Below are 71,076 nucleotides of genomic sequence, written 5' to 3' on the forward strand. Positions count from 1 at the left end.
ATGAGCTCTAATAATGGGGATACAGAGTCCCAACTGTTCATTTTTTGTCACCAAAAGTAGTAGGACTGGGTTGCACTCAATTGAATTTTGGCCAAGGAATCCTATGGAAATCCTCAAACAATCTAGGCTGTTGCTAAGACAAAAGGTTGCTCTCTGCAAATTTACAGAGGAGTCCCATTGCTGATGACAACATCCACACAACTCATTGAAGATGGAGAAGTTGAGCTGGTGCCTACATGGAGCCTTCACTCCTACATTATAGTGTCTTTGGTGCAGGATGGCACTCTACAGGCTACCAAAGGAGAAATGTAAACACCTATCCAGCCATAAAACCTTTGACCTAAAATCTGTCCTCCCTGCAAGATATGTTAGAGCAATGGTAACAGAACTTGTTGGAGTAGCCAACCATTGTGTGATTTGACTTAAGGCCCACTCCATGAGATGGAATCCACACCCACCACTGCTTGGGTGACCAAGAACCAGAGACTAGATATCTCAGAGACAGGGCAAAACCAAACATTACTGGTATAAAACAAAAGTACAAATAAAATGACTCCTAATGATATTCTTTTACACTCATAGATCAATGCCTTATTCATTTATCATTAGATAATCTTCTTCCTGTACCAGATGGGAACAGACACAGAGACCTACAGCCAGACATTACATGGAGAGAGAGAGAGAGAGAGAGAGAGAGAGAGAGAGAGAGAGAGAGAGCTTAGACCACTCAGCTCTAAATGGGATGTCTCTATCAAATCTCTCCCCAAGAAGGTCAGGGATCCCCATAGAAGAGGAGGCAGAAAGGGTGTTAAGAGTCAGAAGGGATGGAGGATACCAGGAGGACAAAGCCCTCTGAATCAACTAAGCAAAGCTCACATGAGCTCACAGAGACTGATGCAGCAAGCACAGGGCCTACATGGATGTGGACCAGGTCCTCTGTGTATATATTACAGCTTTCGGCTTAGTATTTTATGGGACTCTTGAGTGGTAAATGAGTGGGTCTCTGACTCCTGTGCCTGCTCTTGGGGATCTTTTCTTTCTGTTGGGTTGTCTCATCCAGCCTTGATGCAGTGGTTTTTACTTCATCTTATTATATTTTATTTTGTCATGTTTGGTTGTTATCTCTTAGATGCCTGTTCTTTATTAATGAGACAGAGAGGGAGCAAATCTGGAGGAGAGGGGATGTGGAGAGGACCTGGGAAAAGAGGGGAAACTAATCAGAATATAGTGTATGAGAAAAGAATCTATTTTCAATAAAAGGAAAACAAATGAAAATAAATGCCAAAACTAAGGTGTAGGGCTGGAGGGGTGCATCAGTCAGCCTTGACAGCACAACTTCAAGGCCTCGAATCCACACAGTGGAAGGAGAGAACTGATTCTCTCAAGTTGTTCTCTGACTTCCACAGGTGTGCCATGGCATGTGTGCATGTAGTCCTCCACACAAAATAAATGTATAAAAACTTACAAAAAATCCAGATATGGGTAAAGTATGATTTCAAATGTGAGCAAAGTGTGGTCTATGAATAAAACTGTCAATGATGTAGAATTATAGAAGTCCAAGAGTGTGAAGCTGTTAATATATTTTTCTCCAGTCTCCTGCACATGATAGGTCCTAAGTACCCATTGTTAAGACTGGTTGCAGGAACAATGGGTACAGTGTAAGTGGGAAGTGCTGGATGGCTGTCAGGGCCCCTTTAAGGGTTGTAGCACTGAGAACTGGAGAGATCACCTGCCCTGTCTGCCTAGCTCTCCTGGGGACAGCTTGCTTGTCCTCCCATTTACCTTGCTCTGCTCCTAGATGGACGAGTTGTGCTTTTAGGTGGCCTTGGGTCCTGGTCTTAGCCGATGGACTCCAGGTTAGGTGAGCTGAGCCTGGAGGATATCTCACTCGCCTTTAGGTTTTCTTTGCTGAAGCAAAGGTAGTTCCCTGAACCAAGAGTGGCCCAGAAGTCCTTCACTGACATCTTTTCTGAGAGAGGGCTGCCTCCCTTCTGGTGAACAAGTATGTTTGTCTGCTGTTGGGGACCATGTTCCCTGTCATGAAGGTTGTCTACCATGAAAGGCTATGAGACAATACAGAAAGTGTGCTCCTGCGGCATTAAATTCCTGGATCACTTAGAACCTCAAGCTTAGCTACATTCCTGCAGTCTTACTTAGGATTTTATTGCTTGAAGTGACACCATGGCCACCGAAACTCTTATAAAGGAAAGCCTTTAATTGGGGCTGGCTTACATTTCAGAGGTTTAGTCCATTGTCATTATGGCAGAAAGCACTGGCGTCAGGCAGGCAGACATGGTGCTGGAGAAGGAGCCGAGAGTTCTACATCCAGATCTGCAGGCACCAGGAAGAGAGAGTGACCCTGGGGCTGGTGTGAGCATGTGAAACCTCAAAGGCCACACCTCCTAATAGTGCCACTCCCTATGGGGCCATTTTCATTTAAACAACCACATCTGCATATGCCTAATCTTCACTGAACTGTACGATCTATCCCAGTAGCTTCCTGAAATGCCCTCTCTTTGGCTTAGAGCTGAGATTCCAGCCACTTGCAAGCATTAAGATCACACTGCTCAACATTCCACAGGATGGCTGGCTCCCAGGACCTCACACATGACGTTATTCTATTGAACTGAAATGTCCTCAGATTTCTGGAGTCAGAATGCAAAGGAAACCTACAATTTGGCTAGTTGTGAGCTGGTTAATGTGGTAACTAATTTTTTGTTTGTTTGTTTGTTTTGGTTTCTTTTTTTCTTTGAGACAGGTTTTCTCTGTGTAGTTTTAGTGCTGTCCTGGCTCTGCCTCCCAAGTGTTGGGATTAAAGGCGTGCTGCGCCGCCGCCGCCGCCGCCGCCGCCGCCGCGCCGCCGCCGCCGCCGCCGCCGCCGCCGCCGCCGCCGCCACCACCACCTGGCCGATTTTTGGTTTTTGAGAACTGCATTCTTGCAAGTATGCGTGATGCCAGGCAGTTGTTGTAATCTTCTTTTCATGGCTTTTTTTTTTTTTTTCAGATTTTGTCTTCTAATTTTGCTGTTCAAAATTTTAAATATTTGCTTTTAGAATTTAAGTCTGTCATTTCACTGGGCTGCTTACAGTAGCAAAAAGTTGAAGCAATCTCAATATATAACAATAAGATTATGAAGAGTAATGTACATTTCAGGGTATTAGTTGGACACATTAATGTCTGTTATACGCTGTAAAAGCAAGTAAACATGATTGTTTTAGTTTCTTTTTAAAAAGCCCCCTCCCCTAATGGAAAAATCCTTTAAAAATACTTTTAGGAAGGGTCTCACTGTATTACTCTGGATGACCTGGAACTTGCTGTGTAGACCGGGCTAGCCTGGAACTCAGCAATCCACCTGGCACTGTTTCTCTCAAGTGCTAGGAGTAAAGTCATACATCACTAAGTCCAGGTAAAAACGGTTTCAATTTTAATTTTTTCTTTTTTTTAAAACATTTATTGTTTATGGGTGTGGAAGTCAGAGGACAATTTGTGAGAGTCATTTCTCTTTCTACCATGGGGATCTCAGGGATTGAACTCAGGATGTCAAGCTTGGTGGAAAGCACTTTTACCCACAGACTCATCTCTTGGGCTCATTTCCTCTCTCATTCTCTCTCTCTCAGCCTTTAAGTGCTGGCACTCAAGGTATGTGCCATTAAACCTAGCTTAGAAAGTTTTTAGTTATCCCATGTTAACCATATATTTATAGGACAGAATGTTTCCAGTACATGTGTACACTGTGAAATACATCAGGGCTCTTAGCTTTTCCACTAAGACTAAATAAGGAAAACAACCAACCAAGCTATAAAACAAACAGAAACACCTGGCCTGGTCCCCCTCACTGTATACCTTCTTCCCTCCCTGACCCCGGCCTTGTAGATCCCCAGGGAGCTGCTGGCTCAAGCATCTTTGGCTCCATTTGGCTTGGCAAACGCCTCCCTCTACTCTTCCCATCCTATATTGAATGCTTGAAAAGTCACGTGTTACTAGGGAGGCTCCTTACCCTCCACCTACCAAATGTGCAGGTGTTGGTGTCCAGATGGTGGCACTCCATGGGACCCAGAGCTGCAGGGGTTGGGGTGGGGTTAGGAATGAAGGAGTAAGTTCAGAATGGCAAGAGGTTAAGTGAGTGCAGGTATAGAGCGGATGTTGGGAGAGGGGTCCACAGAGAAGACAAAGGGGGGCTGCAGCTGGCTGTCCTTCTAAGTGGCTTCAGACAGGTCCTTTGCTCCCTCTGGGCTCGTTAGCCAGCGGCATAAGAGCAAAGTAGGCTGGGTGTCTGTCAGGTTCTGGGACTAGAAATGCACAGAAAGGTCTTGGGGCGGCTCGCGACAGGTGTGAAGACCTGCTGTCGGCAGTCAGGACAAGAGGGCTGACTAGGTAAGGGAGGCAATGGTGTGTGATGAGGAAGAGGCAGAGTCCAGCAGGCACCAGCAGCAGGTTAGGAGGAGACGAAGCACTGCAGAAGGGGCATCTACACAACTGAGAAACTCTTGTCCTGGGCTGTGCCGAAACCCAGGCTCCACTTACCGTGCACTGCTTCCCAGCTGTGTATCCGACTTCCCACCTCTGAAGGGGCCTCCTAACTGCCTGTGAAGGACACGCAGGACAACCCAGGGTGAGATCTATGAACTTTTAGGCCATCTGGAAAGCTTCAGGGGCCATGGGAAATACCAGGCAGGAAGAACAGCAATAATGCAGCCTGTCATTGAGCAAGTTGGTACATTCTGTGTACAAGCTCTCCCTCACCCCCATTGGGTGTGTGTATATATATAAGGGACATGTGATATCTGCATCTCAAGAGGAGCAAACTTGAGGAATCCTGGCCAGTGTGAGGTCTTGAGGCAAGATGGACTGAATCCTGGCTCACCCACTTTTCAACTGTGCCCACTTGGTCATTGCTTTCCCTGGTCTGGGCTTTGTGGAGATGATGGGAGAATTACACCAACCTCAGACCACCAAGCATCAAGTGGTCAAGAAAAAGTGAAGCCATTCCGAGCCCGAGGGCCTGAGCAAGCACAGTAGCAGTGCTGTGGAGGGAGGTGAGAGGCAGACAAGCTTGGGGCTTGGTGACGAAGTGGGTAGGGTGGGGCTTGGGCATCAGAATTTTCAGGCTCTGCCCACCTTTCCAGGCTTTGATGAAGCGAGTGGTTTACCCACACTGATCTGCAAAGGAACCGTGGTACAAGGGCTAAATGAGTCTACTGTGCATCCCTGAGAGCATGCTGAGAAGGGCTGACTCCCTAATGGTAGAGTTACTATTGATGAGGCCACAAATTAGTAGTGCTCCATGCTATTTCCCTATTGATGCAATTTTGCATGTTCTGAGTACCATGAAGGCAAAGCTCCACTCTCTGCTGTTTATCCAGAAGCCCAGAGCCAAGGCATTCAGAGCAGGCAGGACTGTGCCACCCTTCCAGGTCTGTGAAGTCTTGTTACCCATGGGGGCTCAGGACAAGAAAGACAAGTCCCAGGAACTCAGAGTTCATTTTAGAAGGATAAACTAAACACTCAAAGAAGCAATAGATTTTGTGCTTGGAGTGAGCCGCTGTCACAGATCATGTGACCAATTCACACATCATGTGACCAATTCACAGACCATGTGCCCAGTTCCACCAGTCTTGAATCAAATGGTCAGAGCCACCAGGTTTATCTAAAAGGCTGTAATTCAAAAACACACATGAACTAAACCACAAAATGGGGAAGATCCACTTTACTGGTACTTTCACACCACCAAGGAAATCAAATTCCACCGAATCAGCTGTGACAGCCTTCTTTGGTGAAGCTCCTTTTTGGTACTGTGCCACTTGGTAAAAAAAAAAAATACTCCTGAGATACAGATTTAAACTAAAACTGAATCTCTAAGGAACCCCAACACAGTGGTCTCACAGTGTGGCCTGAGCCCACAAGAAACCCCCTGTCCTTTTCAACCTCCACACAAGGCAGTGGCTGCAGCCACCGTGTCTACTGAAATCTGCCACAACCACAACCACCCTTCCAGAGAAGACAGCAGGACAATCACCTCACGCCACAGATGAAGTTGAGGGGTTTGCAGAGATATATTTTTCTCTAGGTTAGGCAGGCTGTCCGGCTCTGTTGCTCTCAATTATAAAATGGACCACTTGACTATTGGTATTTATTATATTCTTACAGGTAAGTTTAACATTAAAGGCAAATTGAAAATTGCTTTAATATTTGTACTTACAAGCAACAGGTAAACAATGAACCATTACGACTGGGCAGTGTCACAGGGATATGGACTGAGAGGCAAGTAGGTCAAGCAAGCTTCACACAAAGGCATTTAAAGACAGGGAACACTGGCATGCTAAACTCGGGAGAGAATATATGACACAAACACCAAGTTGAAGTTGACACTCAGTGACATTATGACGTCTGAAATATGATGCTTGGTACAGTTTAGATGCTGAATGTCCCCTCTGATGGTCATTCTTGGTTGTCAACTTGTCTACATCTGGAATTAACTAAAATCCAAAAACAGAGGGCACACCTGTGAAGGATTTTTGCTTAATTTGAAGTAGGCAGATCTTCCTTCTTGAGGCAGGAAGACACACCTCCAGTCTGGGCCATGCCTTCTGCTGGAAGGGCTTACACAAGGGCTTGGAAGAAGGAAGCTTTTGCTCTTTGCCTGCTTGTCCTTGCCTTGCTAGTAGGTCCAATTCTTCATTGGCATTGGAGTCTGTTTCTTTGGGATTCCAGTATACACCGAAGACCAGCAGAGACATCCTGCTTCATGGCCCGAGATACTGAATGCTTGGCTTTCTGTTCAAGGACAGGCCATCGTTGCATTAGCGGGACTGCAGTCTGTAAATCATTCCAATAAATTCCCTTTCTATATATCCAGAGAGCAATTCATTCTGTAAGTGCTGTTACTCTAGAGAACCCTGACTAATACATCCCCCAAAGGCTTCCTAGCCCATGTTGCTACTGAGAGGTGAGAAAACTCTTAGTAGATAGGGCTAGTGGAAGGAAATTTGGTAATCGAGGGCATTCTCTAGAGGTGATATCAGGCCCTTTCTATCTCTTTGCTTCCTGGTTGCTTCCTCTACCATGAGTTCCTGCCATGACACACTGTCTTGCCATAGGCTCAAAGAAGTAAGTCCAAACATGGGTAATGTCTGACACAGTAAGCCAACACATGTGCGATGCTATTCCTTCTTCATGTCAACTGTCTAGTTTACCCTAGTTTTCTGATTTCGGGTTTAGTTACTTAACAAGATGAAATCACAGCATGGAGGCCCAGACCTAATGTTTTATTCTCTTCCCAGGTCAAACATCTTTTATTGTCCAGCTGCAGTACAAAACAAAACAAAACAACCCCCTCCCCAAAAAAACCCCAATAAATAATACTGAGTGCTCTTGTTATGGAGCCAGGCAAAATTCAAACAAAAACTTCCTAGCAGCTAATAGAGAACACTCTTCTAAGTGAACTGAGTGTGGGAACCGAAAGAGCCCCGTTCCCATTACACTCTGAAGTCAAATCAATTGGCTGTGACAATGGTAAGACCTCAACTATTAAAGCCAATTAAGGCACTGGATGATTAAACCTTTATATATAAAGGAACAATAATCCAGAAAAATAGAATTAAAATAGTCTGCTAGCAGCAGATTGCTAGCATTCTTTCAACAACACTGATGAGATTTGGAATGATTACAGCATTAAGGATAGTTTCAGAAAACAACAGGTAGGTGTGGTGGACAGGTGGCTCACATTCAAGACTCAAGTCTACTTAAGGAAAAAATGATCTCACTAGCACTAGATTCTAGCTCCTGTTTTCAGATTCACAGGTGCTTCTACAACCCATGAGAAGGACTGCAGTGCATGCAGCATACAGACCCTACACCACAGAGGCTCCCCTGACTACACAAGTCTGGTGACATACTGGTAGAGCTGCTCCGCAAATACGTCAGCAGAAAACTTCTCTGCCACCCTGGCTTTTCCAGCCAGGCCCATCATCACTTTTAAGGATGGTTTGTGGATGAACTTCTCCATTGCTTCTGAGAAGTGCACTGGGTCTGGCTCACACAGAAACCCGGTGACCTTGTGGACGACAGTCTCCAAGGGCCCACCTGAATTAACAGCGATGACTGGGCACTGCATGTACATGGCCTCCAGAGGGACGATGCCAAAGTGCTCATTGCTCGGGGTGTAAAGCACACACAAGCAACCGTGGAGGAGTGAGATCTTCTGTCTGTCTGAGAAGGACGGCAGGAAGGTCACATGGCGCTCAAGGTTTGACTGCTGGACTATTTTCTTCAACTCCTTATAGTGTTCCACGTTCTCCAGGATTCTATCGTCATAACCACCGGCCATGAACAGATGAACCCTCTCCCAGTCTTGAGATGTCAGACGTCCACGAAGCTGGACGAGGGCGCTCAGTGCCAACGGCAGATTTTTCTTCCTTTCAAATCGGTTGATAGAGAGGAACAGGAACTGTTTCCCCTTGGGAACTAGGTCATCTATCTTCTCAGGAACAGCCAAGTCATAGCTGCCGATGTTCAGAGACGGGTACAGGATATCAGGATTTACGTGAGACAGGCTCTTGAAGGTTTCCTTAAAGACAGAAGCTGTGTACTGGCTGTTGACCAAGATGCGGTCTGCCATACCTGTGGTGTATTCCTCGATCCAGTCAATGGGGGCCCTGTAGAACCGCTTCAGAGTCGAATTTCTCTTGGAAAGCAGCAGATCTGGGAAGTGACAGTAAAACAGGACCTTCTTCCGCCGTCTGGCCAGTTTGAACACTGGGATACAGGCGGACACCTAACCAAGGTAAAACCAACAACAGTAGGTGAGTGACTGGCCACAGTTTTTTCTTGGTTATAGCCCAGCTGCCTGGTATTATGGATTCATAGGAGCTGGGTAAATGTCTACATTAACCATGAAGATACAGTTTCCTCAGGGTGCTTCAGTGCAACTCAGGATCATAAGTAAAGAAACCCTAGAGTAACTGTGGCTATCTCCACCTGTAGGTCTGGTTAGAGAACAATGGCTGGTAGCATCCACTGTGGATAAGAGCACGGGGTAGTCTATAGTACAGACTGGGAGAATAAAGTGTGGATAGAGCATGGGGTAGTCTATAGTACAGACTGAGAATGTGGATAGAGCAGTATAGTAAGATAGTGTGGATAAGAGCATGGGGTAGTCTATAGTACAGACTGTGGGAGAATAAAGTGACACCTTTGAAAGGCAAATTTGGAAACTGCTACTGACATTTACAATAACATTTACATTTACTACAACCCACAACTCCCCCCACCACCCCTTGGAGTTTCCTCAGAGGACATGTGTAAGAAATGAAATTAGTATGAGGATATCACATCTAGTGAAGTATGAGAATGCCACATGTAGTCACACACACACACACACACACACACACACACACACACACACACCCCAAAACAAAACAAAAACTGGTGGTAATGTTAGTGTCCTTTAGGGAAGATGGAAACATTTATGGTATATTTGAATAAAGGGGACTTTCCAGCCACTTAAGAGACTGATGTGGATCTTGAATACCAATAAGGATGGAGGTCTCAATTTTTTGCAGAACAAAAAGCAAAGTGTCCAACAGCAGGTGAATTGAATTACAATTCTGTACAAGTAAGATGTAGCTAGAGACAGACATGTATGCTACAAGCAGCCACACATCAGTTCTGGAAGGATGCAAAGAAACTTGACAGTGGTTCCCTCCTCAAGGAGGGGCACAGGGGACTTTTACATTATACTTCATATTTGAACTTTTATTCCTGAGTAAATGTTACTTCTCAATTAAAAAACAAAAACAAAAACAAAAAAAAAAAACCTGTGGGGCCGAGGAGTTGGCTCTAGGTGGGGATCTAAGTTTGATTCCAACTGCCCATATAAACCCAGGGTTTTATGCATACTTGCCCGAAAGTCTAGCTCAATCTTTCAGTTTCAGGTTCAAGTGAAAGATTCTGATTCAAATGTTCAGGCGGCAACTGACTAAGACAGATACCCGACATTGATGGTTTTCACACCCAAGCTCAGACGCCTGCATAGACACAAAATATACCCACCCATCTCCCGACAGTCCCCAAACCCTGAGTTGTAAAAAACACCCTGGAAACAAGTCTAGTGTAGCTACAGGGCAGACTGGATTGAATGCTATTTACCAAAAACTTGAACTTCAATCCAGCAAGGTGGCTTACACTGTAAACCTGGGAGGCCTGCCTGGGGCCACTTAGCAGGGCATAACAAAATAAACCGGGACTTTTCTCCGAGGCCAATGGGGACAACGCTACGTTCTAATGGGGGCATGATATGTTTAGCTTGATTTTAATCCATGTCACTGCTAAGTACTGGAGTGGAGGGATTAGGAAGACTGGAGAGGGTGGGATGGATGGGACCTGGAAGCAGAAACGGTAAGAGTAACGGAGAACAAACGGAGTTGGATACAAGGAGTGACAGCAGGTGACTTTCAATGCCAGCGTTCCTTGGAACGAACCCCTGGGCCCAACTACCTCAGTCCCAGGATGAAGCATTTAAAATGCAGGCACATGAGCCCTATCTCAAGGGCCTTCCACGAAAGGGGATGCGGGGGGGCGTTGTTCCTGCGATCGGCCACTTTAAAGGATCCATACTAAAACGGGAGACCGTTCCCTCCCTGGGGACTCCTGCTGGACAGTTCCAAAGAACCCAGAACAGAGGCCCCTCCCTCGGCCAAGCCTCGGTGGCCGCCTCACCTGGTCGCACACCACCACGTCGAATTCCTCGCCGGAGAGAAACAGCACGTAGAGCGCCAGAAAGACCATGCGCACGTAGGCGCAGATGGCGGCGCCGCGGCCGCCCCAGCCCAGGCTGCGGGGCAGCCAGTCCCCGGCGCAGTGCACCGAGAGCTCGCGGGTCTCCAAGAAGCAGTGATTCGGGTTGTAGTGCGCGGTCCATATCTTCACATCACACCCGCAATCCTGCAGCGCCAGCGCCGCGTCCAGCACGAGCCGTTCGGCACCGCCCACGCCCATGTCCGGGTGCAGGAACAGCACCGATGGGGGGTACACCCGGGCCCGGGCTCGGCACAGGTTTTCGGCCATGGCAGACCAGCCGCGCCTGCTCCCTTCGCGCGAGCTTCTGCAATCTCCGCCCCTGGCCCGGCGAGCCACTGATCGCCGACCCAGCCCTGTTACGCGTGCGTCACTTTAGGACACATCAGCGGCAAACTTGTGGGTGCTAAGAAAATGCCTGACTAAATTTCTCGCGTGAACGTGTCTGAAGCTTTTTATTTGGTGATATTGGTCCCTGTGAAAGACGCTGAGGCCAAATGAAAGAAGCTAAAGGCCTGGACTTTTTAACACGGCCCATTTGTTCTCAGACAGTTTTTACAGGCATATCCTTGGACAGCTCAGGGTGTCCAGAGCCTGCGAAGACCCTGCCAGCCGGCTGGGGGCGGTGCCAGAGTCTGTCTCCGCTAGTACTCCGAGTGCTCGGCAACTTCCCGACTTTCCTCTTCCGCGCTTCCTGTGCCCGCTGCTCTCCGGTATCAGCATGGTGAGCGGTTCCCCGCTTCTTCACAGCGCGCTGGCCCTTGCCTTGGTCTCCCTCCCTTTCCGGAACCTCCCTGCTTTTCCCAGCTTCCCGGGTGGGTGCGGGGTCGGGGGGTCTGACGAGGGCCAGCGATGCTCACAGTCTTGCTTCTCTCTGCAGCCCGGTCCGACGCCCAGTGGCACCAACGTGGGCTCCTCAGGGCGCTCTCCCAGCAAAGCGGTGGCCGCGCGGGCGGCGGGATCCACGGTCCGGCAGAGGTAAGGGTCCTGGGGGGCGGCCCCGCTGCAGGGTGGCAGAGGTCAGGGTCCCAGGAATTCACACTGCGGGATAAAGTTCCGGGATGGGAAGATTGACAGGGGCTGGTGAGCCCGAGCTGACGTGGCCATCCAGTAGTTCAAGGCCCTTTTCCTTGAGAGGCGTCGTTTTCCTCTCCTTGATGAATTGCTCGCACCACTTTAGTTAAAGGGAAGTTAAATTAGACTAGGGTCGCTAACAACTTTGGGAAAGGCGATGGCGTAAGGCTGGTGTCTCTGGGGCTTTACCTTTCAGACTTTCATCAGGAGCTCCAATACACACTCAGTTTAACAAAATTTACTTTACACAACAGCCTGTCACCTAGTTCCTCATTCCCAGTTGTTTCTGTGTTTTTCTTTTTGGATGTGTGTGTGTGTGTGTGTGTGTGTGTGTGTGTGTGTGTTGTATGCACATGTATATATATGTACATCTTGTTCTTGCCTGGTGCCATCGGAGGTCAGAAGAGCACATCAGATCATCTGGAACTGCAGTTATGAATGACTGAGCCACCATGTGAGTGCTGGGGACCGATTTGGGGTCCTTTGCAGGAGCAACAAGTACACTTAACTCTGAGACATTTCTCCAGTGTCAGGGTCTCCTTATTTTTAAATGTCACTGCTATACACTTATTTACAGAAAACCAGAAACTCTAGTTTTTTTTTTTTTTTTTTTTTTTTTTTTTTTAGTATTTCTTGTGTCTTCTCTATCCAGTCATATGCCAGGCTTCAATGGAAGACCTCATTACTTCTCTTCCTCCATTTCTGTCGATCCAGTTTAGCCCTCAACCTCTTGTACTTTGCATTTCCACCACTGTCCATCCTCCAGCCTGCTGTTACTCTTCCTCTTGGGTTCTCTAAAAATTTCTGGTGCCAGCATGTTAAAAGAGGAGCCTGTGGAGGAACCCTGGGGCTCTCTCCTGATCTCTCCTGTGATCCAGCAGTTCTGAACTTACTAATATTTTCTGAGCTCCATAGCCTCATTAGGTCTGCTCTCTTCTCAACTGTTTATTTTAGTGTCTTTTTAGACAGTGTCACGTAGCTCAGGCTTGAACTCATAACCATCCTGTCTTCACCTCCCAGGTGCTAGGATTCTCGTATTAATAGTATAAAACTATTTGTTTACATGTTCGTCTCCTCTGCTTTGACAGAGAATCTGCCCAAGTCCCCAGTTCCTGTCTTAAATCATGCCATAGCAAATGTTAACTGAAGGAATCAAGTCAACCTTATTGTTGTCTTTTTGGAACACCTAGAAAGGCATTTTTCTAGAGAGGAGTAGACCTTGAAAACTTGAAGGAGTACTTTAAAACTGTACTTAAGAATGTGAAGAGGGGCCGGGCGGTGGTGGCGCATGCCTTTAGTCCCAGCACTCGGGAGGCAGAGGCAGGCGGATCTTTGTGAGTTCGAGGCCAGCCTTGTCCACAGAGTGATATCCAGGAAAGGCACAAAGCTACACAGAGAAACCCTGTCTCGAAAAACAAAATAACAACAACAACAAAAATGTGAAGAGGAAGGCTTGGGGACACAGTGTGTATAGCTCAGTAGTGGAGAGCTTGCCTAGCACGTGCAAGGCCCTGGACTTGCTCTCTAGTACCACACACACACACACACACACACACACACACACACACACACACAACACAGCACAAACTACAACAAAAAACGACAGGAAGGACTTTCTTGTTGACTGTGTAGGGGAATCTAAATCTACGCAATCAGTTTAGACTAGTTGATTTGAACACGTGCGCAGCAGATTGCGGCTCAGAGAAGGAAGTTGTGATAGAACTGTCCGAAACGATGAGATGATTCTGAATGACTGACTGCAAGTGTTCCGTCACTAAGATACCCAAAGGAAGTGTACTGGCTTCCAGTGTGGATTGTATGGGGTGTGGATTGTATGGGCCTGGGGCCTCGGGTGCCAGCTGGGGCTTCAGAGACTCTTTGTGCTAGTCTTGTAGGTATGGCTAGTTCTTTGGGGATAAGTTTTTTGTTCAAGAGGAATTAATAGGGACGTTTGGCCATATGAGAGTGTTTAAGGAACCAGAAGGTACCTGTTTATCGAATTGTCGAAGTGTGATAAGTAAAAATGAGGCAATCAGTGCATAAGTGATTTTTAAGGTTATAGACATGGATGGTGTCTTTTAGGATCTAGTATTGTGGGACCAGTGAAATTAGGCAGCCTGTGGCTGTATGTATGGAGAGACTACAAAATTCATTCTAGAGACTTGTTTCTGGTTAGATAATTGTAATCGCTGTTGGCTGTCTAAGAATATGTCCATTCTTTGAGAAGAAGTTGAAGTTTATAGTTAGTGATGCTTTGGACTATGTAGTGGGCATTTTGTATCTCTCTCTGAATGAAGTAACAGTAGTAGTAATCCTCAGAGAAGAAGTGTGTAATTACGATTTAGGGTTAAGCTGGAGTTGGAGTCCTTGGTCTGCATACGACAGTGGAAAGTGAAGCTGCTACAAGGATGAGCAGGGGCGATGACACTTTAGAGAGCACAAACTAAGAAGTGTTCCTGCAGAAGTAATGGAAAGTAGAGATGCTAAGACGGTGGGATAATTAGGGAAATGAAGACAGTCTTCAAATAATAACTAAAGGTCTGTCACATATCAAGCCTTGCTTTACCTTGGAGAATGTACTTGTAAAAAAGATAGCCAGGGCTTGTCTGCGTTCTGTGAGCTTTTTCCCAATGAAGGAGGTCATAAATAACCAAATAAATAGGTCATGTAACTTCAAGTGATAGAGGCAATAACTGAAGGAAGCTGGGGGAGGTGAGGATAGAGTGCGGGTGGATAGTTTGGATGGGGTGTTCAGGGTGAATGGCACATGAATAGAGACCCGTGAGGGAGCCAGTGACACTGGGGACTAGGGAGGGCAGGCTGTCTAGACAAAAGGAGCAGTCAGTGTACGACAGGTCAGTGAGCTGGGGTTGCTCCACCAAGTGCCAGCAGCCAGAGCAGTAGAGCAAAGCATGCACAAGATTGGGGTGAAGAGCGCTTTGTTAAAGTGCAGCAGGAAGGGGTAGCCTCCACTGAAGAGAAGCCATTAGGGTGGGCTCTGTTAGGCACCTCAGTAGTTTCCCAGATGAGGTAATGAGGGGCATGGTGAGTGCAGTTTGCTACCTCCGTGGACCCTGGTTTTCAGATCTTCTTCTCTGCCCCATTGCCAGCAGCAGAAGTAAAAACAACATCAACAACAAATCCTTACTGATTCCTCTAGGGACCAGTAATTCCAGCTTTGAAAACAGCTGTATTCAGGGGTTGTGCAGATCGTGGCAAGTGTGTGGTTGTGGTTGTGGCTAGGGGGATAACTTCCCTTGAGGACACTGGGGTTATCCTTGGGCTCAACTCCCTTGTTATAGATGGAGAGTCCAGGTCGCCACCCCCCAGATGGAGCCATGCCTGCTTGGAGAAGCTTTCTAAGCATGAGTTACTCTGCAAACCCTGTACATCCTGTTTGCTGTTTTCAGTCAGTCTTCCTACAGAAGCAGTCATACATAGATTTGTCTGTTTCCAGGCTACGGTAGCCCATAACTAATGTATCCAGCAGAGTAGACCCACATCATTGGTACTGACTGCCTTCAGAGTTCGGTCATGGGCACAATTAAAGCCAGACTGGAACCAAGGCTCTATTCCACTCACACGGTAGGGTGAGCTCCTTTAGCTGTAGACAGGATTTCTGCATTCAGAATGTCCTGCCAAGACCATGTTGGGGTGAGGTGGCTTTCGGACTGATCGAGAGTCAGCAGCCCGCACACAGGAGTGAGATTTTAAGGGAGGGAGTGTTGGGATTTGGTGGGGCAGGGCGTTCATTCTCCGTTCTTTTCTCACCTCTGACACTTTTGGAATAATGATAAATGGCTGAAAGGATTTCTTTCGGATTCTCTTCTTGCCACTTGCTGCCCAGGCCCATGCTTTGCCACTTAGCACAGGGCTGGACAGTGGCCCCTGCTCCCAGGAGGATAGTTGCTAGGAGTCTGGGCCTAGGCCTGAGTGTCCATGCCTTTCATCTGTTCTGTCTGACATGATGGCTCCATGCACCAGCTCCATCCTTTTGAAAAGGACAAGGTCTAATTACATATTTTCTGCTTTTCACATCCTGCCCTTCTCCAGGACCGATGGCCAGTATATCAAAATAGCTCAAGTACATTTCAAAGTACTCATTTATCATGCGCATCCTCCGTTTGGAGAACCTTGATATAATTAAAGTTTATTGCCTTTTCTTACTTTTTGCAGCCAACACAGTTATTTTAAGCCATCTTTTAGTCTTTTCAAAATGAAGTTACAGATTAAGGACCTTTATTGTTATTTATTATTAATAGGGGTTTACTACTTAGTTTCACAGACAGTTCTATGAAGACAAACTGAGGTGCGCCGTCCATTGCGAAGGCTGGGTGCTGCAGGCAGCAGATGGGCTCTGGGGCCGGAACTGGGTCCACACGCCAGCTTAGCCATTGCTTATCGGTGGCACATTGGCCACGACAGGTAGTACTCAGGCCATAGAGCGGAAGATCGGAGAGGCAAAGGCAGGGTTTGAGTTTATTCTAGTAAGGTTTTCCTTCGTACACGTTGCTTTTTTAAAAGCCTGTATACCATATGCATATGTTATTAAAAGGCTAGTAATGATATTTTTATCCCTTTCAGAAAAAATGCCAGCTGTGGGACTCGGAGCGCAGGCCGCACCACCTCTGCAGGGACTGGGGGCATGTGGCGATTCTACACAGAGGACTCCCCGGGGCTCAAAGTGTAAGTCGTGGAGCGGACGTGTGGGGTGTCTGTCCCGGCGACTGAGTGTGTGGGAGCTGCTCTGACACGGCGCACGGCAGCTGCGTTTGTGCCAGCTGGGCTGGGGCTGCCTTCCTGTTCAGACAGATCTGTTCAGCTGATCAGACAGATGAGGACGCCGAGTGACACCTTCTGGGAGGGACTGAAAGGAAGAGAAGAGCCTCTGGCTGTGTCCAGGGTAAATGATGGGTGCAGAGAACTGGAGGGGGGAAGCTGCTTAATTAGAGGAAATCTCTCTTCATTTGGCCCTCTTGCCCCACACTGAGAAATGGGAGGAGCCATTTGAATGGGAATTGGGTGATTTTTCAAAGTTGCCCTGAGGTGGAAGCTGATGTTACTACAGCCTAATGGAAATTTCCCATTATGTTGTGTTACCCAAAGTTCCTTGGCTTCCTTGCTGTGGGAGGGTGGCCAGCAGACCCAGGAGGGTGACTGCATCACTTTCCAAGCTTAGCCTTGGGAAGACTCAGGGGCTGATGAGAACTGACTGTCCAGGCAACTTCTATCCTGTACTTACCTCTTAGGCCAGGGTGTCTGGTACCATAACACCCTTTTCTGCTGTTTCCTGAGTAAACCCCGTGGATAAGGAATAATAATAATAACAACAGCAAATCTCCTTTGTGAAGCATTTGCTGTTTTGAGGAAAACTTAGTATCTTTTCTGTTTTGATCTGACCAGCAGCCCTGAGGTAGGAGCTGAGCCATTTTGCAGATGAGGAATCTCAGGCAGTGAGGTACTCAGACAAATGACAGGAGGCCCACACCTTCCCTTACTGCCTGTCTGGTAAAAAAAGAGACAAAAATGTGCATAGTTTAATCGACTTGGCTTATAGATTTAGCTTATGAAGATTTTCCCACAATCTGTGGGATTTTCTTTAATTCATCTGTTGAATTTTTTCCTGATACATTTTTTTTTCTTTTCTTTTTGGGGCTGGGTCCTACTGTGTAGCTAGGCTAATCTGGAATTTACCATCTTTCTGCCTTAGCCTCCTGAGCACTGGGATTACAGATGCCTGTGACCATGCCTAGCTGGCCTTGTCTCCCTCATCCCCCAAGTGTGTTGGCAACTTGTAAGAATGTAATTAGGGAGCATGTATTTGGGAAGCAGTTCTTCGGCTGAGGGTTTGTGAGCTGGTGGCATTCTGACAGCCTTTGATGATTGTTAGAGGTGATTTTCTTAGTGTTGGAGGAGGAGCCTTGTACTCCCTTCCTCTTCTTGGTGGCCCTGGAACTCATTTTAAATTTCTCAGAAAGCTGGGAAACCCTTGTTTGAACAAGTCTGGCTCATGCTTCCCTGCGAGTCCTTCAGTGGTGCTGCTCAGGCCCTCCCAGAACTGGTAGAAATTGTCCTTTGAAGTTTCATAAGCAGTGTCCCAATCATAGCAGAGAAATGTGCTTTGGTGAAAGGACACAGTTGAGAATTCTACCTACAGATCTACCATCAGCCAACACCTGAGCTCGTTTTGGGCTCATTCTGGGGATTTAGTAAGATATTCAGGTTGATAATAGTATTTTCTGAGAGCCGGCTGTGAATCTGCCTGTGTGTGTCTGTAACTCAAAGGTGGATTCCATACTAACCTTCTTACAGATGGGAGACAGACTTGAAGGTAAGGAGTGGGCCACAGGCAAGCTTGTGAGTGACAGGCATCCACACTGGCCCTCGAGGGCTGGATCCTCAGCTCTGTGCTCTGGCTGATGTCCCCAGTGGTGCCTGGCAGTCAGGGAGGAAGTTCAAGGGTAGTGTGGTGGTGCTCCCTTGCATAGCCTTGTAAATTTGCTTACTCTTTAGTTGTACAAACTTTAGACTGATGTAGCAGAGACCTTGATCTCTACCTTGTTTATTATCCAGTCTGGTACTATTGCTCCTTCACCCTGGGTCCTGATAGTGCCTTGATGCCTTTTCTGAAATCTCTGCTGTCTGCTCCACAGTTTTATCTGGGAGGTGAAGTGAGATGTATTGAATTCCTCAGACCTGGTGTGGACAATGTTTACAGTTGTGTACAGTCAGAGGTCCTCCCATGAAGAAACATGTAAGCCACTTCTCTATAGGAAAAGCATTTGATTTAAGGAAGGACAATGAGGGAAATCTGTTCTGTAGAAGTAACCATCTTATTCAATAAGAAACACAGAACCAATGCAAAGATGAAAGCCCAAGAGGTCAGAGCTAAGAGCCTTACCCTTCACTCTGCAGCTATCCTCTTCAGCCAAGAGAACTACTTCCTGTGTGTTTGTCTTTATAAAGACTTTCTGTTCTGCCTTCTCATTGGTTGTAAAGCCAACCACATGACCTCCTAGTCACTGCCTGTCTATACAGACCTCCAGGTCTTCTGTGGTTGGTACTGAGATTAAAGGCATGTGTCTCCATGCTGATTGTATCCTTGAACACACAGAGATCCACCTGGCTCTGCCTCCGAGAGCTGGGATTAAAGGCGTGCACCACCACCGCCCAGCTTCTGTGATGGCTTGCTATTAGCTCTGACCCCCAGGCAACTTTATTTATTAACATACAAATAAAATCACATTTCAGTACAAATAAAATATCATCATACTATTCCCTTTCTACACTAAGCTCATGAATACAAGTCAACAGTGTACACTGCCTGGAATGTGGTGTTAAGATTAGAAATTTACTGAGTGGTAGTGGCGCACACCTTTAATCCTAGTTCTAGGGAGGCAGGGACAGACGGATCTCTGTGAGTTCAAGGACAGCCTGGTTTCAGTGTGAGTATTGGGACAGCCAGGTCTACATAGAGAGACCTTCTCTTAACAAAACAAGCAAAAAGAGAACTAACAGGAGGTCAAATGAGCCTGATGGGTGCAATCAATGAGGCCAATTCAGACCTCTCTTTTCTGTTCTGGATTCCTTTTTAGCAAGAATCCCTCTGAGCCTCAGGTTTCCTTATGTAGAAAATGAGATTAATACTGTCTTACTTTTGTTATGAATTTGTACAGGTTAAATGGGATCAGATTTAAAAGCGGTTTGTAAATTATATAATGTGATAATTCATACGTATGTCTCATACATTGTAGTTAGAGAAAGTTGTCTTGATACATGCTAATTTGAGAAGCTTTGTGAATGGATCATTTGCCTATAAGAGTTTGAGAACATTAGAACATATTACGTACACAAAATTAGAGTATCTGAGAGATGATCTCCAGGGCATCAGATGGGTTTGATTGTGTGTAATTTGCTGTTTCCACACGTCCTTCAAATGAGTGTCATCACCACAGTCACTTGTCCACAGTAACAGTTTTGGGAACCCTGTGGGTGACATAAACAATGTCCCACTTTGTAAAACCTCAAGCAGTCTTCTGTTAAGCTACCTTGTTCCTGAAGTAAGCATGCCTTCTCTTCTCGTTCTAGTGGCCCTGTTCCAGTGTTGGTGATGAGTCTTCTGTTCATCGCTTCTGTATTTATGTTGCACATTTGGGGCAAGTACACGCGCTCATAGATTTGCCTGCATCCATCTGTCATCTGAAGAAGAAGGAAAAAAACCAACCAACGTATCTTGGACCAAAAGTGTAGTGATTTTCTGTTCACGTGTATTATTTTACAGAGAACTTAACAAGAATTGACTTTGAGAAACAATTTTTTCTATGTCTAATAAACTTTGGAGCTGATTTATATGGAGATTGGTTGCTTTACTGCTAGGGCCTTCAGGTTTGCCAGTGAGAAGGTAGACAGCCTTTCTTATAGAGCTCATTCTTAGCGGGATTGACAGTTCCTCATGCAACCATGTACTCATTCAAATCCAAGATGCTCTAATTGGCCTTGGCATGTTTTTCCCAAGGTATTTCTGTCCTGGTGATTGTCATTTTGGGTACTTGGTTTTCAAGAAGTGTGCCTTGGACTCCCATCAGGCAGATCTGCATGTGAAGGCAGCTGGTACCGAGGGTAAGAGTCAAAGAAATCAGAAACCAAAAATCTTGGCTGAGGTATCTGCTCATTCTGTTCTTTTGTTTTGTTTTTTACTTTTGTGAGATGGGGTCTTGCTATGTAGCCCAGACTGTCTTGGAACTTGCCATCCTCCTGTCTCCACCCCTTGAGCAGGAGTACAGACGTGCCCCCACCCTCAAGGCCTGGCTCCTTTAGTCCTTTGTGTCTAAAATTGTAGGTAATTGCTCTTCTCCGAGAGTCCATCAGGGATTTCCATCCACAGATCTCATTTCTAAACCTGCTTTGAAAGAAGTAATTTGAGGAATTAGATTTATTGGTAAAATTTCGTTTTCGTTTTGAAAACTAAAGACTTTGTATTAGGAGACAGCATTTTTACACCAAGTCTAAATAATGCTGCCCCAAAGTAAGCTTTAAAGTTTGACTTCACCTGTGCTGTCCCACCAAGTGCAAACAGCAGTGGCTGTCCCACGTGACTGAGAATCACCCTAGCCAGTGCATTCCAGGAGCCGACGGCTCTCATTGGATGCCGGAGGGGAAGAAGCAGCTGACTGTCCAGCGAGACTGCAGTGTTGAAGAGATGTGTGGGTTATAAAACAGGTCATGGAGCTGGCCAGATGGGCCAGGTTGGGAAAGGTGACTGCTGCCAAACCTGATGATCCGGGTTTAGTCCCTGGGACCCTCATGGAAGAGAGAACTGGTCCCCACAAACTGATTTTTGACCTCCACATGTGCCATGACATGTGCATGCCCCCAAATAAATAAAATGAAAATATACATTAAATACATTTAAAAAACAAATCTTGAGGCCAAAGAGATGACATCAGTGTGTGCTGCTCTTGCAGAAGACCCGGTTTCCAGTCCTAGCACTCACGTCAGGTGGTTCAAGTTCACCCAACACCCTCTTCTGGCCCCCAAAGGCACGGCTGCCATGGGCACATACACACATAATTAAAAAATAAAAATGCAATCTTTGGCTTAGTGGTTAGGAATACTTGCTGCCCTTGCAGAGGATCCACATCAGGTGGCTCAACGCTGCCTGTAACTCTAGAGTCACATTTCAGAGATCAAAGTATTAACATTCCCCTTTTAATTACTGACATAGTGTATTGTACAAAATGATGAATGCCATTCTGCTGTTTCTATAGATGTATGCCTTATCTTGTTCCACATCTTTGTTGGCTGGCCCCATTCCTCTTTCGGAATAGTGTTTTATTTTATGTTACAAGTAGCCAGACCCAGAGCCTTGCACATGCTATGCATTATATCCCTTTATAGGGTTTCTTTTAAAAAAGTCACATTTATTTATTTATGTATGTGTGTGTGCGTGTGTGGGGGGGGTATTGTATGACGTGGCATACACGTGGAGATCAAGAGACGACTTGCTGGAGTCGGTTCTTTCTACCGTGTGTGTGTTCTGGGGATGGAACTCTGGTCATCACATCAGGCTTGGCAGCGAGCTCCTTACTCATGGAGCCATCTTACCAGCGCCATGAGAAATTTCTTAGGGTGACAAAGTAGTGAGTTTGTACTTGTAAGTCTTAACAAAGAAAAAAAAAACATTTCACTTGAAAAAATGCACAGAAAAACTGGTTTTCTTGGATTCTGTGAATATCTGATTGCATTAAATAGGTGTTTTTATTTTTGAAATACAGAAAACAGTCTGATTCATTCGGAAAAAGACAATATCCATAGTGGAATTCTACTCTGCCCCAGCTCCCCTCCCCCAGCCAGCTAGAGGTACCAAATACAGCTGAAAGTTATGATTTTAATTTGGAAAAGAAATTTATCAGTCTGTGTGTCTGTGTGTCTGTCTGTCTCTGGGGCAGATAGATGCTGCAGCCACACAGGTGCTCTTGTTGCCGCGCTGGCCTGTCTAGCCTAGTCTGCAGTGGTAGCCGAAAGCTGCTTGTTTTCTGAGCCAGTGAGTTATAAGGTGCTAGCTCTCACTGGCAGGGTGGAGGATGCTTCAGTCAGCAGAAGGAAAGGAAGGGAACTTGGGAGTTGGACGTAAAGATGTGCAGCATTTATTCAGTAGCTGCCTTGGCTCAGCAGTACAATGCTAATACCGTTGCTGAGAAACACAGTGTTCAAGCTGTTCCATTCTTTTTTATCAAAAAAAAAAAATTTTTTTTTGGGTGACAAAACACACATAATATAAAATTTGTCATCTTAACCGTTTTCAACTTATTATTCAGTGGTATTCAGTATATTTATATGGTAGGATGCTCACCCCATCCACCTCCCAAACTCATCACTTGCAAAACTGCCCTCCTCTTCATGGTGTGACTTTTCTTCCTACAGGTAGAGTCACACAGCATTTGTCTTGTTTGTGACCTTATTTTGATTGACGTAATGTCCTCCACATGCTGCATCATTTGTCAGAATTCTCTTCTTTCTAGGCAGAAAGATAATTTTATCATATTTGTGTATCATTTCTTTTAAAATAAATTATTGTTTTCTAAGAGCTATTACTAATGTGTGTGTGTTTGTGTTTGTTTGTGTGTATTTTAGACCAGGGCTCCCTCTGTAGTGTAGGCTAACCTGGAACTCTTGATTCTTCTGCCTCAGTTTCCCAAACAGGGATGTGCCACTATGCCTGGCTTTTATTTATAGCACTCCTAAAATCTTAACACATTAGTTCTTGAGTTAAGATGCCCTTGGCCCAGAGAAGCTTCCAGGACCCTTGACATGGGCTGTAGTTTTAACTGCTTTTGATGGCGGCGGTGGCAGCAGCAGCAAAATGAACTCTCTAGCTCAGGCTGAGCTTTCTAAGTCCTTGGAGAATCCGTGTTAGGGACAGTGTCAGAGTTCCTGAAACTAGTTGGGAATGGGACATCTTGGGGTCCTAGTTTTAACTCCAAACAGTGAGACTGGGATGATCACAGCTGTGTGCCCAGGGGTGCTAAAACTCTTCTGTTTCCATGCCCATCCTATTCTAGATTCCAAGTGCCAGGGCTCCACAGGAAAAGTTGAATAGGACATTCTGAATTCATGCAAATATTGGCACCAGATTGAAATAGCTGCAGATGTCTACAACCCTGGGCTGCATCCACCAGGAAGGACTATACAGCCTGTGGAGCCTCTGAGTGCAGAGAACACGCTGCTGGTTTTTTCCCCAAATGTACCAACTACTCCAGTTCATGTCAGGGTGTTGTACAGCTCTGGATGGAACTCAGTGTAGACTAGGCTAGCCTTTCAGAGATCTGCTTGCCTCTACCTCTCAAGTGTTAGGGATTAAGTGCATGCTTCACCATGGTTGGTTGACAGCACACTCTTGATTCCCACAAAGATGTTCCTTGGGAATTTTAGAGCCAGGAAAGGTAGGTCCAGGGCAGGACTAATGTGACTCTGGTGTACTACTGGGGCTTAAAACTTGCTGCACCCCACCTTTGAGGCATAGAAACACTACTACCACATAGTAACAGATGTGGGCACTTTGCTTTCCTCCTCTGGGTCTCCTTTTGTATGGGTGATTACAGATAGAATAATTTCACCCGCTAGTAAGTTTTCATGGGCATAAAGTAACAGTATCTTGTGGGGTAGCTAAGGGTCGAATACTTAGCCATATGGTTGTTTTTTAATTAACATTTGAGGTAGCTGGGCTAATCAATGAGAGGGCAGAACAGCAAGGTGATAAAGGCATGGGTAGACAGGAAGTAACTCACATTTGGAAACTGCAGAGTTGGTGAGGTAAGATTGACTGGTGGCTATCCCCTGATCTCTCTAAGGCTTTCACCCCTATATTTGGCTCCATGTTTTTTATTTAATAAGACCATTTAGAAATTTGTCTACATTTGGTGCCCATTGTGGGGCAGAAATTCATTAAAAAAAAAAAAAAAAAAAAAAAAAACCAAAAAAAACCACTTACCTGTGGCCTTGCGGGCCCCAGCTCCTCCGGAGCTGAACGCTGCACACGACTGGAGCTGCACACGGCTGGAGCTGCACACGGCTGGAGCTGCAAGCAGCTGGAGCTACACAAGGCTGGACTGCTGTGGGTTTACAGAGCCCCTGGCTCAGGCCTGGTTGCATGGCTTGGGCTGGGGCATGTGGCTGGAATCTCTTTGGCTTTCCTCTGATCTCCAGGCAAGCTTTATTAAAGCACAAATAAAATATCACCACATTTCAGCACAAATAAAGTATCACTGCAAACAGTTTTTTTTTTTCATGTGTGTACATGTTTGCAGGTGTGTGTATGCAGAGGCCAGAGGTTGGTATCGGGTGTCTTCCTCCACTTCATCGTGGGTGTTGAGTAAGGGTCTCTGTGCTTCCAGCGTGGACCGCTTTCTCAGGGCTGCACTGAGATCCCTGTACGCCTGTGGTCAGCAGCTGGCTCCTGGGAAGGGAGCGTGTGCACTGGGAGTGGATTCACTTTGACAGGGGTGGTAATAGTGGGCAGTGTGAATCAGCAGGCTGGGAATAGTGGATGGTGTTTTTCAGAAAGGGAAGGGTGAGGACAGCAAGGTTAGTAAAAGGGAAATGGAGTAGTTGGTACATTTGGGAGAAAACCAGCAGGTTCATGAGGTTTTGGGGAGACAAAATAGGGAGAAGCCACGGCAGAACCTGCAGGTGATTTTGTTTGCCCATCGTGAGCCCGCACATGGGAGGTGACTCCAGAACACAATGAAACTGACTAAGTTTGTTTAAGTGCTTTTCTTGGTAACACTGGCAATTAGGTCTCTTTCCTAAGCTAAAGAAATTAAAATAAAGCCTGCAAATGAGCTAAATAGGAATGGTGGGTAGTTGTATACATAGTCTGGATGGCTTCATTTTAAAGTTGAGTTTATGTCAAAAATGAAGAACTTGAGCAACCTGCATATGAAAGGGTTTAACATACTCTACTGTCTCCCTGTTGAGCCCCCATAGGCTGCACAGCTGCCCACCTCTGTTCCCACCTGCTCCACTCAAACACACACTTGCTGTCAAGAAAACACAAGCTCGCTATTCTAAGGTTGTAATGGACTGCAGAGAGTTTGCATTTCCATGACTACAAATAATGATGTTGTGAGGGCCAATGGGCAGTTCCCTTCCAAGCAATACCCTCCTTCAACAAGAGAAGCAATGAGATTTATTTACCAGGGAGCCTATGCGTATCCATATAGGTGTTGGCCTATTCCTGTGCATGCTCATTTTAAGGTCATAATTCGAGAAGGAAAGAGACACATTTTTGGTATGCTTAACCCAAGGTCATGGAGCACGTGTTTGGAAGGTTGAAATGATAGGCAGAAATGCCTCTGGGCATGCTCAGATTTAACTGAAAATAAAGAAGAGGGCACTTTAAAGGTACATTAACCTAGGCGTTTGCCCCTCATTGTGCTAACACTGACGGGCTGTGGCATTTGGACCTTAGACAGGTGGTTCCCAAACAGCCCCATTTGTCAGGAGCACCTACTGAGACCCCGACGCTGATGTCCAGTAGGAGTTTAGAGCATCCAAAGGGCATGTCTCTCTAAACAGGAGTGCAAACCAGGAGTCGCCTGGAGCAGAGGCCCTGCGTCTGTAATGTGTCCCAGCTCATTACCATACAAGTGTTCTGGTGTTGTTCCCCTTGGCTTCTTCGAAGCTTCAGGAGGCAGTATCTGAGAAATGTCCTCTGCATATCAGTGGTGTGGGCAGTCCATAAGCTAGAGAGCTGGAAGGCCCTGGGAGGTCACAGCCTGCAGGGTCTCCTGTTCCCTCTCGCTGTCTCAGTGGCAGTACCTCCTTTCCAGGAGGACCTGTTGCTGTGGGTATCGCTTTGTATAAATAAAATGCTGATTGGCCAGTAGCCAGGCAGGAAGTATAGGGAGGACAAGCAGAGAAGAGAATTCTGGGAACAGGAAGGCTGAGTCAGGAGACGCTGCCAGCTGCTGCCATGAGATGAGTACCAATATGTAAGATACTGGTAAGCCACAAGCCATGTGGCAAGGTATAGATTTATAGAAATGGGTTAATTTAAGATGTAAGAACTAGATAACCAGAAGCCTGAGCCATTAGGTCAAACAGTTTAAATAATATAAGAGTCTGTGTGATTATTTTATAAGTGGGCTGCGGGACTGCTGGGGCTTGGCGGGAGCTGGAGAAAACTCCAGCTACAACCCGTGGCCTGAACAAACTCTCCTGAGGCTCCCCTTTGTGCTCTGTGGTAGGCTGGGGTAGGTAGACACATTGTCCTGAAAGCTCCAGGTGACTGCAGGAAGAACTGAAGAGTACAGAAGTGTGGGACTGCTGGGAGGGCTCAGAGGTAAAGGTTCCTGCTGCACAAGCCTGGTGATCAGATTTTTTTAAAATTTATTTTTATTTTTTAATTACACTCATGATATTCATTAATTACACTCATGATATTAATTACATTTGTGGTATTCATTGATTATATTTGCAGTATTTATTTACTAATTACATTAATTGTATTGATTTATTACATTCATGATATTATGTTCTGATACTACTGTCCATTTGTGGGACTTTTCTGTCACACAAAACAGAGATTCTGTACTTAGAAAATCATTGCTCTAAATTCCTTTCTTCTCTGTCTTGAGATAACGTCTAATCTTTCTGTCTCTATGAATTTGTATAATCTATCTATTTCATGTAATACAATTCTATAGTATTTGTCCTTTTTTTAAATGTAAAAACATTTGATGTACAACTGCAGGAGAAATAATACACAGATAGCCTGAATATAAAAATAGGTTATAATTTAAAAGTCCAGGGTTATTTTAAACAGTAAAATATTTTCTCTGTAGAAAATAGTATAAATGATAACATTTCCCAATTAGCCCTTTTAAGTCAAATGATAGCTGAATTATACATATAAATAAATATTGATTAGATTCTGGGATACAGAAGAGACCTATCTTCATCTGTTCAGAGAGCTATGTTTTAAGTTGTGTAAGTGAGATTCCTATTCATCTTCCCCTTCACTGTTTGATTTACGGCAGATATTTTTCTATAGGCTAATCCATAGTCTAAAAAGATTTTAGCCTCCCCTCCTGAAAGTACGGCCAGCATTTTCTTTCATCAGCTTGATACAGTACAAATTCTTAATCTAATAGTGAAACGTTTCACTGACGCTTGCCCAGTGATTGGGTAAAACCAAAACTTACTATAAGCCACAGTCATCCTAGCAGGGAGGCTTGCTTGCAGGTTTGTCTGCGGTTGGCATTTGAAAACACGGTTTTGAAGCATTTAGCTGGTAAGGCTGTGGGATGCTATCATTTTCTTGTATACCATTTCTTTCTAAGATTACAGTATTTTGTTGCTTTTAAAAAATTTATTTTATATGGATGAATGTTTTACTTGCATGTATGTAGGGGCACCATGTGCATGCCTGGTGCCTTCCAAAGTCAGAAGAGGGCTTTTTGGATCCCCTGCAACTGAAGTTGTCGATGGTTATGATCCTCCGTGTGGGCACTGGGAATTGAACCTGGGTCCTCTGCAAGAGCAGCAAGTACTCTTAAATGCTGAGCCACCGCTCCAGCCCAGAAACATGGTATTTTATCAGTCACCAGGTGAAGGGGCCTCTGTGACCAATAAAAAACCCTGGGATCCAAGGGCCTAGCCAACTTCTTGAGCTAAAACATGACCCACATAATCACATCTGCCAATACTGGAGAAAGAAGCATGCTGGGTCCTTACTAGGAGAGGTCGCCTCTAGGAGGCCTGAGCAGGGATCTCCTTTCGACCTGGGTCTACCTGAGTCTTCTCAGATGATTTTCATGTCTCCTTTCATTGTAATGAACCTTCACCCACACACTGTCCCTTGAATTATTCCAATCAATCAACCAATCAATAAATAAAACCACTGAACAAGCTGGTGGTCTGGGAGGCTCCTAAGACAATCATGGTGAATCAGGCATTGTTTGCGTCGTTTGGTTTGGCCATGGTAGCCACGTGATCTCTCCATCTCCAGACCCTGTTCTTAGTCCAGCTGCTTCACCCCAGCCCTACCCTTCCCTCTCCTTCACCAGACCCTGCCCTCCCCCAGCCCAGTCCACCGCATTTTTCAGTATTACTGGTTTTAATTTCCTTTACCATCCCCTTTACAAAAAACTTCTTCCCTGATTTAATTACTATCTCTTTTAATTCACTTTCATTCTCTCGATTGTCGTTAAACTCCTAAAGCTGTTTTCTTAAAGAACGCCGTGGCCAGCCTTTTGCTTAGAGATTAATTGTGGTCATTTTGCCTTCGAACACAGGTGCTTTCTATATCTTACCAATTATCTTTGGAAGGAAAGAGAGTGACCATCCTTCTTCCCAGACCTTCTCTGAGGATAAACACTGTTGAGAGAGAGGGAGCCGACCGAGCCTTTAAGTATTTCTTACGCCTTCCACTGACTGTAATGTCAGCATCTAGGCAGAGCTGGGAAACCACAGGCCTCTCAGGCTCTCAGGGCCGCTCAGGCTGGGCTCTGGGACAGCAGCCGTGAGAGCCGAGGCTCTGTGCCAGGTTAGTTTGGATGGTGAGGAGAACAGGGCTGGCTCAGCCTCATGGCCTGCCCACCCAAGGTCCCCAGGAGCCCAGACTGTGGCTCAAAGGAACAAGACACTGGGCTGGAAGTTCCCTTCTCTGGAATGGTCCTCTTAAGAAACTGGGTTGTGTGTAACATGAACAAATATCTGCTCACCCCAGATAGGGCACCAAAGAGAGAATTCCACCTAAATCCAGCCCAGTGAGCCAATGGACTGATTTATTGGAGTTATGTGTAAGAGTATGAGTCACTCTTGAAGCCCACCCCAGCATGAACAATGGTCCCCAAAAGTTGCCTCACTTAGAGTGTTCCCTCCAGTCAACCTTCCACCTCCCATGCAACTAGATGGGGGTTTGTAGGAAGTGGGGCCTTGAATCTGAGAGTCTGTGGACCCCTCCTGTCCTCTGAGGGTCCTGTGAGTTTAACCATAGCTGCTCTGAGTTCTAGAAGGCTACAGCAGTGTCGCACAAAGGACAGTATTTTGCAGCAGGTCCAGCCCCTCTTCCTCTTGTTCTTCATCCTGCAGCACCCTCTCTCCCCGCCCCCCCTTTAGGAACTCCCAGCTCTAGGCTCTGCATTTCATCTGGCTATATTACCCTGTCTTTTTTTTTTTTTTTTTTTTTTTTTTCACAGCCACTTGGAAATGGGTGACAGAATTCCAGGCTGGGTCCCTTTCAGATGTAATTGCTGTGTCCCAGCCTCTGAGTAGGTACCTCATCCTGTGAGGCAGAAAACACAGGTTCTGAGCCTTGTGCAGGGCCTCAGAGAGCCGGGCCTCAGTTCCTGTTTGTGGATAATTGGTATAATTGCCAATAGAGGGACCACTGCGCTGACTTTTATGTGACAGTCACACCACCCGCCGTGTGCTTAGCACAGTTCCCGCCCCATAATAAGCCTTCAGTGATGATATCAATAGCAAGCATTTGGTCTTATTCCAGTTGGAAGCACAGACTCACGGGACGGAAACTGAAGTCCTTTAGAGCACCCTTCCCTCTCCAGCTCACCTCTTTAGGAAACCCTCTCTTCAACCTTGGATTGGATCCCCCCTGTGGCAGGAGCTCCTGCTCTGGAGAACCTTTGTCTCTTTGGGTCACTCTGTAGATGTGGTTGTGTGGGTGGCAGTTCAGTTTGTATGAGTGTTGGGTCATACTGCTTTCTACGGGCAGGAGGCATGTGGCAGGAAACCCTTCCCTATGCATCCAGCCACATAGGGAACGATGTAGCCATTTGGAGATCACTGGGCAGGAAGCCTGGCAATGTGCCGGTCAGAGCTCAGAACCCTGGCGTCTCCAGGCCCCAGGTTGTGGAGTCTGGCAGAGTTGACAGTGTACAGACACTGGAGGAGCGAGGCTAATCCAGGCACATTTTACAGACAGCCTCAAAGACACCAGAGGGCCTCTGGAAACTCCCTTTTCTGGGGCTCCTGAGGATCATAAACCACACCATCCAGCCCTGCTTATTCATGCTCATTAATGCCAGAATAAAGCGACTTGAGTTCCCGAGGGCTCTGTCCCTATCACTCAGGGGCCATAGACTGCATTTATGAGGAGGCCTGGGGTGGTTAATAAAGTGTCCGATTTGTCTAATAAAACCTTCTCAGGCCCGCTAGTACGGGTAGCTTCCTGTCACATGCTCAGGCCATGCTGGGCAGGGGCAGAGTGCATTTGAGATCCCTACTGGGACTATTTCATCTTGGTTGAAAGGAAATTATGTTTGAGGTTGAAAGCGGATTTTCTAATGTAAATGTACCTGGGTACCTGGATGTGGAGGGCTAGAGCCTGCTGCTGCAGTTATCAAAACAGTCTTGGATAGTTTAAAGAGGTGAACGTGAAGCAAGTGTGCACTCGTGGTGGCTAGCCAGACCGGGGTGTGTGCAATAATGAAATCTCTTCACCCCGCACACGTGTTTATACACTGCTGACTTCCTTACTTCCTTACATCACTTGGCGATGAATAGATTTTATTTTATGGTAATGCCAGATTTCATTTTTAAAAATGATTATTTTATAATTTTTTTATGCACACATGTGTTTTGTCTGCATGTGTGTCACCACAGGCATGTTTGGTGTCCATGGAGGCCAGAGGAGGGTAAGGGTATTAGATCCCTTGGAACTGGAGCTACAGACAGTTGTGAACTGTCTGTCATGTGGGTGCTGGGAATTGAACTCAGGCTCTCTGGAAGAACAGCCAGTGCTTGTAACCACTGAGTCAGCTCTCCAGCCTCTCTTGTTTGTTTTATTTATTTACTTATTTATTTTTGAGACAGGGTCTTGTTGTGTGTATGTCCTGGTTAGTCTTGAACCCACAATCCTCCTGCCTCAGCGTCCCAAAGGCTGGGAATTACAGGCCTTCACCAACACCCCACATCCAGCTTTCATGATAGAGTTTTGTGTGTCTAGGAGGAACCGGGAAGATCGGACCTTAGGACCAACGTAATCTGGCCAGTTCTTTCCTGACGCTATGCAGCAATACAGGGCTGGACCCAGCCTGGGATTTTAAGCTTAACATGCGAGGCTCTTTCTGCCATGAGAAGGGGCCCTGAATACACCTGTGTGTGCTGGCTTTGATGTGGAGAACACACAGGGTCGGGGCAGCATGTTCACATAGGCACCCTGGCGACATGGGACTCACCTGGCCCAGCTGGCTGCCACGCCTTCCGCCTTCCCTGTTACCTGTCACTCCTCTGGCAGCCACAGTGCCTGTGGCTTGATAAAAAGCAGACAGACCTTGGACTTGAACGTGGGCTTTAGCCAGCTGTATCTTCACCTCTGCAGCTCCCAGCATCCCAATTTCTAAGGGGCTTCTTCTGCCCACCCTGTCATGACCTGCAGCACCATGTGGGGGATGCAGTGTGTCTGGTGGCTGCAGTGTGTGTGGTGGCTGCAGACAGTGTGTGTGGTGGCTGCAGACAGTGTGTGTGGTGGCTGCAGACAGTGTGTGTGGTGGCTGCAGACAGTGTGTGTGGTGGATGCAGACAGTGTGTGTGGTGGATGCAGACAGTGTGTGTGGTGGCTGCAGACAATGTGTGTGTGTGGATGCAGACAATGTGTGTGTGTGGATGCAGACAGTGTGTGTGGTGGATGCAGACAGTGTGTGTGGTGGATGCAGACAGTGTGTGTGGTGGATGCAGTGTGTGTGTGATGGATGCAGACAGTGTGTGTGGTGGACTGCAGACAGTGTGTGTGGTGGATGCATGCAGTGTGTGTGGTGGCTGCAGACAGTGTGTGTGTGTGGCTGCAGACAGTGTGTGGTGGATGCATGCAGTGTGTGTGGTGGATGCAGACAGTGTGTGTGGTGGATGCAGACAGTGTGTGTGTGTGGTGTGTGTGGATGCAGACAGTGTGTGTGGTGGATGCAGACAGTGTGTGTGGTGGATGCAGACAGTGTGTGGTGGATGCAGACAGTGTGTGTGGTGGATGCAGACAGTGTGTGGTGGCTGCAGACAGTGTGTGTGGTGGATGCAGACAGTGTGTGTGGTGGATGCAGACAGTGTGTGTGGTGGATGCAGACAGTGTGTGTGGTGGATGCAGACAGTGTGTGGTGGTGCAGTGTGTGTGGTGGATGCAGACAGTGTGTGTGGTGGATGCAGACAGTGTGTTGGTGGATGCAGACATGTGTGTGTGGATGCAGGTGTGTGTGGATGCGACAGTGTGTGTGGTGGATGCAGACAGTGTGTGTGGTGGTGGCGGGTGGTGTGCAGTGTGGGGTGCACAGTGTGTGTGGTGGATGCAGACAGTGTGTGTGGTGGATGCAGACAGTGTGTGTGGTGGATGCAGACAGTGTGTGTGGTGGATGCAGACAGTGTGTGTGGTGGATGCAGACAGTGTGTGTGGTGGATGCAGACAGTGTGTGTGGTGGATGCAGACAGTGTGTGTGGTGGATGCAGACAGTGTGGTGGGGTGCAGGTGTGTGGTGGATGCAGACAGTGTGTGTGGTGGATGCAGACAGTGGGTGGTGTGTGTGGTGGATGCAGACAGTGTGTGTGGTGGATGCAGACAGGTGTGGGTGGTGCAGGGGTGTGTGGTGGATGCAGACAGTGTGTGTGGGGGCAGGGTGTGGGTGGTGCAGACAGTGTGTGTGGTGGTGGGGTGGGGTGGATGGACAGTGTGTGTGGTGGAGCAGTGGTGTGTGGTGGATGCAGACAGTGTGTGGGGTGCGGTGGTGGCATGCAGACAGTGTGTGTGGTGGATGCAGACAGTGTGTGTGGTGGATGCAGACAGTGTGTGTGTGGTGGACATGGCAGACAGTGTGTGTGGTGGTTGCAGACATGTGTGTGTGCTGGTGGATGCAGACAGTGTGTGTGGTGGATATGCAGACAGTGTTTTTGTTGTGTGGTGGATGCAGACAGTGTGTGTGGTGGATGCAGACAGTGTGTGTGATGTGTGGATGCAGACAGTGGTGTGGTGGATGCAGACAGTGTGTGTGGTGGACTGCAGACAGTGTGTGTGGTGGATGCAGACAGTGTGTGTGTGAGTGGATGCAGACAGTGTGTGTGGTGGGAGTGGGTGGATGCAGACAGTGTGTGTGGTGGATGCAGACAGTGTGTGTGGTGGCATGTCAGACAGTGTGTTTGGTTTGTGGTGGATGCAGACAGTGTGTGTGGTGGATGCAGACAGTGTGTGTGGTGGATGCAGACAGTGTGTGGTGGTGGTGGATGCCATGCACAGTGTGTGTGTGATGCAGTGGTGTGATGCAGACAGTGTGTGGTGGATGCAGACAGGGTGGGGGGGGGGGGGGGGATGCAGACAGTGGGGTGGTGTGGGTGTGGTGATGCAGACAGTGTGTGTGGTGGATGCAGACAGTGTGTGTGGTGGATGCAGACAGTGTGTGTGGTGGATGCAGATGTGTGTGTGGTGCAGACAGTGTGTGTGTGGTGGATGCTAGACAGTGTGTGTGGTGGATGCAGACAGGTGTGTGTGTGGGGTGGGATGCAGACAGTTGTGGTGTGCAGTGTGGTGGTGGATGCAGACAGTGTGTGTGGTGGTGCAGTGTGTGTGTGGTGGATGCAGACAGTGTGTTGGTGTGTGTGTGGTGGATGCAGACAGTGTGTGTGGTGGATGCAGACAGTGTGTGTGGTGGATGCAGACAGTGTGTGTGGTGGATGCAGACAGTGTGTGTGTGTGCGTTGTGTGGTGGCTGCAGACAGTGTGTGTGGTGGATGCAGACAGTGTGTGGTGGATGCAGACAGTGTGTGTGGTGGCAGGTGTGGTGGTGCAGACAGTGTGTGTGGGGTGCGGTGTGTGGTGGATGCAGACAGTGTGTGTGGTGGATGCAGACAGTGTGTGTGGTGGATGCAGACAGTGTGTGTGGTGGATGCAGACAGTGTGTGTGGTGGTGCAGGTGTGTGTGGGGTGCAGACAGTGGTGGGGGGGGGGGGGGGGGGGGGGGGGGTGGGGGGTGGGGGGGGTGTGGGGGAGCGAGTGTGTGTGTGGTGCAGAGGTGGGTGGTGGACAGTGTGTGGGGGGGGGGTGTGGGGTGGTGCAGAGTGGTGTGGTGGAGGGTGGGGGGGGGGTGTGGTGGATGCAGACAGGTGTGTGGTGGTGTGGTGGATGCAGACAGTGTGTGTGGTGGATGCAGACTGTGTGTGTGGTGGATGCAGACAGTGTGTGTGGTGGATGTAGTGTGTGTGTGTGGTGGATGCAGACAGTGTGTGTGGTGGATGCAGTCAGTGTTGATACAAAGCCCATCCTGGCATCAAGGTTCTCTTCTCTATGCCCTGAGCCTGAGTTCTGAGTTCCTGGAGCTGTGCATGAATGCATGCATGTGTGTATGTGTGTGCACAAATGTGTATGTATGTGTGCATGTGTATCCCGTGTGCCCTCAGCACACAGAGAAGCAGACTCAGCCCTTTGCTTTGGTTTCTCCTTATGCTTAAGGCCTCTGCAGGTGTGGAACAGGCTGTACTGAGGACTTGGGGAGTCGAGAGGGCTATGAACTGGTCTTGAACATTTCTTCTTAAAAAAGAACTGGTCAAAAGGACTCCCTCAGTGTCACAGACTAGCTTAGCTCATCACGTCTATGACACAAACTGTCTGCTGCTGTGGAGACCTATTAGACACTGATAAACAATACCTCAAACCAGTTTCACTTAGGAGGGAGAGCCTAACAGAAACAATTCACAAGGGGTGGGCCTTTGAGGCTTATGCTTGATTCTGGTATTTTCTACTCAAGTTCCCTACTTCCTGGCCTCCAAGAAACAAGAAGTCTTCACACACTGGGCAGTGGTGGCGCATGACTTTAATCCCAGCACTCAGAAGGCAGAGGCAAACAGATCTCTGTGAGTTCGAGGCCAGCCTGGTCTACAGAATGAGTTCCAGAACAGGCTCCAAAGGTACACAGAAAAACCTGTCTCAAAAACCCAAACCAAACCAAAACAAAAAACAAACAAACAAACAAATAAAGAAGTCTTCCCCCACACACTGCCACCCACCCTGGAGCCACTCCGGCATGCCTTATCTGCCACGATGAACTGCAATCCCTTTGAAACTATGAGCGCAAATAAACCTTTCCTCTGCTAAGCTCCTCTGTTAGGCATTGTGTCACAGCAATGAGGAAGCAACTGATGTAAAAGGGGGAAGCCCTCATGACCTAGTCACCCTTTGAGGGCCTCCCCTCCTACACTACCATGTTGACAACATCTGAAACTGGGAGGGGACACATTCGAACCATAGCAATATAGAGCTAGTATGGCAGTGTTGCAGTCTCCCTGATTCCTAATGCTCGCTTGTGTTTCTTGTTTATGTTATATTTAGCACATGCTTCTGGTCTCAACCTTACCTCATGGTTGCAAAATGGCTGCTGAAGCAGTAGTCATTATATCCATATTTCAAGCATCAGAAGAAAGAAGACCAATAAGCGTCCTGCCAGCTGAGTCAGTTCCCTTTAAGGAACATTTCCTGAAGCTCTAGATAGCTCCCACCTGCTCCTATTCCAAATATTTCCCAGAAGCAAGTCACACAGTTCCTTTTCTCTGGAAGGGAGGCTGGAATAGCTAGTTATTCCACTGAGCACATTTTTACTCCCAACAAAATCAGGCTCTGGGGATAGGCTAGCAGCAGTGTCTGCTACCACTCCCGACTCAGCTCTGGACTCACCTTTGTGTGAGGAAGACTCGTTTTTTCTATTAAAACAAAGAAGCCATCAGGTTGCTGAAGGGAGGAAGCTGGAGTCGAAGATGCTGCCTCTCACCTGTTGTCAGGACTAATATCCGAAGGCAGAAGAGGCCACAGTCACCTTTTGTGACTGTCCTTAGAAGGCAGAGGTTGCAGCTCTCTTTCTTTCTCGTTATTGCCTGAATGGACTGTGGTGAGAACCGAAGGCCAGCAGTGAGGAAGCATGCTGTAACCATGAAACACAGCGATTGCTTGTCATTGTGATGAGTGACATCCGTTACTTCAGGTTCTGTGCTCAGTTGAAGGGATGTGGAGAGAGAGAGGGAGAGAGGGAGGGAGAAGAGAATAAGGGGTGGAGGAGAATGTGTGTGTGAGTGAGTGAGTGCGTGCGTGCGTGCGTGCGTGCGTGCGTGCGTGCGTGCGTGTGTGTGTGTGTGTGTGTGTGTGTGTGTGTGTGTGTTATGATGCTTATCTGATGACTAAATAGTACATGGATGTCTCCATTTTCTGTCCCTTCTTGGTTTGGGCACCATCCTAGGGATTTCAAGGTCTAATGCCTTCATGCCATGGAAGCTAATCTCCATACAGGGACAGGCGCCCAAGATCACCTGTTTGTAAGTCACACAGCTGGGGTCCCCTTGTGTGCTTGTGACTCAGAGACAACCTGTGCCGAGTGCACACAAAAGCAGCAGGATTTGCTCCCTGCGGTTGATGGAAACTCAGGGTGTGCCTGCCCCAGACAAGGCCACACAAAGGCCAAGGCTAGCCAGGCCGGCTGCTGTGGGATGTGGGGACATGGGGTGCGGTGCAGCGCTCCCTCGCTCCTCCCCTCGTCTCTTCAGCAGTGGCTCCGTGAGACACATGGTTGACTCACTCTCTCTGCTGCACGGGGTGGCGACTGCAGGGGTAGTCACAGGCTGGGTACTGGGGCTGTCTGGGAGGCAGCGTCCCTTCTTGCTGGCCTAGGCTGTATTGCTCCTTGGGCATCTCCCCTCTGCCTTCTCATTCTCTCCCCTGGCCTGGGCTGTGACCATGGTCCACGATGACGCCCAGTCTCTGAAGGACGTTCAGTGGCATTGACATTCAAGCTGATGCTCTCTCATCTTCCTACTCCCCATTCCCTCATCTCCCCAACCCCCCATCCCTCCTCAACAGCTGGCAACCACCATTCTCCTTCCTGTCCGGAAGTCTGGCTCCTTGAGTGTGTCGCTCTCCTCTGGTCCTCAGTACACCCTGTGAGGGTGCTCAGGAGTTTACAGCTCCACGGCATGGGTGGGAGCACCGAGACCCGTGGGCTCAATGTTTTTCTCAATGTCAAGTTGAGGAGAGGCAGAGCTGGTCCTGGGACTAAGGCTACTGGCCAGGGCTCTTTTCTCTATACCCGATATCCTAGTAAGCCGTTTTCTGTGGCTGCCCTGGCGGGGGTCATGATCTCTTTTGTGGGCGAGGTTGAGTCTCTCTTTTGTGCCATGAGCATTTTCCTGTGAGTCTGCGGTACATGTTACTGTTGACCAGAGATGATAGGTGTTGAGGCATCTGCCCACTGTGGCATAGGCAGCAGCCCCCTTCTCTCCTGTTCTGGGTCCTCTGGAGACAGCTGGCCCTACTGTCCACTGGTTAGTCCTGAAGTAAGGGAAATGGCCAGGGAGGGCTCATGGAGGGTTTACTTCCACGCACAGGGTTGTGGCTTAGCTTTTTGGCTTGTTGGGAGTACTAAGAAAAGGCGGCATCGGTTCCTGCTGCTCACCATGAGAAGGTGCCTGAGTGATGGCAGGACTGTTCTGAGACCCTTGTGGGGGCTGGGCAAGGCTGCCTGCCCTGCTCTGAAAGCATCTGCGGAAGAGAAGTGACTGGACACAAGACTGGTTCTTGGAGGGCTGTGTGGCCTCAGCCCCTCTCCTTCTCCGTGCCCTTACTTTCTGCCCTGTGCCGGGAGGGCGCTTGGGCTATAATTTGAGGTAGTCTGGCCCACAGCAGCCAAGGGGCCTCTGGCCACGGTGGGGGAGTTACCCTCCTGGACCACTGATTGACGCTTGGTGTGCGGGAGAGAGGAGTCTGCCCCTCAGAGCCTGTTCATGCTAAGCTGGTCTGGTTTTTCAGAGCCTCACTGGCTGGTCCGAAGCTGGGTTCAGAGGCTGGGAGAGTCTGTGTGAGGGGGAAGCCGGGACCCCTGTGTCCTTACTGTGTCCTGAAGTCACCCTCAGGAGAGGGCTGCTGCCAGGATGGGTCTCGGGTTCTCTTCCCATCTGCCCCGGCAGACTCACCCTGTCCTCAAGCCATAGAGTTCAGCGTGTCCTCCTGCAGTACCTGGTAAAGGGGCAGTAAAACCCAAGCTTCCTGGGGGGCAGGTGATCCTCACGGACTAGCCAGGGCTGACTCAGAGCTGAGCCTGCCTGCCAGCCCAAGGCCAGCTGCTCCAGGGCCCCAGCACAGACATGAGGCAGCTGGGGTGACATCAGAAGGCAGGAAGAAGGTGGGAAGGAGGGGCCCTTCCTGGCCCGGGCAGTGAGCGAAACCCTGGCTGGGGAAGATTGCAGCCTCAGCCTGGCCCCGTGAGGTCTGAAGGGGCAGCTGACTCTGCAGGGAAAGCTGAGACAAGTCAGTGTGGGGCTGGCCAGGAGCCCTGAGACAGGGATTGCTGACGGTCTGACACAGAGCGGGTGGGGCAGGGGGAGGGGAAGGCGCTGGCTTTGACTCCCACTCGCTTCTGATCCTACCCTCCTCTGACCGCGTGACCTTCGTCAGCCTCCTGACCTTGTCAGCCTCCTGTCCTCTGGGGTCTGATCTTCCCTGTCCGAGCTCAAGGTGACCGTGTTCAGAGAACACTCTCCGTGACGTCACTACTTAAAACGTGGGGTCTCATCTCGGCCCTTCAGCTTTGAGGGCAACATTACTGTGTGGGGGGAAGTAAGGGTCGTGGGACTTTCTCCCAGGTCCCATGTTGCCCCTTCTCCCACGAGCCTGGCTGAGCTGGCTTCTTCCCTTCCAGTTTCTAGAAGAAAAGGATACCTTTGTCCTTGACTTTCTGACATGATGTACTTTCTGGGGTCTCTGGAAAGAGGTTTGGACTGACCAAAGAGCTCCTGTTTTCACATTTGGCTCTGCCCATCCTGAGCAATTCTCCCTCTCCCTTCCAGCCTCAGTTTCCCTCAGAAGTGTGAAGTGCTTGGGCACGGCCCTTGATTTCCCTTTGGGAGTTAAACTCTGTTTCCCCTTCCAGTTCTTTAGGAACAGCCGAGAAGAAAACAACTTGGAGACAGACAAGGACACAACGCGACCCCCCCCAGTGTGGGAAACTGTAAGGACACTCAGCTCCAAGCCTGGAAACACTAGCTGTGGGGTCCTTCATACTCACCTCTTCCATGGAGGGGATGGCCAGTGGCATGGGGAGAAGGGAGGGGCTGGGCAGTGAGGACTTCCAGGCAGCGCGTCTCCCTGGGTGAAAGTCAGGCAGGAGCGTGTCCTGGCGCTGGGCCTAGCCGGGATTACCTTCTCAGTAGAGCCTTGATTTATTTCCTTCAGACCTCGGGATTGTCCACAGAGATTCCAGAAGCTTCATGTGAGCATGAGTACCCATTATCCCGGGGCTGCCAGCCAATAGGCTGGCCTCTTTGACCGCCTGCCACCCCTGCGTGCCACCACCACCTGCTGATTTGGAGCTTGCTGGCTACCTGGGGTCCACACAGCATCCCAGGCATGTGAAAGGCTTGGCTGGAAGCTGGTGCACTCTGATTCCAGGGCTTGGGTGAGAACCTCCACCCTGGCGCCACTGACATGACTGTCAGGGGGCCACCTTCGTGTGCCAGAGACAAGGCCAGAGTCTTCCTGGAATAAAGTCTGCCCTGCCTGTGACTGGCATTGGCACTGGCAGCCACCTCCCTCGTAAATCTGCTCTGCCTCTGGCCCTTAATGTCTCCTTCTGGGCCACAAGGACAGTCAGATGAGCTGGTCTCTGTATGCATGCTGTCCCCATTTTTTTCCCTCTGAGAGCCATTGTTTTGTTGTTGGTTTTATTGCTATGGCTTTATTGAGATGTAATTCACATACCGTGAGTCACCACGTCACAGTTTAAGTTGAGCAACTCCATCGTGTTCTGGATTTCATGGAGTTTGCCAGCCATCAGCACACCTGGAGAAACCCTGTACTCAGGCCACAGCTCCAAGTTCTTCCTGCCTCATCCCCAGCCTTGGGCTACCGACTGTTTCTAGGTAGACAGATTTCAGGTCATTCAGATGTGGGTTGACATGGCTGTACGTGTCTACTTCTTTGTCCTGAACATGCTTCTAAGGTTTCTGCTGTAACACGTGCTAGAATTTCATCCTCCTTCATGCTGACATACTCTACATACGCTAACCGGCTCCATGTGTCCATGGCTAGACACTGGGTTCTTACTGCTTCTAGGCTGCCTTGAACAAAGCCGTTGTTAGCCCCTGTGGATTTCCCAGAGGATCCCAGGCTGGCTCAGATATGTACTAGAGAATGACCTTGTGCTCCTGATCCTCCGGTTCCACTTGCCGGGTCCTGGGATTACAGGTGTGAGCCATGGCATCCAGTCTAGGTGATGCTGGGGATTGAACCCAGAGCGTTATCCAGGCCAGGCAAGCCCTTCCTAAATTACTTTCTCTGCTCTTCTGTCCATTTCTACACATTCCTTGTGCTCTGGCCACAGTGGGGTGCTATCTACCCTCAACACAGCCCATACTTTAAGATCTCTACACTTACTTTTTCTTGTTTTGAGCAAAGAAGGTGTGGGTAAGAATTATATTATGTTTGACATTCTTTGAACTACAGTTTGCAATCTCTTAGAGATTAATAGAATCAGTTTTGGAGATTACTTTAAAATGGCACTCAAGTAAGTAAAACAGGAGCTCTGGGAGCAGGCCTGGTTGGAAGCCTGGGAGTCGGAGACACGTGTAGAAATAGATGCAGCTACATTTAACCTTCCTGTGAAGCACTCACTCATCCACCTCTCCAGGTGTGGTAGTCCACATCTGTAAGCCCGGCACTTGGAAAGCTGAGGCAGGAGGACCAGGAGCTCAAGGTCATCCTCTGCTAAATAGCAAGTTAGAGGCTAGCCTGGGCTGAATGAGACTCTGTCTCAAAAATAAAGCAATAGCCAGCAGACAAATAAACAAACAAACAAAAAAGCAAAACAAAACACCAGCCAATAAATGAAAAACACAATCAGAAAAAAAAAAAAAAACCCAAACGAAGAGTCCCAGGCATCGTGTCTCAAAATAAAACGAACACCCTAAAATAAAACCCTTAAGCCCAATTAATCAAGTTGGGACCAGACCTTTTTCTAGCTATTTAACAGAATCTGCTGATGGAGGAATACTCCATACTTTACTCTACTGTTCCCCAAATACCTCTTCCTTCTTTGTTTGGGGCCTGCATCTTATGATTTCCACCAGGCCCTGCTGGAAAGGTCACTTCCTTCTGCAGTTCTCTTGGGCTACCTGACCCCACCCACCTGTGCTTCCGGTGAGAGCCTTTCCGCCTTGGATTGCAGGGATTCATGTAAAGTTCTTAAAGATCCGCTGTGTTCCGCCCCTCCTACTTCATGGGATCACCTCTGGGTTTGTCCTTCTATTTTGAGTGCTTTGTACAAGCAGACCCCAGGTGTGCTTTTCAGCCATGAACTTTTTCTTTTAACTGTTTGTTATCAGTGCATGTATATGTGTTGTATGATGTGTGTGTGTGTGTGTGTGTGTGTGTAGGCATGTGTGTGCCATGATGCACATGTGGAGGCCAGGTGACAACGGACAACTTTGTGGAGTCAGTTCTCTCCTCTTTTCTGTGTGTTCCGGGAACCGAACTCAGGTCCCCAGGCTTGTGCTCTGAGCCTTGCTTGCTGAACCATCTCATTGATGGGCGTGGTACACTCCGTGGTGCTGTGAGGTCTGGGGCAACCCTTTGAGTCTCTAGAAATGAAAACATGCTCTCTCGGCAGCGTTTGGAAGCAGATGTGGTACTCTGCTTTTTATTCCTCTGTCTCGCTCCCCCATGTTTAGGCTGATGTGGGCATCTCAGCCTCGTCCTGGCACTGCCAGATAAAAATCTAATGAATACACTGGCAAACAAGGTTATGTGTTTGGGATCCTGACTTCTTAGAGCACTGACCATGACTTTGAGATTTATAAACATAGACAGCTGCCTTCCCAGACGACCTACCAAATCATATCCCCCTCAAAAGCAGAGCCGAGTTTAGAGGTTCAAAGCCGAGTTTAGAGGTGCAGAGGACTAAGGACTTCCTGCCCAATTGCAGGGTAGGAGGAGGTGGCCTTGACAGGTCACCTGGTCTTAAAGTGACTCTTCCTCTCTAGGCCTCTGGAAGGGGGGACTCTTTTGCATTGAACTGAGAGCTCCCCGAAGCTCTTTACTAGTGGGCAGCCTCCTGGGTCGGCCGCCACCTCCACTCACTTGGAGCATGACCCTTCTTCCAGTGGTGAAGACGGAACCATCATGTTCGCAAGTCTGTAGTAAGAACTGATAAATACGAATGATTATTTAATAGTAGTTCCCACTCCATCCATGGGTGATATGCTTTTAAGCTCCCAGGGTAGGCTGAAACCACAGCTGAAAGCCACTGATATGCCCAAAAGTCAATCTGATAACCAAGAAGGCCGCTCAGAGCAGCATATACTTCTACCGTGTGGATGCACTGCGCACAGCAACCACCGTTCACATCTCCAATGGGACGGAGTGAGTGAACTAGCATAAGATGTCATTGTGCTACTCAGAATGTCACAGAATTTAAAATGTATGAGTTACTTCTCGAATTTTCCATGTGATCTTCTGACAGGTAACTGAGAAAGAGAAAAACCAAAAAAAAAAAAAATTTAGAAAATGGGGCTACTGTAATTAACAGTAATTTGAGAAGCACACCAGTAATATTACAATATTAAAAATGTCAATATTAAAAGTGTCATCTTTAATATCTAATTACTGAGCATTAAGCACGAACTCAGTGTTGGCCTGAGCACTTAACATTATTATTATTCCTGTTTGACAGCTAAGGAATCTGAGATGCAGAAAGGTCAGGTAGCTTGGCAAGGGTCCTGTAGAGACATGTGGAGATGGTCGGGAGTGCCCTTAGGTCTTTGAGTATACAGCCTCAGGAGTGGGCTCTGCCAAGCCAACTGACCTTCTCCAGGGAGCTGGTTGCGGAGGGCTGGTCTTGTTCTTCCCTGGCTCGGTGACAATCAGGAGACACGGGTTCTAGTGTGGACACTCCCAATTTGGGATGTGAATCTACACAAATCCCTTCCTTGCTCAAATCTTGGTGACCCCATAAACAGGAAGCTAAACAAGACCATGAGTTCAGCATTCCACCACTTTAATGTTCTAGACTTTCCCCCACCTCGGGATCTCTGAGACATACCCTCATCATCTGCCTCCAGTCTGGTCTGAGTCGTCATTACCGATCTTTAAGAGATGGCTGGAGCGATTCCCCGGTGGAATACTCTGGGAAGGGCAGTTTCACTCCTCTTCCCCACACATTTTCGCAGATCTCTTCTCTACAGCCTACGATAGTCTTCTGATGGGCTGTGAACTGCTCAAAGGCAAACATGTTTCTTTATCACAGCGATGTCAGCATTAAGTGAGTGCTGGCCTGGTGGCTCCCAGGAACTGCCCTGGTGGTTATGATGCATTTTTACCACACTTCTGCTAGGTGGCGCTGCTGCACACAGCAAAAGAGCTAGCCTCTCTCCATCATAACCCGGGTCCTGTGGGCGGACCACGGCTCATTTCATAACCAGCAGGGAGATCCTTAGCCAGAAGCTCAGGAAAAGTAGACGTTTCCCTTTCTCCTATCCTGCCTGTCTTGAACGTAGCTTCAGACCCTTGCTTCTCCTCATTTCTTCAGATCTAGGAAGCTGGAGGCATCTGCCTTCTTCCTTCTGTGGCAGACCATCTCTTGTCCTTAGCTGGGTTGTTGTAGGCTTAATTGTAAAACATGTGATCCGCAGGCTTTTGTCACGTGTCATGCTCACCTACTTCTGGAGAAAAGAAAAAGCACAGTTTAGGATTGCATGTCAACATTTCCGACTCATAGGGCCCCCGCCATTTCTAATCCGCTTCGGATCTGCTCTCATGAGCCGTGGGATCGCTCTTGCGTGGATTCTTTCTGTTCTTCTGTGAGCACAGTAGCTGGTCCTTCTGCTGAGGAGGTGGGGGCATTGGACTGCACAGCTTTGAAACTTGTTTTAGTCACTTACTGTTAGGGGGCCTTGTGCAGGGTTTTAACCTCTTGGACCCTCCACCCTCATCTGTAAAGTGGGAATACTGGTTAATAGGTATCTTATGGCATGGGTGTGTCAAATGAGTCCCCAGTGCTTTACCTCTAAGAGGACTGAGCCTTAAGTACTTCAAAGAGAGTATAGTAGAACTTATCACTGGAGTTAATCAACTGCTAGTTTATTTATTTGAGATAGAGTCTCACCATGTAGCCACCACTGGTCTTGAACTCACAATCCTTTTGCTTCCTCCTCTTGAGTGTAGCATTACAGATGTGCACAACTGTAATCCATCCCTGGCTTGTGCACATTGAACCATAGTGAACTTAAGTTGCGAATAAAAAGAGCAGCAACATTCTGGAAGGAAATTTGACAGTAGGAGGAAAGACCCTGAACAAAGCTAACTTCTAACTTCTTTCTTGTGGGAGTGCTCACAGTGCACAAGATTCGAGCGTGAAGGATTTCTAATAGCAGTGTTTCTTCTCCAGCCGTCGTTAGCCGGAGCCTGGAGAGGGCTCACTTGGTAAAGTGTTTGCTGTGTGAGCAGGAGAACCTGAGTTCCATTTCCAGAACCACGTAAAAAAAAAGCTTGTAATCCCAGTGCTGGTGAGGCAGAGCAGGAAGACCCAGTTAACCAATCTAGCCGAATCAGTGAGCTATAGGTTCAGTGAGAGATTGTCCCCCAAAATAAGATGGAGAGTGAATAAGGAAGACACGCAGCATTAACTTCGTGGACATACACCACACATACACACCACACACACACACACACACACACACACACACGACACAACTGCCTACAAATCATTGACAATTGAATGAAAATACTGAAATGGTTGAATAAATGATGACCTGGCCACATGTTGGACTATTTTTTTGTCATTAGGTGAATTTCTTTGGGTTATTAATGATGTGCAAAAGAATTTTATTTATTTATTTATTTATTTATTTATTTATTTATTTATTTATTTATTTATTATGTATATAGTGTTCTGGCATGTATTCCTACAAGCCGGAAGAGGGCACCAAATCTCATTATAGATGGCTGTGAGCCACTATGTGGTTGCTGGGAATTGAATTCGGGACCTCTGGAAGAGCAGCCAGTGCTCTTAACCTCTGAGCTATCTCTCCAGCCTGCAAAAGCACTATTTGTAAAAAAATTATTTACTTTTGTGTTGTGTTGTGTTTTGTGTGTGTGTGTGTGTGTGTGTGTGTGTGTGTGTGTGTGTGTGTAGGCCAGAGGCCAACCTCACATGCATTCCTCAAAAGCGTCCACCTTATTTTTTGAAATAGTGCTTCTCATGGGACCCGTGGCTACCCATTCAGTTAGACTGACTGGCCAGCGAGCCCAGGAGATGGGGGCGGATCTTTCTGTGTCTGTCTCCCTAGCATTGCTACTGTGGATGCCTACCACCATGCTCAGCTATTTTCATGGCTTCTGGGGATGAAATGCAGGTCTTCATTATTGTGGGGCAAAGGCTTTACCCACTGAGCCATCTCCTCATCTCTAAGGGAATTGATTACAGTAACAACTGTGGCTTCTTCTAGCCTCTAATTAGCTAGCCGAGCCTGACATGAACTCTGTGTGAGGCTCTGTGACAGCCAGTAGGCTAGCTGGGGGTGGACTGCCTGTGGGCTTTTTCCTTTCAGCTAGGAGCCCGATTCTGTTTGCATGCTCTGCTATTTTAAGGCTCTCCTATGAGTCCTGCCCTCTGGCCGTTCTGAAGCTGTTTTGTTGATAACATGTCCCTTTTATGACTCAGTAGATTTCTCTCTTTCAATCCCTTCCTCAAACTTTCCTTTTTCACAACAAATTCCATGATCACATAACTGCCTCCCCCATGTTACCCCACGCCATACTCCCTTCCTATCCAAAACAAACAACACTCCATCCCCCTACAGACAAAATCAAGATAGCTGATCCCAATCTTTTCTACATCTTTTAACTCCAAATAAAAACTAACTGTCTGAGCAAGTTATGTTACACTCTCCGGAGGAAAGGATGACTAATTTGATGAAAGATATTGGGAAATTTGACCAACTATTTTGGAAAAAAAGGAACGAGATTCCTATGGCATGCCATGAAATAAATTCCAGATGGACTACAAAGTCATAGCTAGGAAATCCTGAGGAAGAAGATATTAGTGAAGGTCTCATCTGAGGAGGGGTGCAGCCACCTGAAGATTTACGACATGGAAAGGCTTATGTGTCTACACAAGCATAAAATGCTTCTAAATGCCGGGCGGTGGCGGTGGCGGTGGCGGTGGCGGTGGCGGTGGCGCACACCTTTAATCCCAGCGCCCGGGAGGCAGAGGCAGGCGGATTCTGTGAGTTCAAGGCCAGCCTGGTCTACAGAGTGAGTTCCAAGATAGGCACCAAAACTAAACATAGAGACCCTGTCTCGAAAAACCAGAAACCAAAAAAAGCTTTTAAATTAGCCAAGTCCCAAATGAAGTGGAAAACAAATAAATAAAGGACTTGTGACCAAGAGAGAGATCCTTAAGATAGAAAAGGCCTTTGTAAGTTAATGAGAAAAATCTCAGTAAGTCATTAGCAACATGAGCAAAGAGAAGCACATTTACAAGTGACGGTGTAGGTGGACACTTTGCAGCATGAAACAGGTGAATTATGTAAAGAACTTCCCAGATCCGTGGAAAATAACAAATAACTCAGCATTCAAACTGGGAAGACGGTGACTAGGCAAGTCCCCAGGAGAGAAACAAGCATGGCCAAGAGAGATCCAGTCTCACAAGTGATAAAAGTCCTGTCTCTGCTTGATGCCGGGAGGGTGATGCCGAAGGATCATGAGTTTGAGGCCAGCCTGGGCTATTTAGAAAAAAAAAAAAAAAAAAAAAAAAAAAAAGGAGGGAGGATTAGGAAAGTAAATTTGGCAAAAATTCAAGAGTTAAAAAGAAACATAATGATAGTGGATATAAACAACAACAATAACAACACACACACACACACACACACACACACACACACACACACACGAGAACAAGAATTGTTCTATTCTCATGGGTAGATCTTTGGAGGGCAATTTGAATGTAAAATTTAAAAACCATTGTTCCTTTTAGGCCAGCAATTCTGCTTCAAGTCACTTACCCTTTGAAGTGTTCGCACATGTGCATAGAGACTTATGTAGCAAGTTTTCACTAGAGTGAAAATCTGTTAGAATATTCACATACATACACCTTGATGTAGGTGTAGGAAGGGTTTGGAAATAACCCAGCTTTCCAGTAAGAACAGCTTAACACATAAATGATATGCAGCATCTTAACGGAATATTACTCAGCTTGTAAAATGAGCGAGGTAGATTTATATGCATGGGTGGGAAGAGATGTGCACTATAATAAAAAAAAAATTAATCATGACCAAAGCCATTACTTTCGAAAGCAGCTTGCATGGCTTTGGGTAAGTCTAACTCCCCTTGGGCAAACAAAGAATGACCGCCCAATGGAGCTGTGCCCTTTGTGGGCTTAGCAGGACCCTCCAGATGGGGGGGGCCTTGATTGCAGGCCATGCTGTGAGGCATACGCAGTTCCCAGCACCTCTCCCTTGAGCAAATCAGTCTGAGGTAGTCTCTCCCCTGCTTCCCTTTCTCTCATAAGGCTGTTGAGTGCACCTGAGATGCCACAGCCTTTTCCCGCTGATGTGAGGTGGGACATGACCTTGTTATGGAATTCGGAAGGGTGCTTCTTAGAAGGAGGATGGGGCGATGGCATCTCTCCACCAGGGTAATGAAGGAAGCAGCAGCAGAGGCTCCCAAGCTACTTTTGGTTTGGTACCAGCAGGCATTTCTCAACAATGATGGCGGGTCATACACGGGCTAGGTAGGGCGGCTTCCGCATCAGAGAAGTAAGGCTGGTGCAGGAAGGGACTGTGAGGCCATCTGGGTGCAGGGTAAACTCTATTTTCTTTTCTGTCCTCGAGATCAAGCCCCTCTTCCTAAACAAATCCAAAAGACATTGGCTTGTCCTCTTCCTGTCAACCTCCAAAGCAGAACACCCGTCCTTCATCATTTGAGGGGAGATGGCTTTATTAGGGAAGCCGATGAGCTCTCCCCACCCGCAAATGGGAATACAGGCTGGGTACCCCCACCTACTCAGAGTCCCTCAGCATCCCTTAGAGGCTGTGATCTGTGGCTCGATGTGACAGGTTCATCCTCACTATCACCTGTCTCTGTCATCTTTGCTTCTGTGCACTGCATGGGGGAACTTAGTAAACTTTCCCTGGCAATTTTTTCAAGAGCCTAGTTAAAAATAAAGAGTAAGCCAGGTGGTGGTGGTGGTGGTGATGGCGGCGGCGGCGGCAGCGGCGGCGGCGGCGGTGGCGGCGGCAGCGCACGCCTTTAGTCCCAGCATTCTGGAGGCAGAGGCAGGCGGATCTCTGTAGCAGCTCAGTCGGTAGAGCATGAGACTCTTAATCTCAGGGTCATGGGTTTGTGCCCCACGTTGGGCACCAGATATTGGTGGAAATATTAAGGCAACTCCACGTGGTTAAAAGGGAGGTTTATTTTGTGGAATAACTTACAAGTAAAGGGATAGGTTACGGGGTCTGGGAGAGGTGAAGTGCGGTCCAGTGGTGTTCTCTGGAGAACTCTGCTTGGTCTGCATCTAACGTCCAGGATCCAGGAACCAAGAGAGCTGGCACATCGGGGCTCGTGACTCGGCCCTGCCTTGTAGGCGTGACAGTTACTGAAGCCTCAATGGGGGTAGCACTTCCAGGTCAAAGCTGGAACAGCTACCCACTACAGATCTCTGTGAGTTTGAGGCCAGCCTGGTCTATGGAGCAAATTTTAGGACAGCTAGGGATCCATAGAGAAACCCTGTCTTGAAAAACCAAAAAAAAATAAAAGAAAATAAAAGAAAAAGAAAAAAAAAAAAAAAAAAAAAAAAAAAAAAAATAAAAGAAAAAAAAAGAAAGAAAGAAAAAAAAAGTAAAAAGGGCTGGTGATTTAACTCAGTGGTGCCTTACCTGACTAATGAGCATGAAACCTTATGTTTAATTACCCATATAAAAAAATTAAAGGAAGACAGTAAAAATCTTTACAGTTACCCAAAAGACATAGTTAGAAAGCATTTTATTTTCATTATTTATTTAGTTTATAGTTAACACATTGAAATGCACATATACAGTTTCATATAATGTTTCAATGTAGGTACCCATTCTATAATGTTCAAGTCTGTCTTCTCAATGGTCCTCATGTCTTTGTGGTTAGAACATTCACAGTCTTTCCTTCTAGCTCGTGAAATACAGGGTTATTGTTACTGGCAGTCCCTCTACTGTACAGCAGCACCCCAGAACCCATATGCACTTCTCTTATCCAAATGCAACTTTGTGCCCGTTGATCATTCCTTTTCCATCAGAGAGCATCCAGAGATGAGATAAGGGCTACAAAAATCTGAATATCTCAAAAACAAACTTGACAACAAGAAAGAAAAATAAAGCAACACCAAATCCGCGAATTTAGTATAACCAGAAGGACTGGAATGTCCAAATTTCAAGTTTACCAACAGGTGCATAAACACGTTTACAATGAGTTTTCTTTATGTTTTGTCCATGGTCTCACTAGGTGCATGGTATGAAGGAGGAAATGTGTTGGGAGAAGGAAAAGGGGAGCTAGTGAGAAGCTTGTGACTGAGCTGAGGTCACTTCAGAGAGCAGGAGTTGCCCAGAGTTGCAGCTAAGAGTAGGAACTTGAAAATTCATGTTACCTAAGGAGGGCAAAGAGAATTGCTTCAGAGGAGGAGACAGTGAGATGGAGGGAGGAGGTGCTCTGTGGAGTGTCAGCAGTGAAGAGGAAAAGACCCGAAATGGGAAACCAGTCTTGCAAGACAAGAGTCAGCCACAAAATCAGCCAATTGACGATTCCTGCCAACCTGAAAACAGAAAGACAACCTGTCTTAGTTAGGGATTCTATTGCTGTGAAGGGACACCAGGACCACAGCAACTCTTATAAAGGAAAACATTTAACTGAGGTGGTGGCTTACAGTTTCAGAGGTTCACTCCATTATCACGGCAGGGAGTGTGATGGCATGCAGGCAGACATGGTGCTGGCTACATCTTGATCAGAAGGCAACAGGAAGTGCACTGTCTCACTGGGCGTGGCTTGACATATATGAACCCTCAAAGCCCGCCTCCACAGTGACATACTTCCTCCAACAAGAACACACCTACAAACATACCATACCAACAAAGCAACACCTCCTAATAGTGCACTCTCTTTGGGGTCCATTTTCTTCCAAACCACTGCATCACCCTAAAAAATATTTCTACATTAGCCAGAAATGGTGGTGCTCTCCTGAAATCCCAGTATTCAGGAAGCTGAGACAGGAGAATTGCAATCTTGAGATCAGCCTGGGCTACGTGGTGAGACCCTGTCTCAAAACTACCATAAAAATAACAGCAGAAGGAGTTCCACATTGATGTAAAGAGTAAGAGTCAGTGAATTGACTTAATTTAGGAGGAAATATAAGGAGAAGACACTATCAAGGGTAAGTTATAAAGCACCAAGGTAGAATAACCAAAATAAAAAAAATTGCTAGGAGGAGCTGAAGAAAGGCAAGGAACACAGTGAAGAGACTAGAAAGGATCAAGAGGCAAGGGAGAAAGTAGCTGAAATGACACACATACCAAGGAGAACCAACACACATGTAACTGGAATCTGTGATGTCATTTAAACAATGGAACAGAACAGATCATTTGAGTCTACAATTTGAGAAAGCTGTTTAAAAATAGCAATACATAGGCCAGCTCCATGGTATATTCTATTAAAGACTAGATGGTAGAGGTGAATAAAATCCTTACGACACCAAACAGAAGAGCAAATGACTCCCAAGCACAAGATAACTGTCACTAAGTTTTTATTACACATCCATAGATACTAACACATGTGGTACATGTACACCATAAAATAAGAGGCCAAGCCTCTCGAGAATCAGTGACTTCAGACTGCAGAGGAGGCATGCCTAGAGTGTCTTAGTGGATAACACCCAAGCGAAACTTACTACAGGACAGCAGCTTCTCATGTGAATTGTTTCTCCCTGCAACACACAGCACTGCACGGGGAATATACAGAAGTGGAAATGTTATTTGATGAAGCTCCTGTAAGCACAAAAAAGTTATTTAATAAATGTGTGCAAGAGAGCCACTTTCTCTACGTGGTGCCTTTTGCAGTGCTTCCAAAATTTATTTGGAGAGCAAATACCAGAATGCCTATTCCTAAGTGTATAAAAGATCATTGTGGGGGCTGGGGAGACGGCTCAGAGGTTAAGAGCACTGGCTGCTCTTCCAGAGGTCCTGAGTTCAATTCCCAGCAACCACATGGTGGCTCACAACCATCTGTAATGAGATCTGATGCCCTCTTCTGGTCTGCAGGCATACATGCACACAGAATACTGTATATATATATTATAATAAATGAATAAATCTTAAAAAAGCTTTTAAAAAAGTTCATTGTGTTGTATAATCTTTGGGTCTGGTTAATTTGGGTATGTGATATTTTTTATTTGGCATTTATTTAAATGATGAAGTTTAAAATAAAAATTAGATGCTATTTGGGTTTTGGTTCCCTTTTATTTTTTCAGCTACTTTCTTTTTGCTGGTTGGTAGGGGAAAAATCATAATTACTCAATGAAGAAATTGGGTTGGACATTTTTTTTAAAGATTAGGTTTGGTCAAGGTCTTTAGTTTCATCTTTAATCAGTCCTGTTTAGGAGTAGAAAATCTCTCTTAATATCAAAACATCTTTCTTTCTTTTTTTTTTTTTAAAGATTCATTTATTTATTATTTTTCTTGCATATATTGTAGGCAGTAGACACTAATCTTGTTACAGATTTGTGAACATCATTGTAGCTGGAATTGAATCAGGACTCTGAAGAGCATCATTTCTACCTCTGAGCCATCTCTCCAGCCCCAACATCTTTCTTTAGATTAAAAAAATTTAAATTTGTTAATTCTTTTATTCTGTGCTGACTTTATTTGCTCCTAGAATATGTATTACTTATAACTTAGGTCTTCTGCATTTGTCCCCAACATCTTAGCTTTTTCTTTCTCTGTCTGCATGTGTGTACAAGCTACTCTATTTTCAGAAACAAAATAGCTTCTCTTTCAGTTTATGCATCAAAAGCTTCAGTGAGAATGCCGTGCTGTTTAGAGCCTAGAAAGTGGTTTTAAAAGTCTGGATCGTGAGAGTTCTCTCACTGCAACTGCCATGCCCACCCCAGGCTCCCCGCGCCCCGCTCCTGTGGGACCCAGCTTGTCACTCTCTGCCCTGTCTCCTTTGTCTGATCGCAGAGCTCAAGCTAAAGTGGATGTTCTTCTCCTTAGCCTGCTCCGTATTTCCCCAGGTCAACTGCCAGCTAAACCCTGGGAGCTCTTCAGAGCTGGCTGGGCCTTGGTGCCTTTGCTCTTAGGGGAACAGTGAACAAAAAGCACCTTCCTGGCTCTCTGAACAGAGGGACAAGCTTTCTGTCCAGGTTCCGGGGGTAGCCTCTCCACTGTAGGGACCAAGAGTGGCCATCCTGCTTCCTCGGTGGCCAGAAGGGTCTGCCTGACCCTCCGAGGGTCACCTGTGAGCGGACTCCATCAGGTGTGCACTCTGTCTCCCCAGGGAGCTGGTAGGTGCCGGCACTCCATACCCTTGCACCTCACTGTCTCTGGAGAGGGAATTAAGAAGGACAGGGGGTTGGAAAATTTCCACAGGAAATTGTAATTCTAAAATCAGTCTCAACATGTATGTATGTATGTATGTATGTATGTATGTATGTATGTATGTATTTTGAGACAGGGTCTCACTATGTAGCCCTGGCTTGGCTGGGCTAGGACTCACTATACAGAACAGGCTGGCTTTGAATTCTTGAACTCTCGAGTACTGAGAGTAGAAGTGTGTACTGCTACACCCCACTCCAGTAGTTTTTTCCCCCTCTTTGGATTTAGAACAATTCTTAGAATTTCCAGGATCATTGGAAAGGAGGAGAGAAAAGAGGAGAAAGTAGCGGAGGATGTCACTGAGTGAATGCACTGCTTGTCTAAGGACAAACACACATGTGGTCAGTGTGTGTTCGTGTAAGTGTGTATAGCATCCATTGTCCTGTATCAAAGTCACCCAAGTCCCGATGTGACAAATCTCATGCCCTCCTACCACAGGCAGAAGCCATTGCCTCTTTTAAGACTTATTTTTATTATGTGAATATGTGTGTGTGTGTGTGTGTGTGTGTGTGTGTGTGTGCATGTGGATATGTGTAGTTGGAATTTTCTTTGGGCTGCCAAGCAGCTCCCAAATAAAGACATAGAGACTTAATATTAATTTTGAATGCCCGGCCTTAGCATAGGTTTGTCCCACTAGCTCTTTTGACTTAATTTAACCTGTTTCTATTCATATATATTTTGCCTTGGGACTTTTTACCTTTCTTTCATTCTGTATCTTCCTACTTTCTTGCTTCCTCCATGTCTGTCTGTCTGGTGCCTGGCATCTCCTGGCATCTTTTTTTTCTTTCCTCTTTTCCAAGTCTAAATTCCTCCTCCTACTTACTTTCCCTGCCCAGAAGTCCCACCTATACCTCCTCCCTCACTATGTCCATTCAATTTTTTATTAGACCAGTCAGGTGACTTAGGCAGGCAAGGTGAAACAGATGCACATCTTTACATAATTAAACAAATGCAACACATCTTTACATAGTTAAACAGATATTCGGCAACATAAACAAATGCAACACATCTTTGCATAGTTAAACAGATATTCGGCAACATAAACAAATGCAACACATCTTTACATAGTTAAACAGATATTCGGCAACATAAACAAATGCAACACATCTTTACATAGTTAAACAGATATTTGGCAACATAAACAAATGCAGCGCATCTTCACATAGTTAAGCAAATATTCCACAAGTGTGTGCACAAGGGCACAGATGATCACAGAGGCCAGAGCACCGGATACCCCTGGAGCTGAAATTAGAGGCAGCTGTATGCTGGGAATGGAACTGGTGTCCTCTGTAAGAGCAGTAAGTGTTCATAACCACAGAGCTATTTCTCCAGCTCACTGCTCACTTCTTGATTCTTTTGGTTCTAGGTTCTGTGGTCAGTAGTTTCCGGAGGCATCCAGGTAGCCCGTATGTGGAAGCCAAGGGCTCCATTGGGTCTTGAACCTGACAGCTTGACTTTCCCTACGATCCCTTATCCAGTCTGTCCCCCCTCAGTCTTTTCAGAGCACAGCCTTGTATTCCTCTGATCTGTATCCCCTTGTGTCATCTGGGGTTCAGTTAGAGAAGCAAATTCACTCTGATACATGATCAAAGGCTCTGTCAGTGGGGTTGACCTCTGACTGTGGGCACTGGTCAGCCTGTGTGAGGTTGTTAGTTCCACACTGGGTGCTGTAGCCATAGGTCTGCATGTCTGACATCTGGGCAGGAAGTGGGGACTAGGGACTGGATAGGGATTGGCTGGAACCACGGAATGGGCTGGAATTCATGCTGGTCTCTCAGTCTATGACTTAACTTTGTGACGGGGGCATTTTTCAGAAATCGTGCCTCTTTTCATTCAGCTCTCAGCTGGCCTAGAGCTCAGGCATGGTAAAAGAGGGTCACCAGGATCTGGAAGTGGGGGTTCTGATCAGTTTCCCATTCTCATCTCATCACGGGGACAGCAGAAATAAGCAACTTGAAAGCCAGCCAAGTAAGAATCGTTCTGTTTTTATGGATAATGTTATGGAACAGTAAAGAGGGAGCCGGAGCACACAGTCTTTTTTATAAGACTCAACTAGGCAGAAGCAGGCTCTCAGAAATGCCTGTACATCTCTGCCTCTCTATTTACTGGGGAAGTTCTTATATGACTGTTATTTACAAAGTCAGACAGGAGTTTACAGAGGACTGGAGATAGAAGTTTATAGAAGGCTTCTAAAATTACACACTAATGTTCTAAAACTTCTCTTCTGCTCTTGGGGAGTGAGTTGTTGATGCTCTCAGGGTGAGCTCCAGAAAGGAACTTCCATCTTTTAGAATAGTCTTCTTCTAAAAGGGATGCCAAGGCAGGAGAGCTGCCTCTCTCCACCACTCATGGCTTTGCCTGGTGTTTAGCCAGAGCGTCAGTCCCTATATCAATTTGGAACACACTCAATATTATTCCCAAGCGCCGTTCCTATGGCTTCAGGGTTCTTACAGCTGGATAGAGGGGTATGAAGGCATGAGGACCCCTATCAAAGACAGGAAGTTTTTAGAACCTCTTTTACTAAGCTGCCTGTGGTGGGATGAGGGTCCCCAGGAGATGCCAGAAAGCCCTACTTCCCAAGTCTCTTCCAAGTTTGAACAGGTGAGGTTTGGGGAAGCAGTGTGGCTTACTTGGAGGACACCGGGAAGGAAAGGCAGATGACCATTTGATACTGGCTCAGAGTTTTCTCAGTAAAGGGAAGAATGTTTTCAATATGCCTCTCTTCTACCATGCTGAAAGCCCAGCATGAACAAGGCAGTCTCTAGCCTTCCCAGAAGCACACAGCTTGGCCGTTCTCATTCTGCCCTCATCTGACCACCATCCTCACAGTGTCCCCGAGAAATGCACGTGACAAAGGACAGGATTTTCTGTCTGCACATGAAGCAGCTGAGGCTCCGAGGAGAAGATTTGTCCAGAGTCATGGGCAAGTCTGGAGTTCAGGTCCCTCTTTCTCCATCACAATTGTTAGAGGGCTCTTGGGCTCTGACGATACATAGTTTCAGGGTCATCTTCCTACCAGCAGCATATGTGTGGAAGTGACCATTTGGACGGCTAGTCACCTTTATATAGACGGCATCTTGGTACCAAAGAACCATATAGAAGGAGACAAGGAAGGGGGCATGGACTGTCTCTAGAATGATGATCTTTTGACGGTTTATTAAATGCAGATTTATTGCTGAGTCCCTGGCCAGAGCATAGCTGTTTGCAGTTTATAACAATGGAGCCAGAAAAAAAAAATCTGAGGAAAAAAAGTAAAAGGGAAGAGACCTTAATGGCCTGTCTCTGGGGATAAATCTTGGAGGCCATGTAAACTAGCATGGCTGGAGTTTACACTTCCCTCAACACCTGAATGATAATGTGGTTCAAGTGGGGACCACAGAATGATTCTCTGGGCAAATCCACACTTGTCTGCAGGCTCCTGGAGGCGTCTGATGAGGCTGAGGCATTCCACCTTGACTTGTGGACAGCCACTTTATGATTCAAGACACAGGTGACATGATAGCCCTGTCTGAGACTCATAACTTGTTTTCTCCCAGGGGCTAGGGAAGGTTCTGAGTTGGAGGAGTTTTACCCAGAGAGATCCAAGACAATGAGGACAGGATATGGAGGCAGGTAGGGGTAGCTGCAAAGGACATTGTCAGAGGGGAGTGTGCACATCTGAACCATTCTCTCCCAGACCATGTGGGCTTTTAGATGGTTGCCTCTAAATCACCAGGCTGGAGTGTGAACAGCCCCCAAGACTCCACTTTTCAGATGAGTAGGACCGAGGTCTGCAACTTGTATCAGATAATGACTACAAAGTCACAGGAAGGGAGAGTGAAGATTCAGGACCTTGCTCATACTCCAGAGTCCCTGAGCCTGGAGCAGCATTCTATTAGCATGTCAAAAGTACCTCCCTCTTTAGGCCAAAGCGAGCCTAAACCTGCAAACATCACTTTCACACTGACACTGTGTGTTTGTGTTGAGAATTCACAATCTTCCTCTACTGAAGTCATCCTGTCAGGATGTTCCCGTGAAAGCCACCACTGACCCCAAAACTCCTTGATAGTCGCTGTCTTGATGTCCATGCCCACACCTTGCTTTTACTTACAGGGTCATGTGACATGAGTAGACTGTAGTTGCTCTAGCTATAAAAACAAACAGAAAGAAACAGAAATCTGCCTGATGCTGTGAGATGATGGTTTGGGTCGACTCCCATTCTCCTCCCTTCACAACCAAGGGATAGGATACTTACTTTCATTATTTTTGTTGTTGTGTTGTGGTTTTGAGACAGGTTCTTAGTCTATCTCCTAGGCTAGCCTTGAACTTGTGAAGTGTAGAGATTATAGGTGCGTGTGTGCCATTATGTTCAGCTCGGCTATTTTTATTCTTACTGTGAAGAGGCACAAACAGGGACTGGGGCTGTAGTCAACTGACAGAAGGCTTGTGCAGCAAATATGAGGCCCTGGCTTCCACCCTCAGCACAGCATAAACCAGGTGTGGTGGTGCAAGACTGCAATCGCAGCACTTGGGAGGTGGAAGCAGGAGGATCAGTAGTTCATCCTTAGCTACGTAGTGAATATAGGCCATCCTGGGCTACCTGAGGCCCTGTCTCAGAAGGAAGATGAAGAGAAGGAGAGAGATGGAAAGAGGAGAAGGGAGAGGAGGGCAGGATGGAGAAGAGGAGGAAGAGGAGCCTCAAAACACAGGCATCTCCTGAAGAGTGGCATCTTCCAAGGAAACGGCACATTTCTCCACGTTGTGCTTCTAGCGGTGACTGGGTGAATCAGCACTGTTGCTGGTTCCATTACATATGCAGAGAGGCCTCGGCTCTGACTCTGTGTCTTGAGATGCCCTCTTCTAGAGGGGAGAAGAACATCAACCCAACTTCCCCAGTCCCCGGGCCTCCCTGCAGCTGTCCTGGCCAGCAAACCCCACGGAAGCAGTTCCTGGACACTCAGTTAAAGCAGAAACAACCTAAAATGGAGAATTTCTTGATTTGATCTGGGAGCCCCAATTTCTTTATTAAGAAGGAAATCCACTTTAATTATTTAAAAACCTATTCAACTAAGAGTCTACTTCTGGCTAATTTTTATACTTCTATTTGTTTATCAAATTTATAGCATTTGTGAAGACAGGCTTTTAAAAAAATCTGCAGAGATGTTTTTTCTACTAAAAGATATAAAACTATATTTCTTCAAAATGATATATATCTAGCATTAAACACCTGTATTAAAATCTGCATTCCAGACAGCTGCTACAAAGAACATGCTTGACTCTGTGTCAGTACGCAGGTCATGTATCTATCAACGTTGGGGATTTTTAAATGTTTCATAATTAGCCATTTAAGAAGTGAAACATGGAGGCTATGTCTCAGATAAGTCAGAACTAAATGCTGTAGATCTGATTTAGCCTGATAGTGTGTATTGGGGACTATCAAGCATTTCACAGAGAAGCCAGGGTGGGACACAGTGAAAAGTCATATACCAGGTATGTAGAAAAGAGGATGGAGGATGTCAGGGGTCTTCCATCTGAGTCTACATAGGTGGCCAAGACAGTTATGAATAACTGTGTGGCCCATAACTGTTAACTTAGTGGCCTAATACAAAATCACAAACTAAAGTCATTATGAGATTTTTTTCCCATGATTTTTTTAAAAATCTGACTCAATTGCATTGTTCTCACCTGTGAACTTTGAAGATGAAATGCAATATGAAAAAGTCGGATATGCCTGCTTAGAGCTTCAGACTCGTTAACAGTGATAGCTTTAGAGTTCATTTATTCATTCACTCACTCGTTCATCCCCTCCTCCCCTCTTTAGCACCCATCCTGGGCACAGTCACTGTGTGCCGAGCACTAGGATTGATTCCGAGGCTGTAACTGTGAGCGTGAAAATATGCCCTCAACTTCCTGGAGCCTATGAGAGAGGGAACCTTGAAGAACGCTTGTGCCGTTTTCTCCTTCCTTATCGATTATATCTTGAAATTGTTTGTGGTTCCGCTGCATCCAGGAAGCAGCTGCATTCCCAGGCTCCCTTGCATCTGAGGGTATGCACGGTATGGCCTGTGCAAGTGGGACCTTGGTTGGAATTAGGGGCAAGTTTGCTTTCCTGAGGGAGGAGTTCCCCCTTCCTCCTCTTCATCTCCCTCTTCTCCCACATGTGAGGCTAGTAGTGAGCCACCACCTTGCAGCTATAAGATGGCTAGACAGACCCTGTAGTGAGGGATGGCGGGATGGGTCAGTGACAAGGCACCTGCCACCAAACCCGACAACCTGACTTTGACCCCCAGAACCCACAAAGCGGAAGGAAAGAACTGGCTCCCTCAAATTGTCTTCTGACCTCCAAATGTGCAGCATGACACTTATATACCCCCCCACCGAAATACACAGACAGACAGACAGACAGACACACACACAGACTGAAAATAGAAATGTAAAAAAATTCGGCAGGTGAAAGAAACAATCTACTGTTTGGTTAAACACACCAGCGCTTACACCTCTCTCACAGATGAATGTGCAGTTTCTACTGCTGTGTAGACTGGATATGAGGGCACCAGTGTAGCTGGAGTGTTTTCTCTCTGGGTTCCGCCAAGCCCCAGCAGTCCCTTAGCCCACTTATAAAATAAACATACAGATGCTTATATTATTTAAACTGCTTGGCCATTAGCTCAGGCCTATCATTGTCTAGCTCTTACTCTTATATTCAGCCCATTTCTGTTAATCTATACTTTGCCACATGGCTCGTGGCTTACTGGTACCTTACATCTTCCTTGTCCTGGTGGTGGCTGCAGGCAGTCTCCTCCGTCCCTTCCTGTTCCCTTAATTCTCCTCTCTGTTAGTCCCGCCTATACTTCCTGTCCGGCTACTGGCTAACCAGTGTTTTATTTATTAACATATTTGCCATACAGAACATTCCACAGCATACCAGCTCAGAGAGAAGAGCTGGTAGGAGGCTAGAAAGGCTCAACCCAGCAGTGGAAACTGGCGGTTCTCCAAGATTACCTCCATAAATGCTGGCCGGATAAGTAAAGTCTGGCGTTCCGCGTCTCTCTCCCAGGGAAGACTGTGAACAGTCTCTCCATCTACCAGCTGAGTGCATTGCAGGAGGGAGGCCAGGGGTTATTCTACCCACTTTCCAGGGCTGTCACTTTTGAGGTAGAGACGCCAGAGCGTGGGTGGGAAGCCACTGGAAGAGTCAAGGTGCTACATAGAGGTCACTTACCTTTGTTTTTACATCAAGAAGTCTGAAATTAGAGGTAGAAGGGCGGGACCACACAACCAAAGCTGTAGCAAAAGGTGGGTTATTGAACGGGTCCCTGAAAACTGTGCTGAAGGAGATGGGTAGATTCAAGCAGGCGCAAAGGGTACCTAGCAGGAAGGACCCACAGGGCAAAGAGCGGGAAGCAGAAATGGGCTGAGAAGCACTACACGAAAGCAAGGAGGACCTAAGAACGAACCAGAACCTAAGGACTTTCGCATTTTAAAGAATGAGTTGGAAACTACATCAGACTCGAAAATGGTATGTGTGCGCATGCGTGTGTCTGTTGCCCCGAAGGTGACGCTGGGAACTTGGAGGTACCAGGTGAAAGGAATGCTGTGCTACAGTTGAGGTTGAATTCTTTAAAGCAGTTCCTTCCGTGCCTTGGAAACTAGAAGTTGCTCTACTGCACAGGCTTGGAAGAAACTGCGTCCAGCTTCCCCTTTCTTTCCACCCACCCACTGCTGCACACACACACACACACACACACACACACACACACACACACACACACACACAGAGCTTTCACACTGCGTGGTAGGGCCATGGAGAATTCGCTCCCCGGTAATGAGACAATTAGCTCCCTGAATTCTTCCTGCAGAAACAAATCCGGGCCCCCATGGCATCTGTCCCCTCCTGTTCCTCCAGCTGGCCTCCTTGCCATATGCACCCCCTCCCGGAACCAGGCCTGGCCTCCTGCCCCCTGCCCACTTGTACTGTGGAGGATGGGGTGCCGGGGCTGGAGCTTATGAGGCTGGGCTTGGGGAGCGGGGGTGGGGCTCGGATGAGGAAATGGAACTTTGCGGTGCTGGGCTGGAGCTCTGTGTGGGTGGGGTCAGGAATAGGCGCTCAGTGCCAGCTGGGGCTGTGAGCTCATGGCGGCTGGAGCAGTAAGGAGGCTGGCTGTGATGGAGGCCGGTGCCCCCTGAGCCGCGAACTCAGCTGTACAGTTCTCCCGTGGGGCTGGCAGCCACGTCTTCAAAGCTGCTCCGCAGCGAGGCGGCATATGGACCGCTGACAGAGCAGCTGCTGGGGAAGAAGCCGCCCAAAGGAAGCCTTGAGGGATAAACACGAGAAGCGCATGTCACCACGCAGCGCCTGAAGCGGGCCCTGAAGCTTCTAGTCCCCTTCTGGAGGCAAGGAACATGGTTTTAGGTGAACCTCTGCTCCTAGAATGCTTGTTACCATCATCGTGCAAATGGAACACCTTTTTACTAGGAGCCAACCATTTCCAGAAGCTACTTTAAATGCAATGTGCCATGGATTCCTTCGAACAGTCCTCTGGAGAACCCTCCATGTTCCCATGTTGTAGATGAACACACCAAAGAGAGAGAACTTTGGGAGTTCATGCTGGCCACGTGACTTGTAAGGGACCTGTGACTGACTGTAAAGCCTTCACTTGACTGCACCACTGCGGCTTGAGGCCACAGCCATACTGGTGGTCCGACCGTCTCATAGGTTTGGTAATTAGGATGCAAGGCCTAGTGTCATTTGCAAAGACAACCGGAGCACGCTTTCTCATCTGAGCGTCAGAAAATAAGGGCGGGCATGCTTACCAGGTCTTCTAACCTCTAAAACAGATGTGGCAGTCTATGGATTACATGGAAATGAATGGAGAATTAACCATACCTGGGGGAGCTGCTTTCCCATTTTGCAGGTGGGTAAACAGGGCCTTGGGATTTTGCCTAAGGCCTCATAATAAACCTGGCAGGGAGGAGACTTGGGCTCTGAGCTTCTTATCCTCTCTTTGCTCTACCTGGAGTGGATCATGTTAAGGAAGGAGTAGTCTGAGCTGGAGGAGGAGGGAAGGGAGCCATGAATGTGGCCTATTCTAGGCAGTGGCTGGTATCTCAACACATCTCCAGGCTACAGAGCTCACAGACTGTTGTTTCAAGGAACATCTAGATTGAGACAAAAGATACTGCTATTTTATTTTTTTCACTTGTCCCCAGCTCTGTTTGTAACCCAATTCCCAGTGGCCCCAGGAAGCCGTGGACCGGTCTCTCTCCGTCCATTCAATGCCACGTCTCCAGGTGAATCTGTCACCCCAGTTGGGGATCTTCCAGAGGTGGGGACAGCAATCACATTCATCACACAGAAAACGGACACCTGACAGATCCAATTCCACTTTGATGCTGCAAACCTACAGAAAAACAGAGGGCCTCATTTTCTCAGGCACCAGGACAGAAAAGTGGCCAAGTAAAGGCCACAAGGTAAACCACAAGTGGCACCTCTTTAATGGCTTCCCTCCCCAGGCAAATCGCAGCCTGTCAGGGTCTTGATTCCAGAGCACCAGGCTAGAAGACTCTTCATGGACTCACTGTGCTGTTTGGGTCAGGGAAATAAAACATTCAAAAGCTTTGCCTTTTTTTTTTTTTTCTAAGTGGAGGCCAGGTTTGGGGCCCGTAGGAGGCCATGATCCTAAGTATGAATCTTTGCTGAGCAGAACAGTAGAGGAGGATGAAAACCCGGAGAGCAAAGAAAACCAGAAACTGCTGATGACTTCTGGGTTGAATTCAAGAATTTCTGAGTACTGTGGTGTCCTTGGACACGAGGACAAGAGTAGAAGTATGTCGTATCTGGCTTGCAAACATCTTTTTGAGACTCACTGCTTGAGTCCCAGTCTATGAGGCACAAGGACACCCTGAATAAAGTCACTGTATGTAGAGAGAAGACTAGATTTCTGAGCATGGTGTGTGTGTGTGTGTGAATGTATGTATGTATATGTCTCTCTGTGTGTGAGTGTGCATGTCTTTGTCTTTGTGTTGGTATGTATGTACACACACGTGCACGTTCAAGTCTCTCTGTGTGCATTCTTTTTTTTTAATTAATTAATTTATTTCTTTACACATAACTGAAAGTGATGTTACAGTACATAAGTTATTTACAACTGTGCAGTAATGTGTTGCAAAATAAATTATCTAGAAGGCAGCAAAAGTCTGTGTGCATTCTTATGGAGGCCAGAGGACAGCATCTATCAGGTAGCTTAGGATGTTTGGCTACTGAGTCCCAGGGACCTGTCTCTACTTCCCCAGTACTGGGATGACAAACATGTACGCCATTTCTGTTTGTTTTTTAAATATTTATTTATTAAAAAGCTTGAGTTCTGGGGATTAAACTGATGTCCCTGTGCTTCTAGGCCAAGCGCTTTACCAGCTGAGCTGTCTTTCAGTCCCCTACCCCCCATGTTTTGAGTCTGTAGCCCGGGATGTACTTGAGACCCCCTGTCTCTGCTGGCACCACAGGTGGGTGCTGCCATGCCCAGCTCCCGCCCTCTCTTGCCTCTTCTGTCTTCCCACTCTCCCCTCACCTTTGTCTGGTACTCTTCTCTTCTGGGCAGTGGCTTGTGCTGTCCCTGGTGCCCAGAACATACGCGGCTCTTTGCTGCCCATCAAACCTCCGTCCATCTTTAAAAGTGCGGCTCGGCTCACGTCTTTGTACGGAAAGTTGTCTGGACTCCTCACAAAGCGTTGGTCACTTTCTGCTATATATTCCTGCTTTGGCCCCAAGATTATTGTCTGTTGTTCCAAACTTTAAAGCCCGTGTCAGACCCAGGAACCCATGCCAGGCCATTTTGGCTTTGTTGTCTCTTTCCTTGTGAGCACTGGATCAGAGTGAATGGCTCAGACCGGGTTCACTGGGTTCCAGATGATGAGGTCCCTAACTGGAAGGGATAAGATAGTATTAACTCTTTTATTGTTTTATTGCTAGTATTAGATGGCATGAAACTGAAATGTAAGCTCCACGGTTTTTCATGTATTGCATTATCATCCCATCTGGTCAAGATATGGACTAAATGACAGCTATAACCCTAAATTCATAAACTGTCAAGTGCTGTGGAAATGTTGGTTTTGACTGTTACCAGGAGATGGAGCCCCTTTCCCATGAAATCCCTTTCCTACAACTCTAGATTTCTGGCAGTCATGAGCACAGTGACAGCCATCCTATTAAATTATTGCTGATGCCAGAACCTGCATCCCCTAACTGTGCAGAGTGGCCACAGAGACACAGCTCCATCCACCGCTGTCACTAGCCACAGCTCCCAGGGCCCCTACTCTGGAACCACAGGTCCTGAGCAAGCCCCAAGGATGACAAGATGGCCTCACATTGAAACACAACTGTGCAATTTGCGTTCAATTTAATTTGATCCATCAGATCTTCCTTGTGGACCAGCTCTAGGCAGAGACAAGGAGAAGAAATTCCAGAAGCTTCCTAGGCTGTGTAGACACTAGCGAAGTGAGACCTACCTAGTGATGGCTTCCTTTCCTCCCATGAGTCACTCATTGGGTCCCCACCCACCTCCCACGCTGACTCCTCTGGGCTTTTGCCAGCACCCCTTCCTTATGTGACAATTCTCTAGCTGGCTGCTTCTTAGTGTCTCAAACTGAACCTGCCTTCCTTCCTCCTAAACCTGGCTTCCTATCCTGGCCTCTCCTCTTCCTCCAACCTGGTGTCACTAACCACCGAGTGCCCACTTAAAGCTCTGTCTGAGGTCAGTGCTTCCTTCAGCCTGGTTCTCCCTCTGGACCTTCCCTTCCATCACGTCTGTTGTTACTGCTAAAAACCCATAGGGTACCAAAGCCATCTGACAGGCTGTCTGTCAAAACTGGACCCGCTTCCCTGCTTGCCGCTAATCTTACCTGCCTGGGAGACCTGCAGAGTGTCTCTGCTTTTGTCTGTATTCCCTGTTCGTTTGTTTGCATGAAATTGGCTTCTTTTGACTGTTGACAACTGCTGGCCTTTCTCAAAACCTCTGTGAGTGCCTCCAGACACTTTCTTTTCTATTTTTGACAGGTATCTGTGCATATGGTATGCATGCATGCTCATTTGTGTGTATGTAGATATACGTGTGTGCATGCACTTGAACATAGAGACCTGAGGCTGACCTTGGGAGTCTTTCTGAATGGCTCTTCATGCTATTCATTGAGGCAGAGTCTCTTGGTTGATGCCAGGGCTCTCCAATATGGTTAATCTATTATCCAGCTTGCTCTGGACAGCCCTTGTCTTGACCTTTTGAGTGCTGGGATTACAGGTGAGCTGCGACACTCACTTGGCATGTAGGTGGGTGCTGGGGATCTGGATCATACCTGTGTAGCAAACACTTTGGCCACTGAGCTGACTCCCAAAAGCCTTCTGGACACTTTCAAACTCTCGAAGTTGACCTCCATGTCTCTTGGTCCCGGTGTGGGGCTTGCCCTCCATCTTGGTGAGCAAATGAATGAGGACTGCATTCATGACTCTGCAGAAGTGAGGGTGAAGTCACCGAGCTGTCAATCATACTTAAGAGAACCAAGCCCTTTCTAAAAGGCCAGGATATGCTAATCCAAGGGGGTTCCGGGAGCACACCCCTCTCCTCTCCATCTCTGGCTCTCATGCCTGGCAGCACAGCGAAGTTCTTTTTGCACTGTATACAGCTCGGAGCTGGAAAACGCTGAACCCAGAGAAACTTTGTCATAATTAACTACCTATTTGAAAGTACAAACTATGTAATTTGCCTTTAAGTGATCTTAAATTAATACAAATAATGAAGTATGCTCAGAATACTCCAGTATGGGTACATCCAATTGAACACAATTAAAATTAAGACGGATTTATTAGCATTGTGACTATTATTGATTAAAACGGTAATGATAAATAAGGAGAAATGTTAAGTACAACAGGGAATTGGTAATATTTCTTCAAAGTAATCATTTTGCTGTGACTACCCAATTATTAGTACATTTAATGTGTTATTCAGTGCAATTAATTACCCACTTTGCTTCTGGGAAGGCACTAGGAGAAATTGCTTCTGCCTGGAGTGGTGGTTGCTGCTTGGCAGAGGGACAGGGAGAAGACACTGTGTGCAGGAGTCTCATGAAGACCACACTTGCGGCTGTGGCTCCCCGTGGCTCAGACAGAAACTTCAGTGGCACAGGGCAAAAGGGGACAAGGGGGTGCTGACTTCTCAGCCTCACAGTGGGTGGCTTTTTGCAACCCTGGGAGCGCCTGTGAAGTAGACTGGCAGATGGAATCAGGAAAGCTGCCTTGAGTTTTGACAGGGTCACCTGGATGTGTGATCTAATAGTGGCCTCACCTCCCCATGGTTCATGGTCTTCGTGGGGTGGGAATAGCACAGCCTGTGTTCGAAGCTCTTTGTGGGACTGAGGATATAGCTCAGCTGTTAGCAGACTGGATGACTCCCTGGGTTCCCTCTCCAGCGCTCAATAACAAACAGACCCGGGGATCTGCAGTCCCAGCACTCGGGAAGTATAATCAGAGAGGCTCAGAAGGGTGGTTCCTCAGCTACACAGGGGGTTCAAAGCTGGTCCAGGTTACCTGAGACTGAGAAAATAAAACAAAACAAAAGGCAAAAAAATCTTTATAAAGGAGCTCCCAGATCTGCATGGAACTCCAGTGTAGCCCTGGTGATTGCTGACCAGGAGACTCAGGTGTTCTCCTCCCCTGCAATCCAGTATGACTTGGAGATTTGCTTCTGATCCTGAACATAACCTCTCGCAGCCTGTCATAGGTCCCCAGCAACTTAATGCAAGGTGGCTGTGAAGGATTGCATACCTTTCCTCCCTCTCCACTTTCCTCTCATGCCCCTGGCCTAGTCTATATGGTCTGCAGGACTCCATCCTTTCTGCTGGAAGACTAGGGATGGGTGAAATTGTAACAGGGTAGGCAATGGGCATTACCTTGAAGCTTTTCTCTATTTTCCTCCTTCTCTGTCTGCACAAGCACTCTACTAGGAAAGTAGATGCTATCAGCCTTGTATTAAAATAAGGATGCTGGGTTTAACATAAAGGTCTGGAGAGGAGAGTTATTGGTCCTAGGTCACAGATCTCAGAAGCGTGTGCTTGGGGAAGCAAATTCATACCTGTGACTCTTAGGAAGCATTCTTCCTGATTCCCTTGCTTCACTGCTTCATGCCACTATCTTCTTATCTTTGGAAAGTCTAGCTGCTGACTTTCTTAATGCCAAGGGTTCAATGTATTGTTTCCTAAAGCTAATTGTGGTTTTTACATACAGGTTCTACTTTATGAGCTCCAAATTACCCAAATTAGATTTTATTAAGCACACACACATGATTTTCTTTTTTTTTTTTTAAATAAAATTAAGTTCACTCCTTTGACATTTTCAAGGGAGTTTGAGCTTGAGTTTGCTTTGTAGCCACAGAAACACAGGAGAATCTTATACCGATTTTAACTCCCAGAATGGGGATGAAAGGCAGCTGGTGATTCAGGAAAGCATTCAGGGCAGAATCCCACTGCTCCCATGCATGGGATTACCCTTCTGATCTTCTCATTTCCATGTGGTGGGCTGGGCGAGGGTGGGCTGGGTGAGGGTGGGCTGGGTGAGAGTGGCCTGTTGGAATGGCCGATGTCAGCCCACATTCTACTCTCACTCATCCAGTAACTTTACTACAGGTGTGTGGCTGCTTATTCCAGGCCTCAGTTTCCCCATTTGTAAAGGGAGGATAAAGAGGTAGTCACTGCAGAAAGATTTTAGGCCGTGTTTCAATTCTGTTCCTGGTAGCAAATGGCTGTAACATTGTGGTGGGAACCCTTTAAATGGCGTACCTGGACTCACAAGAAAAAGCCATTTCAAGTCACTGGCATATTTTTGCAACCACTAATTGACCAACTGCTTTGTCCTAGGGACTCTTCCTACCACACCAGGACACTGGGTAGGTGAACAAATTAGGAGACAGCTGCCACACTAACCACAGGAACAGATGACTGACAAAATTCAACTTAAAAAACAGCAGCAAGACCATAGCAGGGGAGGGAAGAGGGTGCTGCTTGAGATCGGGCTTCAGGAAGAGCTGGCAGAAAGGGGCATTTGAGCTGAGACCCAAAGGACAAAAAAGTGTAAACAGTATTCAACCATGAGGAGATTGGCTGCGACCAGGCCAGAGGAAGGTATGAAACTCAGCACATTTAAGGGTGAGAGACCAGGTCATGTGGCAGGTAAGGTAGAGCTGGCTCTGCAGGGCAGGCTGTGGCTCCATGGTGATCAGTTAGTTCTATCTGCCATGGGCAAGGGAGGGGAAGCTATTGCGTTCCCTGATCAAGTGAACTCAGCAATGACATTCCAGGGTCTTTCTGCAGGAGCCCATTTCTATAGAGAGGATGGGCACATAAGGTATTACTTCCCCGAAGTGGGCAGAGAGGAGAGATTTTCTGGCGGAGAATAAGGTGCTTTGGAATGGATGCCTATTTCCACACCAAAGGGTGGCATTCTTGTATTTCTTGTATCCTGCAGTGTCCATGACGTATTTCTTCAGCCACCATCTAGGCAAGACGTGTAATCAGGATGCTGTTTGGTGACTCAGCCAGGTCCCTTCCCATTTTGACTTTTAGTTTCCTCATCTTTAAAATGGGATAGGCATAAAACTTACCACTCAGTTTTGTGAGAATTTAGCAATACAGTATCATAAAAGACTTTGACAGAGGCAATACCAACACCTTCATAATTATAATTTCTCTTAGACAGTTATAATACTTAAAATATTATCATAAAGGTTTTATATTTTTGGTTATTATTAGGAATTCCTGAAACTCATGCCTTAGGAAAACCCTGCTTTTTTTTCTTTAGCACAAAATTTCACAGCTTTTATGGAAAGCAATTAACAGTATAAATCAATGGCACACAAACACAAACAAAAAAAAAATCGTTGTTTTGTTTGCCCAGGAATCCACTTAGAGTTTAGCAACAGCAGCAAGACAACCAGCAGACTTCTGCTTCTGCCTGGGATGGAGTAGCTGGCTGTAGCCTGATGCCCTGCTGAAGAAACAGAAAAGGAACATTGTGGATATTCAAATAGAAATGGATCTTCCCTCTAAACAAACCTTGGATGAATCTCACAAATATTGACGAAGGGGCCCACATGCAAAATCTGTATGACTTTGTATTTGGCTATGCATGAAATTTAGAGATGCATTTATATACAGTTGATAACTAAAATACTTAAAAGCATAAATGCATATGATATGTGTGAAATGTATGAGTAAGCATATAGTTTATATTTATGCAACACATTCAACTATGTAAATATATATTTGTATTTATGTAAAATTCATTCAATTGGTATTAAATTTTGGTTTGAATCTGAAATAGTCCTCAAAAGGCTACACATTATAGGCTTGGTCCTCAGTCCATGGTATTATTGGGAGGTCACGGAACCCTCTGGAAATGAGGCCTACTGGAAGGAAGTTAGGTTGTTGGTGTAATGCCCTTGAGGGCTATTGAGATCCCAGCCATTCCCCTTCCTTCCTCTTTGCTTCTTGGCCTCTAAGGGACAGATGTGTAATTCCACCACATGCTTTTTGTTATTGTCTGCTGTCTCTCCAAAGGCCCAAAGCCACAGAGCCAAATGGTCATGGACTAGGACCTCGTCCTAAACAGAGCCCAAATAAGCTTTTCTTGTGTTTAACACCCTGACTATTTTGATATGATGATAAAAAGTTGCCTGGCATAGATAGTATACCCCGAAGGAAGGTGCAGTCACTAGATGGTGGCCCAGAGGACTTGGGCTTGTGACCGTACTCTGCCTCTTGACCTAGGTGGTGCATCTCTGGGTATGTTCTTTTTGTGATCAGTTATCAAACTGTCTACTTTTGATTTTTACACATTTCTCTCCATATAGTTCACTTTGATTTTAAAAAGCAAATAATTGAGTATATGGATAATGATGTGTGAAAAAGATATTTATTGCAGCATCATATATTACAGTAAAAAATAGGAATAATCTCACACTCTAAAATGGGAACTATTTAAATATGGTAATGACAGTGTCTTTAAAGAACAGTGTTTTCAAAGGATTTTGAAAGTGTGAGAGAATGTTAACATTTCCATGTTAACTGGATTCCTCCAGGGCTTCTCTTGTCCTTACCGGCCTGCCTTCAGCTGTCCTTGGCTGGAACTGGGTTGTCTGGGAAGATTGGCTCTCAAGAACCTTCACCCGACGTTTCTCTTTCAGTCCTTACAATTGAGATAACGATCTTGGGCAAGAAGAGCGACATCTTCCTACACACTCCGGAGTTCACCAAACCTCTGCCCACAAAGTTGTGAGTATTTTACACTATCATTCAGCTGCCTAGCAGTTCCTTCTGTCCCTCGATCCACTCTGCCACCTACCTTGACTCAGTCCTACTGCACTCGATAGGTTGTGGTCTTCGTGACACACCTGCACACCGCTTGGTAGTCACTTTGTGCAAAAGCCTATTTATATACAAGGTCAAGCCACCTTCCTCCTCCTTCCAGGATGAAGAGGAGGGTGGGGGACACTTTTCAAACTCCTCACCTTTTTTCTTTTTTACTTTTATAATCAGAAAATTGCCAGCATTCTTTATGAGCAATCCAGATGAAGGCTTTTCAGATGTCACTTCCTTGTGCTTTTGGGTCACCTGAGGTCTCATTACAACTGCTGCTAACTGGGCAGGTCCAGATTGGGGCCTGGGACCCTGCATTTCTAGTAATGACTCCTAAGAAGGTTGGGAGTCTGCACATGGATCTGGGCTAAGCACAGAGTTTTGGGGATCCCTTCTTTAGAGAACAAGGTCAAGTTCCTTGGCTCCCCAAGCAGATGTAGCACTCTGAAGTCACATAGAAGGACCTAGGAGGTGTCATAAGACCAGGTGTTAGGTCCCAGGGCACCTGTGACTTTCCTTTTCACAAATATTGACAAAGGGGCCCACACATAAAATCTGTATGTACAAAATCTATACTTGTTGATGAAGGTACTGACTTCCAGTCTCATGTGTCATAGACTTAGAGGAATTAGGTCACTGAGTTTTCTTGGAAGCGGGAAGTTGGCATCTTGAGGTTATTTAGGGGGATCTGAGCATCTGAGG

General features: G+C 46.9%; 2 protein-coding genes across 3 annotated transcripts; one reads left to right on the forward strand and one right to left on the reverse strand.

The window, feature by feature from the left end:
- Positions 1–6,034: 6,034 nt before the first annotated feature.
- Alg2 (ALG2 alpha-1,3/1,6-mannosyltransferase) lies at positions 6,035–11,133 on the reverse strand. 2 transcript variants are annotated; one of them, XM_028882771.2, is made up of 2 exons: positions 10,717–11,133; positions 6,035–8,773 (listed from the first exon to the last, which is right to left on the reverse strand). In XM_028882771.2, the coding sequence occupies exons 1-2, from the start codon at positions 11,062–11,064 to the stop codon at positions 7,874–7,876; spliced, it is 1,248 nt and encodes a 415-aa protein (XP_028738604.1). In that variant the 5' UTR covers positions 11,065–11,133; the 3' UTR covers positions 6,035–7,873. The 2 variants fall into 2 exon arrangements, with proteins under 2 accessions (XP_028738604.1, XP_028738605.1); XM_028882772.2 differs by having other exon boundaries at positions 6,035–8,700; positions 10,717–10,918.
- Positions 11,134–11,407: 274 nt separating this feature from the next.
- Sec61b (SEC61 translocon subunit beta) lies at positions 11,408–20,223 on the forward strand. Its single transcript, XM_028882770.1, has 4 exons — positions 11,408–11,518; positions 11,675–11,772; positions 16,453–16,554; positions 19,957–20,223. The coding sequence occupies exons 1-4, from the start codon at positions 11,516–11,518 to the stop codon at positions 20,042–20,044; spliced, it is 291 nt and encodes a 96-aa protein (XP_028738603.1). The 5' UTR covers positions 11,408–11,515; the 3' UTR covers positions 20,045–20,223.
- The last annotated feature ends 50,853 nt before the right edge of the window (positions 20,224–71,076 follow it).

The sequence above is a fragment of the Peromyscus leucopus genome, chromosome 2 (assembly GCF_004664715.2).
Source record: "Peromyscus leucopus breed LL Stock chromosome 2, UCI_PerLeu_2.1, whole genome shotgun sequence".
NCBI lineage: Eukaryota > Metazoa > Chordata > Mammalia > Rodentia > Cricetidae > Peromyscus > Peromyscus leucopus.

Bases quoted from the DNA above. Each gene is read 5' to 3' on its own strand.
- Alg2 (XM_028882771.2), bottom strand. From the start codon at position 11,064: ATGGCCGAAAACCTGTGCCGAGCCCGGGCCCGGGTGTACCCCCCATCG. The intron at 8,774-10,716 runs GTGAGGCGGCCA...TACCTTGGTTAG, and splicing joins ACGTGGTGGTGTGCGACCAG to GTGTCCGCCTGTATCCCAGT.
- Sec61b (XM_028882770.1), top strand. The intron at 11,773-16,452 runs GTAAGGGTCCTG...TATCCCTTTCAG, and splicing joins GGATCCACGGTCCGGCAGAG to AAAAAATGCCAGCTGTGGGA. The intron at 16,555-19,956 runs GTAAGTCGTGGA...TTCTCGTTCTAG, and splicing joins GACTCCCCGGGGCTCAAAGT to TGGCCCTGTTCCAGTGTTGG.